Here is a 72,089-nt window from a genome sequence, read left to right on the forward strand (position 1 = left end):
GTAAACAAAGGAGTGACCTGAATAGAATGAATCAATCTCACAATTCTGGTGACTCAAGTGCTATATATGCGGGAGGCTCCATTAACATAGATGAGCATAGACGGAGAATGGTAATAGTTTCACTCTTTCACAAATTTTTAATATATATCAAATTATTTCGTTATTTGAAATAATGTTTTTTTATACCAAGGAGACAGGGAAGGAGCCTTCTTTCATTGATGCTTTCACTCGCACTTTTAAAAAAAAAAGATAACACATGGAGTGGGGCGAGAGCAAAAGCAGTCAAGGTTGGAATTAATTTTTATTTTACCTTAATATATGGTTTAAATTTAACTAGTTACCTACCATTATTGTCTTAATATTATATGTGTTTCTATTATATCTAATCAATATCGTATGTGTTTTACAAAACAAGAAAAATATGATCAACTCGAGCTAGCTCAAACATGCTCACAAGCTGGTATCGATAGTCAGGGGTCTGAGGAGTCTGTTGGCAATAATTTGAGTTTATGGTTAGAGGCCAGTGGAGGACCAAAAGGGGGAAGGATATTGGGGATGGGTTCCTTGAGTAGAACCCAAAGATTAGTTGGAACTTCTTCCTCCACATCAGCACTTACGACCCAAGTAAATACCTTGACTGATGAGGTTAGCCATCTGAAGGAAATAATTTCGCAAAGAGACCAAGAAAGGGTGCAAAGAGACCTAGAACGGGCTAATTTGGAGAAAGATATTAGAGAAATGCGCCGACAACAAGAATTAATCATGCAACACCTTCAGTTGAGCTCCGCTCAAAGTCAGAATCCTCCCAATGATGACGATGATGATGCCTACGATGATAACGATGATGGCGGTGATGATTTTTGATAATTTTAATAATGTATGATGATTTTTGTTTTCTTATGTTTACTGCTTTACACATTAATCAATGGTTTTTTAACTTTTCAACTCTGACATTTCTAGGTTAAGTCTGTTGTCTTCTTGCACTGTTCCACTGTCAATGTATGAGATGACTTATCTTTGACGTAGACTAATCTATATGATTCTTAGTTGTGTACCAGTAACAAAATTAAAGTATAATTAGGCAATATGAATGAAGTCTCTAATACTCTAACTTTATTTTTTTCCTGATTTGATAATGTTATTTGTGCAGGTCTCAAGTTGGTCTGATCTCAGTGTAGTTGAAGACAGCTGTATTTGTTCACCTCTTTTCGATATTCCTAAGTTCTTTAATATGCATTGACTGATCTATATATAAAGTTAGCTTTAAATAATTATGTTATAGTTGTTTAATTATATAAAGTTAACTTTAAATAATTATGTTAAAATTAGCTTTAAATAGTTGTTTAATTGTGTTCATTCTTTTTGATAAGTTGCTCTTTCTTGTTTTGTCTTCAATGATAATGATGCATAAAAGTTTTGAATTTGATCTATGTATAGTTTCAAAACTATATAGATACATAAAAGTTTTATATTTCATCTAGAATTACATTACACTATTCTAAAATTCTTTACTAGATAACGATGCATCCTCCTACCTTAATATTTTGTAAAGAGTTGTTAAAAATGTGCTAAAGTTATTCATATGAAATTGTCAACTAGTTAACACAATGAAATGAACAATTATTTTAAATATTCTTTAGTTTACATTAAATATCAACCAAAGACAAAACTATAAATTCAGCAAATTAAAATGAAAAATAAAGTTAACTAAGTGAGAAAATTTAAACCCTAATATCATACTTCACAATATCTCTCTCTCTTTCTCTCTATATGATGTGTCAATTATATTAGGTTGTATCGTAGTTACGATACATGTACTTAGCTTCAAAATAATTCTTATAATTTTATTTACCGTTGTTATGACATGGATGATTCATATCGTTGGTAAATATGACTTTTATTAGAATTAGGGCTTTTATTAGAATGTTTAAGGAATTTCACATTTATGTTTTGTTTCCAATTATTCTTTTTACATGGCCATATCGTATAATATTTACAATCTTTCTTGTTAGACATGATCTAGTTTATTTGTTTGTTGTTATGTAGGCAAAGGAGATTTGATGGGGATCAAAGATTTTGTGGCACATGAAGATGACTATATGTATTCTTAGTGTTGTTGGATGGATGATGGATTTATAAAACATTGGGTTGTTGAACTTTGTATCATATTTTCTAGTAGCTTGAACAAGATGGATATTGTAAACTTTGTTGCAAACTTTATACTTCTTGAATTATGAGTTGATCGATGTGTTGAATGTTAAATTTGTATGTGTTGAATGTTAAATTAGGATGTGTTGAATGCATATTATTTGTTATTTGAATTTGGTTTGTATGTATTTGGATTGTATTGTAGAAAGAAATTGAAGCTGGAAAAAATTATTTGAAATAGAGACGAATTTGGCAACGAAAATTATTTGTCCCAAATCTATCGTAATTTGGGACAAAATTATTTTCGTCCCAGAATTCGTCCCAGATTTTGGGACGAATTCACAAAATTCGTCCCAAAATTCGTCCCAGAATCTGGGACGAATCCACAAATTTCGTCCCAAATTTCGTCCCAGAATTTGGGACGAATTCTGGGACGAAAATTTATCTTGTGTGTAAGGAACTTGGTAAGTTTTTGTTGCGAAATTCGTTGCCAGTTTTGCAACAAATTTATTATTCGTTGCAAAATTAGGAACAAAGATGGCAACAAAAATAATTTTGTCACCGAATTTGTCCCCAAATTCGTTGCAATATTAGGGACAAACTTGGCAACAAAATATAATTTGTCAGCAAATTTCTATACTTTTTTGCAACGAATTTGGGGACGAAAATTTTTTTCGTCGCCAAATTCGTCCCCAAATTTGCAACAATCCATAATTCGTTCCAAAAGTTGGCATCAACCATTTTGGGACGAAAAAATTTTCATCCCAAATTTTGTCGCAAAAATTTTTGCAACGAATTTTTTTTCAAAATTCGTCCCCAATTTTGTCCCGAAATTCTTTATTTTTTGTAGTGAGCGCAACCAAAAGATGTTAGACTTCTAGATTGGTCATCGCACGCGCTTCTCGATTTACCTTGATAGTAAGTGGAAATCTTTCGTAGGATCAAACTGATGACCTCCAAAGATAACTGAATTTATTTTTTTTTCATTTCATTAAGTATGGAAATAATACCTTCTATATCCACCGAACACACACATTGGTTTGGTTATCTAACATTATTTGTGAATTTTACAGAAAATGACTACGATGTTTAGTTAACATGTAGCAAAGAATTGAGAAGTTCACAGAAAATACACTTATTTGATGCAGAAACTTATTAAGATTCCTAGCAACCTTATGAATTGTTATAAACTATCCAATTATGATTCACAATTCATAAATGTGGAAATGATAATCAATAAGGAAAATATTATCGAATAAGACCAAAAAAAAATGTTCATATGAAAGTGAAACGCAAACTAAATGAGAATTCATCCACAGCTTTAAAGTTGAACTGAATTCGATCTTTAAAAGAGAATAAAGTGCTTGTCAAGTAAGAGCTTCCTTCCTTTCCGATAAAACAAAAAAATATATATATGCCAATTAAATCTCATAGCTCTCTTATATCCGGGGCGGATCAGGAATTTATATTTGGGAGGTCAATTATTAAGTGATGAAAATAATTATTATATTTTGTATTTAAAAATCATGCACACTAAGTGGTGGGAGAGGAGACTGGAAGATGCTAACGAGTAGGCGGACAAAGCCGATGATGTAATTGGGGAGGTTCCAACTGCCAGAGGCATAGAGCTTGATAGACACTGCCAAGGGTGGACTTACATGTGGATTGGGGGCAATTTGACTAAATTTAACGGTGAAAATTTAATTCTGTTACTAAATTAGAGGGTAATATTTTAAATCCATAACTAATTTAGTAATGAAATTAAATTTCATCTCTAAATTTAGTCACAAAATTTAAATTAGAAATGAAAATTTAATTCTATGGCTAAATGCATTAGCGGTCAAAAAAATAACGAGGTCATTAAATACAAAATGTTATTTTTCTTAGTATTAAAGAGAGATGAATGATTGATGGCTTGCTGATGTAACACTAATATTTTTTACATGTAGTGTTTGGTCTACTGAATAGAAAACATTATTTGTCTTAGTGTTAAAGATAGATGGATGGATTAATGATTTGTTGATGTAACATTAATATTTTCTATATGTATTTTTATATAAAAGTCATATGTTGGCTCTACAACCATCTATTGAAAGATAAATCGAAAAACTGAGTAAGTCACCACGTGGAAGGATATTTTCCTTAGCTTTGTTAAAAATCGACTCTTGTCAATTTCTTTAAATCTACCATATAGTAACCAACTCAGCCATATCCTAGGAGCAACATTTTCTACATGTAGTAAGGACAGTCTCACATGATCAACTACCCAAACTCCTCCCCTTCCTCTCTCCCTCTCCTACTTCCAATGTCATACTATTAACATTGTCCTCTCGGGACGATCTAATGGCTAGTGCATGAGGTGTTGTCATCATGAGGTCTGTGATCCGAATCTCGACATAGCCGAGGTAAATGTCTCCCTTATATGCTAGTCATTATTCAAAAGCTAGTAGTCGTCCGTGATTTATCTCCTCCGTATTGACACTGGGACGGATTGACGGAGGTGTTGAGAGTGAACATATTCATCTTTACCACCACTATTAACACTAGGACCTCATAAGCTTAGCTGAGGTGGTCAGTGGATGATAGGTGGCCTCTTGAATTCATGGGGTCAAAATCCGAGGCTGGAAACATCATTTTGGCAAAATAAACCCAAACTTTTTTAAAAAAACTGAAGGATTTGCACTTAGCCATCTCCGAGCAAAGCTTCGGCCAGCAAGGAGGTGGAAGTTGAAGCAAGAAGAAATCACATATCACACAAAAACAAAGAGTGCTTATCGTCTACTTTCTCCTGGTCGCTCCGATGTAGGCGTTTAAATGAGGAAGCAGAAGCGCATCCGCGCACGAATATGCCAAGGAGTCATGGGTCTCATGGCAATTTCCGCCTACCTGATATAGAATCAGATATCTTACCATATATTAAAAAATTATCTTTTTCTAAAATTTATTAATTATTTTTGTTAATGTTAGATGTCGATTGTATATTATTTTTTTTAATTATCTATGTTTTTTAATAAGAAGTTAATTATAATATAATAATAATAGTTGTATAAAAAATTATTATTATAAAAAATATCTTTTAATGGATAAGAGTATGAAAATAGATATATATCTGATACCCAATAAGTATGGAATAGAGAATATAAAATTCGACCCAAATCTTGACTCATTATCATTATTATTTAGGGAGACCGTTAGAATTAAGAAGATGAAAGGGCATCCCTTCCCTTTCATCATCTAATCCATTCAAATTCTCTATTACTAGAGAAAGAGGAAGAGTCAAGTCATCTTCCTCCTATAAAATTACGTCCAAGGTCGAAGAAGCGAGGGGAGACAAGTTGTGTGCAATGTCAAAGATAAAGGGTTTGTCCCGTGTGTGATCTCTGTACAAGATTCGTCTATGTGCACAAAAGAGAGAGAAGGGGTTGCTGTGAAGAACATAAGTTTTGGTTTGTCCATTACTATCGGGTTGAGATTTGGTTTGTGAATTTTAAAGAGCTTTTCGATTCGTTTGTGATAGCTCTTCTGACGACGAGTTATTCTTTGATTCCTTCTCATATTTCTTCTCCAATAGAATGGTAAGTTTTTACGGTTTATAAATTTTATTTTCTATATTTTTCATACTTTAGAACTAATAATGGTATCAGAGCAATGAGATTCTAAATTGCGTAAAATCCGTCAATTGGAAATCGCGACTTTGTGTAGGAGATTTTCTTTTGAACCTACATGTGTCTCATGATCACTGCTAGAACCGGTGACTGTGACCATGTCCTGGTTAGCGGCTGTGTTATGCGTCGGTGACTACATCTATGGCGACTATGTCATTTTTCTCCATCGTAGCTGGGATTGATGCAGGAGCCGGCAACCATGTCATGGCTAGCGACCAGCGTCCGTGGCTGACTAGCGTCGGCAACCGCATTAGAAGACTGGCAATCGATCGACCATCATGTGTGTTGTTTGTTGTAATGAAAGAAGAAATTTAATCTATTAAAAAATATATAATCAAAATTAAACTGACGAAGTACATTAGCAAAAGTAAAGTTTTTTTTAATCAAACGAAAAAAAAAAATGTATGTGATAACTCTCACAGTATAAGTTTAATTGATTTATTGGTTTTTAACCGATTAAACAGAAGTCTGATTTAATTTTTTTATAAAATAGTTTGGTTCAATTGGTTTGAACTAGTTAGTTAGAATTAGACTCAGGTTTGGTCAAATCGTTGGTTGGTTCAACCAGACTTGATTGGTCCAAATCAGAATCAATCTGATTCAAAACTATTCATTTAATCAGATCAGATCGTTCCAATCAGACCTATGGTCTGGTTCAAATTATTAATTGGTTTAATCAAACTAGGTTGATTCTTTTAAATCCTGATCTAGTTTAAACCATTAATTGGTTTAACTAGATCAGTTTTATTCAAACAGATCTGATTGAATCTAATTGGCATGGTTTAATCCAAAAGGTCTGAGCTAATCAAAATCGACCAAAATTATAGAATTGAACCAGTTTAATTAAATGAGCTTGGGTTAAATAATAATAACTAAATATCCCAATTACAGTTATAATGAGGATAAGGGAATAAGCTAATACTTAAGATCTGATTTCCCAATCGGTCGATCCAGAGTGTTAATCAACTGGAGCCCCTCAAATAAAAAAATATATTTTTCTTATTTGCTTAATTATTCTGGGTATTTATTTTATGCATATGTATGAATTAAAATGAACCAATTTTGTTACTAATTTGTCAGTTTTGTACTGATATTATTATTTTCAATTCCAGATGTCATGGATGATATGCACAATGACCTGTCGTGATGTGCGACGGAATGAGTTGATGGAGGATATTGCGGAGATAGAGTATGATCTAGTTTACGGACTCAAAGGACATATTGGACGGCTCGATCATCTATTTTAGAAGATCGAACAAGAAGAGTTTTTTGTTAGGATCCTTCGTACTCGGCTAGAGAGGGGGGTGTGAATAGCCGCCCCAAATTACTCGTTTCTTCCTACAATTCGTTAGCGCAGCGGAAAAATAAAATAGAAACGAAAGGAAGAATATCAAACCTTAACACAGCGATGTACGAGGTTCGGAGATGATGCTCCTACTCCTCGGCGTGTCCGTAAGGTGGACGAACCCAATCAATCCGTCGGTGGATGAGTCCCCGGAAAACCGGCTAATAAAAACTCCTTCTGGGTGGAGAAACCTCGCCACACTTATTTGCAACAGCAAACAGGAGTACAAGTACAAAGAATAAGCAAGAAATACAATAAGAATACACAAGCACTCTACCAATCTTGCTTTCTCGTCGACTGGAGTCCAGATGAAGCAGCAGCTTCAAAAACCCTAACAGCAATTGCTCCGACGGGAAGCTCACGCGAAGCTTTCGGAAGAACTCAACAGAGCTCTTATCGCAGCAAATCTTGTAGAAGGGGAAAAGAGCAAGAAGAAGTACTTTACAGCAGCAGCCCTTTATACCTGCGAAGAAGACAGCGAAGAAACTAGTCGGCGATCAGGTCAGCCTAGAACGCAGAGCCCGTACCGATCATTCTCTGATCGGTCTACCGATCGATCAGACGCTGGTTCCCCGATCGGTCCATGGACCGATCAGAACCTCTGATCGGTCGAGGACCGATGATCGATCCCGGACCGATCGGCCCTCTGCGCCTCGATCCTGCACGATCGACTCGATCGGTCACCGGACCGATCGGTTAACTGATATACTGATGTGTTGCGATCGGTCACCGACGATCGAATATTCGTATCCTTTGGATCGATCACCGGATCGATCCGACATGTTTTCGCCCAAACCAAGCCCAAACCAACATCCGGTCAATCTTGACTGTTGGTACATTGCGCTAGCATCCGGTCACTCCCTTGACCTCCCTCGCCAAGTGTCGGTCAATCCCTTTGACCCACTTAGACTTTTCTCTCCGTACCAAGTATCGGGTCACTCCATGACCTACTTGGACTTCCCATCACCGGATGTCCGATCACCCTCGATCCATCTGGATTTTCCCTTGCGGCTTCACTTACCAGGACTTCAGCTTCTCACCAGGATTTCCACTGCCTAACATCCCAGTTAGGACTTTCTACTCAAGTACCTGTCAACCTCACTCATCAGGACTTTCCACTGCTTGGCTTCACTCACCAGGACTTTCCAACTGCCTAACCTCCCAGTTAGGACTTTCCCACTGCCTGACTTCACTCACCAGGACTTCTCCTTGCCAAGTCTCCATACTTGGACTTTTCCCGTGCCAAGTCTCCATACTTGGACTTTTCCCGAATCAGGTCAACCAGGTCAACCTTGACCTACGGTTGCACCAACAACCTCCCAAACATCTATTCTTGTCTCATATCAAGAATAGAACTCTCTCACGAGTGTCAAACATCAACATGCAACTCAACTAGGTCAACCTTGACCTAAGGTTGCACCGACAATCTTCCCAAGTCAAACATCAAAATACAACTCGAGTCAAGTCACCTCGAGTCGGGTCAACCAGGTCAACCTTGACCTAAGGTTGCACCAACAATCTCCCCCTTTTTGATGTTTGACAAAACCCATAATCAAGTTAGGTTAACCCGATAACCTAACTTAGGTTTTCCAACCATCTTCCAATGTCCAATGTTCTTTCCTTGAACATTCTCTGGACATTCTCCCCTTAGGTTAACCCGATAACCTAACTTGGGTTCTCCAATAATTCTCCCCCTTTTTGACACACATCAAAAAGAATTCCAATGTTCTTCCTCGAACATTCCTTGACATTCTTCCCCTAGCTTAGGTTAACCCGATAACCTAACTTGGGTTCTCCAATAATTCTCCAATGAACACTCTCCCCTTTTTGACACACATCAAAAAGAGAGAATCAAGGTCAAGAGTTTCTTCCTAATGAAAGTCCCATACCTTTCATTGAAACTCTTAATTTCCCCCTTGATACTAAACTCAACAATCAACTTAGTGATAATCCCATATCACTAATCCTCAAAAGTCTTAAGGAGTAAAAACTCCCCCTAAAAGTCAACTCCCCCTTGACAATTAGGTAAAACTCCCCCTAAAGGTCAACTCCCCCTTGACCATTGCACCAACAATGTCTTTGTGAGTTCCAAACCTTTAGAAATCCACAAAACCCAACTTCCAGCTGAAATTTCAGACCAACAGCTAAAGTTGATCGGTCGATCGAAACCATGGATCGGTCCCGGACCGATCGGTTTCACCGATCGCACCAAGCTCTCGGTTCTTCTTGGATCGGTGCAGACCGATCCATGCTGGATCGGTCCGGACCGATCGGGACTTACCTGGATCGGTCCCGGACCGATCCCAACTCTAAGCGATTTCTGAATTTCCTTCCGAAATTCAGAAATTCCTAGAAAATTCCAGAAAATTCGAAAAATTGTGAAATTTTGAGGATACATTCCTCATAACATATACTATCATGGAAAAATAGTTTTCTATGAAAATAACTTCCATTTTTCAATCTTGATACAAAGTTCAAAAACTTTGAAATAGTTCAAGTTTAACTCAACTTTGTATCACAATGTTCAATGATGAATGCAATCACTAGGAAAGCTTCATCAAGGTTTTTCAAATCAATTTTGAAATGATTTTAAAACCCTTTAATTTAGGATCATAATCTTAGGACTGTATGTACATGACTTGTACACAAGTTTTCCCTATGATCCTCCATTTCTTGAATTAGGCTCATCTAGGTACAAGAACTATGCACCTTGATCCTAACTCATGATCCTAATATCTCACACACATCTAAAGTGTATCAAACACATCCATGGCAATTTTGATGTGAGATATGGGTTTAGGTATCTTAGACTAAGGTCTCATGCATTTTCTAAACACAAATTTGATCTCAATATCAAAATATGTTTTTCATCCTTAAATCAATTCAATTGATTATTAATGCAAGAGATGATGACATGGCATGGCATATGGCAACCAATCATGGCAAGTTAGCACAAATAAAATACCTAAATTCCCTATCTAAGTATCCTTAGCCTTAGCTAACTTAAAATCTAACCCTAGATTGCCCATATATCCCTAAGAGAAAACCAAAATCCCAATTATGGTATTTCTCTAGGTTTTCTTAAATTGTGCCAAATAAGATTAAAATCGATATTTTTCAAATATGGCACAATTTACTCTTCAAGGAGTAAATTATAATTCCTTTTCATTTTCAAAGGTTATCAAAACCTTGAAAATGCTCCTTGAGTGTCAATTTCCTCAAAGTTGGGTTAACTACCCTTCTAATTGGAGTTGACACTCTCTAACCCATGTATGGGATAGAGAAGATGCTCCTAGGAACCCAATACCTATTTGAGCTCATTGGGTTCACTAAATATTCACTAGGGATAACTTCCCTAGCAACCCTCCTAATGACCCTCTTAGGCTTTGAAGCCTTGGTCATTTGGGACTCATCAAGATCAACTCTAGGGGTGACTCCCCTTGTGACCTTGGTGGTGGTCTTCCTAGCCCTAGGTTTTGTTCCATAATCGAATGGAACATTGTGATAAGTGGGCTTGACCACTTGGGACTTAGATTTGTGACCCAAACCTTTCTTGTCCTTGGACTTGGGTTTTTGACCCTTAGACCCTAGAGTTGACTTCTCTAAATTTTTAAGGGCCTTTTCCAAAGTATCAAGTCTTGACCTCAAGACTTGATTCTCCTTCTCTAATACCTCAATTTTTAATTTGTCATTTTTCTTTGAGGTATTCCTAAGCATATGTCTAGTAGTTTTGGGATTTCTACCTAGATTATCCTTAACCTTAGATGAGTTATTCCTAGGGTTGACATTTCTAGAGTTGTCCTTATTCAAGCTAACATGTTTAGCACCTAAGCACATATATTAATTTCTATAATTAACATGCTTATCATTATTAGCAATTGCAATCAAACTACTAGCATGTGTTCTATTTGAATTGCAAAAGTGAGCCTTAGAGATTACCTTAGGGTTTGCCTTAGCTCCCCCTATCGATGTGCTCGTCTTCTTGTCCTTGTGAGGTTGCCTCCCCCTCGGACATTGGCTCCGATAATGTCCCCTTCGCTTGCATTGGAAGCACACCATGTGCTCCTTGTTCTTGCGTATCGGGACTCCGGCTTCCTTGATCTTGGGCGCCGGTGGAGTCTTTCTAACCCTCTTTGGACATTTACTCTTGTAATGTCCAAATTCCCTACACTCAAAGCACATTATGTGTAATTTGCTAGAAATTAAAATGCTTGAGTTACCTAGGTTTGAGGATGGATGAAAGCTCTCTTCTTCATCCCTTCCGGAGGTAGAAGCTTCTTCTTCTTGCTCCGTACTTGAGGAAGAACTCTCCTCTTCTTCTTTAGATGTTGAGTGGCCCTCAACTTCTAAATCCACATCTCCATGAAGTGAGCTACTTAGCTCACTTGACTCCTCTTCATTACTTGAAGTGGAGCTCCCCTCATGGAACTTGGCCAAATTGTTCCACAATTCCTTGGCATTGTTGTAACCACCTATCTTACACAATATATCGTTAGGTAATGAGAATTCAAATATTTTCATTACCTCGTCGTTGACTAGGGATTGGTGGACTTGTTCCTTGGTCCACTTCTTCTTCTCTAGGGTTTCTCCTTTCTTGTCCATCGGAGGCTTGAACCCTAATTGAACACAACTCCAATTTTCGAGGTTAGTCATAAGAAAATATTTCATTCTTACCTTCCAAAACGCGAAGTCGTCGCGATCGTAGAAGGGTGGAATGGTGATGTCGTCTCCGAGTTGATCCATCTCTAGCTTGTGCTCCCTCGGGTGTTAATCCGGCGAAGAGCGACCTCGCTCTGATACCACTTGTTAGGATCCTTCGTACTCGGCTAGAGAGGGGGGTGTGAATAGCCGCCCCAAATCGCTCGTTTCTTCCTACAATTCGTTAGCGCAGCGGAAAAATAAACTAGAAACGAAAGGAAGAATATCAAACCTTAACACAGCGATGTACGAGGTTCGGAGATGATGCTCCTACTCCTCGGCGTGTCCGTAAGGTGGACGAACCCAATCAATCCGTCGGTGGATGAGTCCCCGGAAAACCGGCTAATAAAAACTCCTTCTGGGTGGAGAAACCTCGCCACACTTGTTTGCAACAGCAAACAGGAGTACAAGTACAAAGAATAAGCAAGAAATACAATAAGAATACACAAGCACTCTACCAATCTTGCTTTCTCGTCGACTGGAGTCCAGATGAAGCAGCAGCTTCAAGAAACCCTAACAGCAGCAGCTGTTCCAGTCGGGGAAGCTCACGCGAAGCTTTCGGAAGAACTCAACAGAACTCTTATCGCAGCCAATCTTGAAGAGGAGAAAAGAGCAAGAAGAAGTACTTTACACAGCAGCCCTCGACCCCTTTATACTGCGAAGAAGAAGAAGAAACAGCGAAGAAACTAGCCGTTGCGTCAGCGCTAGAACCCGATCGATGCGTGGACCGATCGAGCAACATCTGATCGATCGGCCGCAGACCGATCGGAAAGAAACCGCTTCCATCACGATCGGTCCATGGACCGATCAAAGCCTCTGATCGGTCCGGGACCGATCAGGCTTTTCTGATCGGTCCCCGGACATCGATCCCCTCTGCGCCCGATCTGTTCGACTTGATCGACTCGATCGGTCACCGGACCGATCAGTTAACACACTGATGCATCGATGTGTTTGATCGGTCACCGATCGATCGAATATTCTCAGTATCCGGATCGATCACCGATCGATCCGACTCATGGTTTCGCCCAAACCAAGTCCAAACCAACATCCGGTCAATCTTGACTGTTGGTACATTGCGCCTAGCATCCGGCCACCCTTGACTTGCTAGGACTTCCCGCTAAGTGTCCGGTCAATCCTGACCCACTTAGACTTTTCTCTCCGTGCAAGTATCGGGTCACTCCTATGACCTACTTGGACTTCCCATCACCAGATGTCCGATCACCCTCGATCCATCTGGATTTTCCCTTGCCCGGCTTCACTTACCAGGACTTTCACCTGGCTTCACTCACCAGGATTTCCACACTGCCTAACATCCCAGTTAGGACTTTCTCACTGCCTGGCTTCACTCACCAGGACTTTCCAACTGCCTAACATCCCAGTTAGGACTTTCCCACTGCCTGGCTTCACTCACCAGGACTTTCCAACTGCCTAACCTCCCAGTTAGGACTTTCCCACTGCCTGACTTCACTCACCAGGACTTCTCCTTGCCAAGTCTCTATACTTGGACTTTTCCCGTGCCAAGTCTCCATACTTGGACTTTTCCCGAATCAGGTCAACCAGGTCAACCTTGACCTACGGTTGCACCAACAACCTCCCAAACATCTATTCTTGTCCCATATCAAGAATAGAACTCTCTCACGAGTGTCAAACATCAACATGCAACTCAACTAGGTCAACCTTGACCTAAGGTTGCACCGACAATCTTCCCAAGTCAAACATCAAAATACAACTCGAGTCAAGTCACCTCGAGTCGGGTCAACCAGGTCAACCTTGACCTAAGGTTGCACCAACATTTTTAATCTTGGATAATTATAGGATTTGGACTTTGGTCCGATCATTATCGATACACCTCAATGAAGTAGCGCACTATTTATAAGGACTCTTCGAATGGCGAATCTCATATGCACAGTTATGTGTGGAGCTGCTTCACCATATGGATCAAGAGGATGTAATACCCCGGTTCTGAGATTCTGGTTAAGTATGACTTAAAAGGTTAGATGGTACTATCCATATCACCAAGGTGCACCTTCCTTTTCGGAAGCCCAAACTTAAGAACTCCAAAGTTAAGCGTGCTTGGCTTGGAGAAATCTTAGGATGGGTGACCTCCTGGGAAGTTTCCCAGGGTGTGTGCGAGTGAGGACAAAGCACGCTGAAAGGACCTTCGGTGATTTGTGGAGCTAGTCGTCAACCCGATGGACAATTATGGGTAGCGTTCCCGGTTCGGTCTGGGTGGGGCCGCCTAGGCTGGGGCGTTACAGATGGTATCAGAGCGACCTTGCGACCGTGAGTGCGCCTGTGGTAGGAGCACCCAGGGCACCACCTAGCGAGGGAGATTCTGGGATTTGTTTGTGGTGTGATTTGTGGTTACACAACGAGGACGTTGTGTCTTTAAGTGGGGGTGATTGTAATACCCCGGTTCTGAGATTCTGGTTAAGTATGACTTAAAAGGTTAGATGGTACTATCCATATCACCAAGGTGCACCTTCCTTTTCGGAAGCCCAAACTTAAGAACTCCAAAGTTAAGCGTGCTTGGCTTGGAGAAGTCTTAGGATGGGTGACCTCCTGGGAAGTTTCCCAGGGTGTGTGCGAGTGAGGACAAAGCACGCTGAAAGGACCTTCGGTGATTTGTGGAGCTAGTCGTCAACCCGATGGACAATTATGGGTAGCGTTCCCGGTTCGGTCTGGGTGGGGCCGCCTAGGCTGGGGCGTTACAGAGGATCCCGAAGAGTTTGAGAAGGATCCACAAGAGGATCTGAATGTAGATCCAATAGAGAATCTGAAACTAGTCTACTGGAGATTGCCCAAATTGAGTCTAGGATAAAAGGGATAGTGTTGACCGCTACACTAGTGTTTGTTCTAGTGACAGTAGTGTTAGCTTATCTAGCTTATTAGAGTATTGTTGTTGTTGTTGTTGTTACTATCGTTATGTACGAACAATATTAGCACATTAAGTTTAATAAAATCATGTAGTAGAAATTGTTGTTATGTACGAACAGTACTACTTTATGAAATGTTATGCTATATGTTAACAAACTAGAAAAGGAATGTTACGTGTTAACAATCTTAAAAGCATGATTAGTTCATTTAATGATTTGTTCACTAAATGATTAATTCATTTGATAGGATGTGTGTAATAGAATTGATCGATGTTGGTTAGATTGGATCATACAAATAATGAATGGAAATGTAGTTGTCACTTGATTTTGTAAACTAACTCAAATTAACATTGAGTCAATTATAAATTATATACATATAAAATATATTAATTACTAAATAATATGTTTATTTATGTTAAATTATAGCATCTAAAAACATCATAGTTGAACTCAATAAGAGAAAGAAATTATATAGGGATAACTACAACATCTGGCACCTCAAGATACAATATGTTCTTGAGGAACAAGAAGTTCTAGAGACTATAAATCAGTTTTGAAAGAACTGGCTAATGGTTCTACAGCACAACATAGACGTGATCTCGATGCCTATAAGGCATGGAAGAAAAAGGACTCCACTATTAAGGGATATTGATTAGTTCAATAGTAGACGACTTGGTATTTGAATATGAGTCATTACCATCGGCTTATGTTGTCTGGGTAGCCCTTAGAAAGAAGTATAGTGGAGTAAGCCTAAGCAAGCTTCGTCAACTGACAATTAAGTTTTGACAGTTACAAAAAAAATGCCCAAATGTTACCATGGCTCAACATCTAAGGGAAATTATGAATATGATTCGGGATCTAAAAGATGTTGGTCATGAGTTGACAAATGAATAACAGGTTCAGGTAGTTACCTGTTCCCTTCCTGATTCTTGGAAAATGATGGAACAGAATCTGACTCATAGTGAAAGTATTATAACTTTTACTGGTGTCTCACGCCATGTTGAACTAGAGGCGAAGTGAATAGAATCTGCAAGGATATCTGGTCAACCTTTTGTAGCAAAAGGTTCTGAATCTAAGAATAAGAAAAAATGGTTTAATAAAGGAAAGGGAAAAAGGAAAGGAAGTTGGTGTTGTTGCTGGACAAGACCAAATCAAAAAGAAAGGAAAGAAATATAGACAAAAACCTAAGAGCAAGTTGACTTGCTATAACTATGGCAAGAAGGGTCATTTTGCTTAGGATTGTACTGAGCCGAAAAAAGTAGATCCATCTTTATCTTCTTTCCATGAGCATTATATTACAAGTTCAATGTTGTTAGATGATTTTTATCCTTTGTGAATTATAGATTTAGGAGCAACGAACCATATAGCTCGTGATCGAGCTACATATGTGGAGTACTGTCGGGTACTGGCTGGCAATAAATGGATACATATGGGAAATAATGCAAGGATTAAAGTCAAAGGCATTAGCACTTGCAAACTCAACCTGTGTGATGGATGTACCTTATTTCTACATAATGTCATGTAGGCTCCTGAGATTCGACGGAATCTGGTTTTCATTATTAGTCTTCTTGATTTAGATTATTATATAAACTTTTATAGTCATTGTGTAGAACTTCGCATTAACTCTATGTTAATTGGGAATGATCATGTAACAAATGATTTCATAGTTCTTGATGTAGAACCAAATAATAATAATGGAAATGATGGTTGTTTGTCAAATATTGCTCTTACTAGTGATACTGATATTAATGATAAAGTTTAGCATGTTAGACTAGGACATATCGAACAAGAAAGAATGAATATATTAGCAAAAGAGAGTCTATTAGGTACTCATGCTAAAGTTAGCTTGTCTATATATGAGCATTGTCTTGATGGAAAAGTAATTAGAAAACCATTTAGTAAGGCTATTAGGGTTGAATCACCATTATAATTAATTCATTCGGATATTTATGATCCAATCAATGTGAAGGCTATATATGGAAGTTCTTATTTCATTATATTTATTGATGACTCCACATATTTGGTTATGTGTATTTGATTTCTTACAAGTCTAAAGCAATATATTGCTTTAAATGTTATTTGAATGAACTTGAGAACATAAGGTTAAAACCTTGCGCACTAACTATAGAGGTGAATATTTGTCCGATCAATTCAAGATAATATGTAATGATAAAGGGATTATTAGACAGCTCACTATCTTTGGAACTCCACAGTAAAATGAGATTGCTGAAAGAAGAAATTGAACTCTTCTAAATATTGTTAGGTCTATAATGGCTCAAGCTAATTTGCCAATTTTCTATTAAGGAGATGCGTTATTAACTACAACCTATATACTTAGCTGAGTGTCTTCTAAATCTGTTCCATCTACTCTATATGAATGTTGGACAGACAAAAAATTAGATTTGAGTAATCTGAGACCTTGGAGGTCAACTGCTTATGTTCATGATAAGACTTACAAATATAAAAAAATTAGGACCGTAGGTAAGAAATACATTTTTGTAAGATATTCTAGTACTTCTAAAAATTATGTTTTTATTAGCGAGTAACAAGATAGAACCATCTCTAAAATAGAGTTGAGAAATGCTATTTTTCTAGAAATTGAATTCCAACAAAAGGTAAAGTTGATAAGACAGCTCATTTATTTGTAATTGAGAAAGAGGATAATGTTCTTTATCAACAAATCAGATCATGAGAGATGTCTGAATCTAGTCAACCTAGTGAGAGTAATTTATCAAGTCATGACTTGACTTTTCAACAACTTAATTTATGAAGAAGTGTTCGTAAGATTAAACCTCAGAAATAGTTTGATATTGAGAATGAAGTATTAATGACACTCTCAGTTGACAACGATGAACATCGAATGTTTGAAGAAGCATTGAGATGCTCAATTAGAAAAAAAAAGTTGCAATGGATGAGGAAATGGAGTCAGTGAGAAAGAATCAAGTTTTGGATTTAGTCGATCTTCCTTCGGGACAAAGGGCTAAGTGATAAAAATCAAATTGTGACTTTTATCACAATTTGACATAATAGATAAGGGAGAAGTTGAGTACATCTTAGAATAAAGATCATTAGAGATCGATCAAAAAACCTTTTGGGTTTGTCTCAAGAGGCGTATATCACTAAGATGTTACAACGCTTCAATATATCAGATTGTAATATTGAACAAACACCTACAGTGAAAGGTACTATTCTAAGTAAAAATATATATCCTAAGACTCCTGAAGAAATAGTTTAAATGAAGAACAAAAGCATATGCTAGTGTTATTAGTAGTTTGATGTACACTATATTGTATACTCATCCTGATATAAGCTATGTTATTGGCTTAGTTAGTCATTTCTGGTCAAATATAGGATCAAAACACTAGAAAATGGTGGAAAAAATATTTAGATATCTTAAAGAAACAACAGATTATTGTATCTATTTTCGAGGATCTAAGATAGAGGCTGAAGGGCTAAACAGATGTAGATTGGGCGGGAGACCTTGATAACGGAAAATCCACATCTAGTTATACCTTCTTGCTAAATAGTAGCGTCATCTCATGAAATAGCAAGAAGCAAACTTATATAGCCTTATTGACAATGTAAAATGTGTGGCTTGGCTTGTGTAGCCTTGTCAACAATGGAAGTTATGTGGCTTAGCTTGTGTAGCATTGTCGACAATGGAAGCTGTGCGGCTTACGCAGTGAATGTGCAAGAAGTTGTCCGGTTGAGAAGGTTCCTAATGCATCTAAAAATTATTGAGGATTGTGGAAGTCCTGTTACAATGTATTGTGACAATCAAGTTACTATAGTTTTTTCTAAAAAATCCCAAATATCACAGCAAAGAGAAGCATATGGAGATTAAATATAATTTTATAAGAGATATTGTTGACAAGAAATAGATAATTCTTGATTATATCCCTACAAGTATTATGCTTGTAGATCATTTTACTAATTCATTGACTGAAGAGTCATTTTAAGGATATGGAAAGTCTTTGTGACTTCGTAAAATGTAACATGTTGTAAAATGTCATGATCTATTCAGTGTATATGCTGTTACATTTTAGATTAAAGTCTTAAAAAGCATGTTGGTAGGTTGAGATGGATCCACTTACATGGACAATCATCTATATTTGTTAAGTATAAATAGAGGTAAAACTGTTACTTATGGGACAACTTATGTAGCTATGAATAGAGACATACTCATAAGTTAATATCTCCTTAATAATTGTGTCAAGATGAGATCATTTATGTAATAATCGGAGTAAATGAACATTTATTGAATCTACTTAAGGTCATATTGGAATTCATATGTTGAATTCAGGATTAGATATTAGGTATGTCTAGATTGAAATCTATATGATGTTAAATTTTCATAAAAGCATACGCTCTTTTTAGTAAAAAGAATAACATCATAGCATGTTATTCAAACCACATGTGCTATGATGACAATAAGGATAATAGGATAATGGATCCCTTCTTATCTACTATGTGAGACACATGAGATTATAAGTTAATTTCAATCTTACCCTCAGTGACTATTTAATTGTCTACTTGAAGTTCTAATCAATGTCTACTACTTTAACTTGTTTCCTATTGGCTATGGATGATTCGGTCTATGGAGCATAACTAGGAAAGCGATTGATTAGAATGAATAGATTTTAACTAAAAATGAAGATTAATATTGATTTATATCTTTGACATTTATTCATTAGTCAACTAGTTACATTTTTTTTTGAGTGCTTAAATTGTGATTGTGAATAATTGTATTGATTAGAGATGTGAAACATACTCTCGACATAATAGTCATTATGAGGGATTAGAGATATTCATATTCATGTAAATGATCAATCTGGGATAAAGGCAAGGCATTAATGTCTCGGATTCATTCTATAGAGCAGCTAAGTTAAGTATACCAACTTTCTTAGAAGTAATTGCTTAGTGTGGATGCTGTAACACGAACCATTTTCCCTTAAATATGCAATGAATGCTCTTACATAGTCTTGTGACTAGATGACCTTTCTGGATTGACTTGAACAAGTGAGAGATGTTAGAATTAAGAAAATGAAAAGGCACTCCTTGTTAGCTAGAGCCCTAAAGCCAATCATTTGATGGTTGTATTTCGGACTTGTTGTATCATATTCTATATAAATAAAGGCATTTAGTTTTTGGTTATTATACTTACTTGTATTGGTGCCAAATAAACTAAGTGTAATAACATCCTTGAGTAGAAGGTTCTCACCTATATCAATCGGTTAGTTGAACCGATAGTGAGATGATATAGGGAACACTACTCTTAATCATTCCTAGTCGAGTATTAACATTCAGGGACAATGTTAATGCAATAAGACTAGCATGTAGGTCAACTCGATGACTTGATCTCACAAGTCATGGATATAGAGATATCAAGTTGACACATGGGTATTGTAACGACCACCCTTCTTACTACTACTACTCTCTAAGGATGACCGTTACTTAACTACTAACTCTACTTAACCGGTATGATTAAAAATCACATGGAAACCCTACCGAAAAATTTCGGCAGAGTCTCCCCTGTACCGGTGACCAAATCAACAATACAAATAAACTATACTCAGCCACAGGCGGCTGGAACATATATTTTCACAACCAAAGGGAATAACATCACCACGCAGTTTAATGAAATCAAAGCATGCAAGTAATAAATAGCGGAAACAAAATAAAAACATACAGTTAACTAACAGCGGAAGACTAAATGACTCATCTAATACATTCTTAATAAATTCTTAAACTAAGTCCCAAGGCTTCCATAGTCCTGGCATCACACATCCCTCGAACACCTCCTTGTCGCCTTCCTTTCTATATCTTTTCCTTTCCTGTATCTGCAGTAAGAGGAAGTGTAGTCTATAAGCAAAATTTGCTTAGTAAGCGCTATCTAACTCACAAAACTCGATATGCATGTATATAAATAAAAACATGCTAAAACTGAATGCTAACATGTAAAGCTACTCATGCTCATAAATAGCAAATAACAGTAAGCTAACTCATGCTCTTCTAATAGTAAAGAAACATACTGAAAGGCTAAACATGTAAGACAAGTCTATACTATCATGCTAGCATAAAGAATTTAACTTACTGAATTCTAAACACTTTCTGATTCTTATTAAACTCACTAAAAAAAACTTATTCTTTTATTTCACTTATTTAAAACTTATTCTTTAATACTTGTAAACTTTTGTAAACACATTGTTTTATTAGTTCAAAATCTTATACTTATAATACTTCAAAATAATAATCAACTTCTTCTTGGGCCCAGGCATAGTACCATCTTATGCGCGTTCCCTAATAGGTTGGGGTAGCGAGCCACCAATCCTAAAAGAGCAGACCTCGGTCTACCAGGGCCAAGACCTCGGAATTGGACACCTGGATTTGTTTAACGACAAGCTCTTGGATGTCGGGTACTAGCCTCTTCTTAAAAGTAAAATACTTTTTAGCTTATTTACTTCTTCTTTAAATGCCTTGGTATTTTAATAGACACCTTGTGTGCCAAAAATCCCTAAAGTCTCAACTTTGGGATCTACTTAAGGCCTCGGCCTTTTCTTTCTTTTCTTTATCTTTCTTATACTTTTCTTAAACTCTTAAAAAGAATATAGGCATGCTACAACAGAATTAAATCAAAGGAAAGAAAATCTGACTTCTATAAGCATGCTATATCAGAGACAAATCAAAAGAAAGCATATCTAACTTCTTCAAACATACTACAACGGATTTAAAATCAAGGAATACAAAATCTGAAATCTTTAGGCATGCTACAGCAGAAATAAATCAAAGAAGAAAATCTGCATTCTTAAAAGAAACTGCATACACTTAGGGAGTGGCTGTTCATGCTTGTTAAAGTAGCGAAGTAACTAAAACTGCAATGCTACTAATAGGGCTGATCATGTATAAGAAATAGCACCAAAACTGAACTAAAAAAATGCTGAACTGCATAATAACTAAACCTATATGAACTACTACTATGGCTGCATTCAGAGAAACAAAATGCTACAACATAGCTATTCAACACAAAGAAATCTGTTAAAGCTTGATACCCTTGTAAAACTTATACTTTTATAGAGCAGTAGAGATCTTAAAACATGTTACAACATGATCTAAACCAGTTTACTAAACCGTAAGCTCAAACCGGAAACTAAATCCACATAATGAAACTTAAATCTAAATCTGAACAAAGTAGTAGGGTAATAAGAAAAACCTAAGGGCTGTTCAACTGAAATCTAAATCTGCAGATTGAAGCTGAAGCTTAACAATGTTTCAAATACCATTGTCTTAACAAAGTTTCTTCAGAAAACTTATCTAGTGAAGGGAGTGCCTACACTGCATCTAGTTATGGCTGCACAGGATTATGCAATAGAGCTTGTCAAAATCCAAATCATAGCATGATAAAGTTATTTTCAACACAACCATTTTGGGTTAGCTATAAATATATCATCAAGCAAATCACAAAGCAGTAAATCTCGGAGCAAAGGAGATCACAACCTAAATTCTGCATATTCTCGGCACAAAACAAGATCATGCACTAGCACACGAAAATCCAGGAAACATCACAAGATGAAATCTCGGAACTATCCTACTGCAGGTGAGTAGCGACTTACCTTTGTTCCCTTGACTCACAGCCGAAGGAGAAACCTTCTAATGCTTCTAGGGCTTCGGCAACACTCCAAATCCGGCGATTCCTCGCGTCCACAGCTTCCCTTCGACGAGAGGATCCCTAAATGGTGAAGAGCTCCCGACGTTAGCTCCCTCGCTGGCCTCCGGAGGTGAAAACCCTAACTTGCCTCGCCTTCCGCCTGAGCACGGCCGTCGCGCGCAGAAGAGAGACGCGAGGAGAGGAGAAAGGAAACTTTAGATCGCGGTAATCCATCAAGCCCTAAGTTCTCCTCTTTTATAATCCAATATTCTGTTATGGCTTAAGACCAATTCCTTATAAATTTGTTTACAAAATACTTGCTTGGTCTTTTGGCTAGCTCGTTCGCTTAAGACTTGGACCGGGTTGGGGGTTTGCGGGTTCGAACCTTAGCCGGAACTCCCTTTTTCTTTTAATTATTTTCTGTTACCAACTACTCTTTAAATACTATTTGTTCTATATATGATTAACAAAACTTGCTTAGCTCAGTTGGTTGGCTGACTTTGGTTAGGGTCTAGTTTGGTCCGAGATCTTGGGTTCAAAACCCGATCTTAACACTTTTTATCTCTTCTTTTATTTTTAAACTTCTTGCTCTTGGTAAAAATACCAAACGAACTCCAAAAATTACATAAAAATATTCTATAAATTCCTAAAAATCTCTAGAATTTTTTTAAAGTATTTTTGAATATTTTTAAGAACTGTTAGAACTCCTAATGAGGAAAATTGGGTCGTTACAGGTATGCATTGGAGAATGTATACTGAATGACCCGCCATGAGAAAGTATCATGGATCGTTATATGAGTGTCATATACTTTCTCATGTGGCTATTAGTATGACTACTAGTCCTTAGACCTGAAGTCACCATGGTTCCCTACATAAGGAGTTATGTACTTTGGTTTTGTCAAACGTCACCCGTAACTGGGTGGACTATAAAGGCGTTTACTGGGTATGTAACAAATTATGCGGAGGGATGTAAGTGATGTAGATGGGATCTATCCCTCCTATATGACGGGAGAGACATCGGTATTCTTGATAGAGTGAGACCACGAAGTGCATGGCCATGCCCAAATGAGTCAATATAAGATATTGAGCTCATTTGATTTAGTGAGTCTACTTGGAGTTCAAGATTTAGATTGATCATAGGATGACACGGTCTATGCCTCATATTGATCAATCTAGATGTCTAGGATAGAAGGACACTTGTCATATTTTGTGAGGAGTCACAATTAGTAGTCACAAGGTGATGTTGGATCTCAACATTTCTTGTAACTTGGGTAGCAATGATGTATTGCTAGATCCCGCTAGTTGCTTATGTTTCTAAAGTAGTTTAGAAACATTGCCAACGTTACAAGAACCTATTGGATCACACACAAAGAACAAGTGGATGGAGATTGGGTTCATATGATGAACCAATTGGATTAGGTTTATATGATGCACCAAAGATTGGATTCAAATTAGACTTATTGAGTTAGACTCAATTAGATTCAATTGTTGAATGAGTCTAATTTAAATTTGATTCATTGAGTCAATTTATATTAATGAATTGAGATTCATTAAATTAAAATTGACTTGAATAAAAGGTTGGATTTAACTCAACAAGGAAGAAAATTGGTCAATTTTGACTTGACCAAATGGAAGTTGAAACATCAAGTTTGACTTGATGCATTGCCACATCATGAAGGTTGACTCATCCTACATGGCATGACTAACATTGCCACATCATCTCCACCTCATGAGGTATGCCACCTAATGGAGGTTACACATCTCATGCCATTTAATGTGGCCGGCCACATTAATGAGGGAGGTTACATGGTGTGGCCGGCCACAGTAATGTAGTGTGGAAGTTTTTGTTTTTGTGTATTGATGTGTGCATTCATTTCTATTATCTTCTTCCTTGGCCTTTCTTCCTCCTTACTGTGGTTGCCGTGAGCTTTCATCAAAGGAGAAGGTGGTTGAGTGAGTCCAAAAGAATAAGGAAGGGTGAAGGTCACAAAGGAGGATACTACTTCTTGAGTGTATGAGATTTCTTTTGCATCCTCTCTTTTTCTTCCTTTCAAATCCTACCCGAGAGCCCTAGAAAGTGCTAGCACACTTGGGGTGCTCTCTTCTCCATCCTTGAGTGTTAGAGAACACTTCTTGTTCGTGTGGATATCACTAGAGAGTTGTCTACGTTGACAACTTCGAGATCCGGCGTATCTTGGACTTGCGGGATTTGCGAGGGCACGCTTCAAAGGTATAAATGTTTTTCCCTTTGTAGATCTACTGTAGATCGACGTTTAAAACTCGTACTAGTATTTTCGAAAATTTTCTTCGCACGGATCCAATGGCTAGGGGGTTTCGGGGTTTCGGGGTTTCCGCGACGCGAAAAAGCGATTTTCGCGGCCCGAAAAATCCAACACTCCTTCCCCTTTATCTTCTAGCCCATTCAAATTCCCCCATTAATAAAGGAAGAGGAAGAGTCAACTTCCTCCTATAAAATTGCGTCCATGGTTCAAGAAGCAAGGGGAGACAAGTTGTGTGCAAAGTCTGTGCAAGGTCAAAGAGAAAAGGTTTGTCCCATGTGTGCAATCTCTATGCAGGGTTCATCTGTGTACACAAAAGAGAGAGAAGGGGTTGCTGCGAAGAACATAAGTTTTGGTTCGTCCATTACCATCGGGTTGGAATTTGGTTTATGAACCTTAACGAATTTTTCGATTCATTTGTGATTGCTCTTCCAACGTCGAGTTATTCTTCGATTCTTTCTCAGATTTCTTCTCCAAGGAGCACTGTAAGTTTTTACAATTTATAAATTTTATTTTCAATATTTTTCATGCTTTAAAACCAATAGAGACTACTCAGCTAACTCAACCAACCAAAATAACTCAGGCTCTCATATCTCCTTTTTGGTTAATAAAATTTTTATATTTTTTAATATAAAATGACAATAAAATATATTTTCATTTGTGAATTATTTATGGATAGTAAAAAGTGAAATTGTTACCTCGATGTCCCTTTTGGAATGATCTCTAGTATCTAAAAAAAGATAAATTATGGGAGATTTCGTCCAACAACAGTGTCCAACAACAGTATATAAAAAGGAGTTAAAACAACTAATGAAGCATTCTATATTCGTTGGAAATCAACCACAAATCTCACTCTCATATATAGAAACTAACTATGTAAGTCTGCGAATTATACATATAAACACACTTGTAGGTTCGTGATTAATCATGCAATTCTACCGATTTTACTAATTCTATACGATCCCACCTATTATACTTTGATTTCATCGCAAAAACGATTTCAAACCATTCAAGAGTAATTTGGTACTTCTAGTAGGACCCTAGGATACCTATGCATGTGAATATCTGCCTAATTTATCTATTGACCATAAATTAATTAAGTTTATGAATAAAAAGTATGATTGTAGAGACTTACAAGAGATTAATTAGTTAACGAACCCATTCGTAGATGAGTTTTGGGCCATTACTTGGAAGAAAGCCCAATTCATTGGCCTGCTAAAGGGTCGAGAATAACTGAATAACATGTAATTGCACCTCGCTTTTTTTTTTCTACTTTCTATTGTTTTTCATTCTTTCCATTTTATTATATAATTTTCATTTAAATAAATCGACATCTGAATCATGTTAATTTAAATGTGCATCTTCCTGCATTGACTTCGAATAAAAATAAATAAATTCAGAGTTTAATATTTTTTTAATAAAAAAAATCATAATCCTAAATTTTACTAAAATAGATTCTAAAATATCTGTAGAGTCAATGGATATAATTTTAATATTTTTAATTGAAATATTTTTAGTTGTATCCAGCTTCAAGTTTCGCACACCTAAGGTAAATTTAATGGTTATAAAGATGTGAAATTAATATTGTATCATTTTCGGGAGCTTTAATTTTTTTTCTTGGTATTTTAAATTTTCTGAGGGCCATAAAAAAATTAGTTGTCATAAGATATCTTGCGTATACTGATTAATCCTGAGATGATTTATTCAACTATACGAAAGTTTTTTATCGATCATCATGGTAAATCAAAAAATACTCATGTCCATAAGTTTTTAGGTTAACCGCTCATTAATAGAAATTCATTCGTTAATTTACTGAAATTGAGACTCAGTCCTTAGATGACTTGGAAAACTAAGAAGGTACTATACAACTGCACCATTATCCCGTGGCCATCAAAAACCTTTTAATCCTTTAAATTTATATTAAATGATTAATAATATTGAGAATTATTTTGAATTTAATCATGTTTATCTTACTATTTTATTAAAAATATATCTCCTTTACTAACTAATTTTGGTGAAACCCAAAATAAAATTATGTTAATGTCCTTTTTTTTATTTTCAAGCTTAAAAGCACACGCGTAGCATATGTAATATAATACATTGAAATTATATTGACCATTTACTAATAAATTATATTAATTAAAGTATTTTAGCATTAAAATACTAAAGTTGAATCATTAGTAGAGTCATTAAGGTAAAGTACCAGACTTAATTTTTGTTCAAGATTTCACAACTTCCATGTCTTTGTCTTTCTTTATCCATCGTCAAAACCCTAAATCTTACATTAGAAATCTTTCCTCCTTTTCTATTCAACTCCAAATATAAATTTCATACTGATCCGATGGTAAAAACAGGAGATCCCCGTCCTGGAGAGTCAACGGCACGTGGAAGTCAAAGGGCCAGGGGCCGATCGGAGAATGGTGGGCCGACCGCCCGGCCGGCCGACCAGTGTCCAACTGATGGCAAAAGGCGCCCCGGAGGGAGTCGGGGCTCCGGCGCTCTTAGAACAGGATCGTAAGGCCGAGCGGATAGCACGCTCGGCCGAAGACATAAGGTAGCATACTGCTAACAGTCTCCACAAAGCACTACCGAGAACCTCCCAAGTAGATCACTATATATGGCCAGCCGGACGTAAGGCTAGTGCTGGCCGGCCGGACGCCTGGCAGGGAGTAAGGAGAAAAGGACAAAAGACATATTCTGACAGCGACCATGCTTTATAATCCGGCCATACTCCAAATCATACGACAAGGGGTTCCGCTATCCCATCGAAGACATGCTTGGACTGTAGCAATATGGTGTCAGGTAAGCTTGCTGACAAGCCTTTACTGGGGTATGGGCTGAGAACACGTGTTTGCCTAGGTATGTGTGCCTGAGCTCCTCCCCAGTTGTAAAATACCGAAAATAGGCGAATATTAATAAGGGGATTTTCAGGAATTTTTGGAAATTTTTTCGGGAATTTTCCGGAGCTCGTACGGACGAGTTGACGGGGATAAAAACGGGGTCCGGAAAAGCCTGTTTAGGCTACCCTGTTTTAATGAGGAAAAGATTTATTTTCTTTTCCTTTTTCTTTTCTTCTTCTCTTATTTTTTCCCGCGAGCCGTGCGTGCCCTATTTCCTCGAACTCGAGTGGTTCCCTTTCTTCCTCTCTTCTCACTCGGCGCCGATTTCTTCTCATCTGTGCCCTAGCAAGCCTGGCCTTCTTCTTCTCCTCTCCCTGCCAGCGACGCCACCTCCTCACTGCCGTCGTGACGCCAAGCGCCACTGAATAGCGTCGACGCCGCACGGTAGTGTCGCCGGTCTTCTTTGTGTGCCCTAGCGCAACGGTTTCCTCTGCCCTAGCCCGACCGATCCCTCTTCCTCCTCCCTCACGACACCTCTGCCCTAGATCGGCGCCGCATGGAGCAGTACCGACCTCCTCAGAGCCGTGCCCTAACTTTCTCCTTTGTCGCCCCTCTCTTTGTCCTCTGCACTGTGCGCCGCCGCCCACGGTGTCCTAGATCGCCGAAAACCATAAACCGGAGGAGACGACAACGAGTGGCAGTAATCTAACAGTGGGATTGAAGGTGAGGGTTTAGAGTTTGTTTTTCCTTTTTGTGCTTTGTTTTGTGTTCTACTGTGAGCAGTACTATGTTGGGTGGTCTCTGGTTGTAGAGTCCTGGTCTCCAGCAGCGGCTACTCCTTTTGGTGGCACTATCCCTAGTTGTGGATTAATAACAGTGGCTGTGAGAGTAGGTAATGTTTATTGGGTATCTGGATTAAGCATTTGCTTAGTTGTAGATCGTAGTGTACTTGATTTTGTTAGATGACGATCATGGGTATATTGATTATGTTTATGTGTTTTTGGTTTAGGGGTTTGCCCTAAATAGTTTTAGGAATTTTGTCTAGCTATTTATGTAAATCGTAGCTAAATAAAATATATTTATTTATATGTGACACAGGACTTTGACGCGAGACGAGTATCTCGGAGTCAGATTTGCACCATCTTATCGGAGACGGGTACTTTGACTTATGTCTTTTGATATGCATAATAAAGTGTTTAACATATAGCAATGATTGTGTTTTCCATTTGATTCGGTTGGTCACTACATGATCTGTTACATGTTGTTTGTTTATTTATTATGCACTACATGTTATTATTTATCTGACCATACATGCTTTCGGTAGTGACCCAACCATGTGATACATCATGTTCAGGACCTAGGGTTTATTTGATACCCTATCTGTTTGTGTACCTTCCATTTGATACATTGACTTGTGGTACACCTTTTATTTATGTATGGATCTTGCTATGCTATTCATGATATTGTCATGTTTAGAGTCATGCATCATCTTGCATGATTGCATGCTGTGCGGTTGTCTGTTCCATTATTGTGAGCGCATCGCCAGTTACATGTACTGCACACACCACCACCCATGGATTAGTGGTATATCAGGCAGGTGTGTGGCTCCGTTGGTCAGGTGACTCAGCGTGGTAGCCGGCAGTCAGTTCCGCTCTGTTTGGCTCCGTTGGCATTTAGTGTAGCAGCGTGGTAGCCGGCAGATGGTGGACTCTGTTTGGCTCCGTTGGTCAGATGATTCAGCGTGGTAGCCGGCAGAGATATCCTCCCCGTCATCGTGTACCGGGAGATGAGAGCATTGATCTCCCCCATTTATGATTTGGGGTCAGAGGACAGGAGTACTCCTACAGCATCCCGTCCACTCGGTCGCTCATCAAGAGCAGTGATGTCAGAGTGCACGGTCACCATATGCATTTATTGCATTTATTGTTTGTGATTGCTGCATTTACTTGCCGCATTTATATGGATGCATATGATTGACATGCATACAGGATTGTGACTTCCCCGGTCTGACGACCCTGTTACCTTTGTACTTTGATTCCGGTTAGTACAGTTATCTCCTAATTTCGTTTCAGTTGCATTTATCCTTCTCGTATTCAGGAGACTGTACGCATGATTAGTGTTGTCTGTTATTTGTTTTATTATGCATACCAGTTGTACCTGCTGAGTGTTGGACTCACCCCGCTTCCATTGTTGATATATTTTCAGGTTGAGGCTATCAGGAGCAATTTCAGTCGCTGGTTCCCACAGCACGTAGTGCTAGTCCTCTGCTAGTTTTGAGTTGTTATTTTATTTTAGCTTTTCTCTATCAGACTTTGTTTTAGTCTTGTTTTGGATTTTACATATGGATATTGTATGGAATCCTTCCGTTTGATGGACTTTTGATATGATTTGGATTTTATTCTACTACATGCCTGCCTGGACGGCAGAAGAGGTGAGTTCGTCGGATTTGAGCTTTACGAGTGTAGTTGAGTAGGGTGGATTTCGAGTCAGAGTACTATTGTTTGTGATTACTATTATTAACTGCGTGGTTGTGACAGCCAGAGGCTGAATATTTATATAAATTGCGTGGTGATTGTTTTTATTTATTATTATAATTCCAGCCGCCTGTGGCTGAGGTATATGTGTTATGTAGAAGTTTCAGATTGTCCGCTGTACAGATGAGATGCTGCCGAAATTTCTTCGGACAGGGACTCCTCTGGGGCGTGACACCAGCTCTATATAAGGAGCTTTGCACTTCACCAGAGGTACGCGTTCTACGATATTTGGAGTCACTTCTTCATTGTTTGCTTGCCTGACTTGAGCGTTGGAGAGTCGTCGCCGGGAACCCTTTCCCGGCCCGACTTCTGTGCATGTTCACCGGAGGCCCGTGCGGACAGTCAGGAGATCTACGTCAGCCGTTTGGAGAGCGTCACGTGCCCAGCGTCCGTTAATTCAGCTTTCGGACAATATCACATACCAAAAACTTTTCATCTTCCTCTGTTCAATTTCAAAACCCTAAATCTCACTCAGGAAAATATTTCTCTTCTTTTATTCGATTCTATCCATCATCCACTCCACACTATTAGAATATATTGTTGATATTTTTAATTAATATTTTTTAAAAATATTATAATAAATATTTTATAATGATATTTATTAAAAAAAATATTTATTTTAAAATAAAAAAAAATCATATTTGATTGTTTATAATCAGAATATTAATAAATATTATTATTATTTATAGAAATTAATTATTCTTAAAACATATTAACCTTATTAAGTTTTTTTTCCTCAACTTTTTTCCTTTATTTGCCTCTAATAGCAAGTAAAGCTAATCTAAATTTTTTCTTTCCTCTTTCCAATAGAATTGTTTATTAGAATCTGACATTGTTTGACTTATTAAAAATAACTATACGGTAAAAGAAAACTCTTAATTAGTTATTAAATAACTAACTTACATGTGAAATTATTTATCAATAAATGATTATAAATTAATTAATAAATGGATAAAAGGATAACAATATAACAAAATAAATTATTAATTAGTTATTAAATAATTAACTAATAAATAAAAATATTAATAGTTGTAATCTAGCTGGTTATGATATTATACTTTAATTTATGAGATATGAATTCAAGTCTCAATACCAATAAATTCCTTTTAATACTATACATTTACCTATAGGTATTTCAAATTCGCTATCCTTCTAACATAAAAATATGGAACCATCACATCAACGATCCCTTAAAGCCGGTCAACGCTACCCTTCTAACACGATTTCAGAGCGTATAACTATATAAGTAATCTTACAAAAACCTCCTATATAATTATTTTTTTTAGTGATAAGCACTTCTTGATGGAGTCTGATGGCCCATGGAAAACTAAACAAAAAGTATAAGCACACAGGTGAGGAATCTCTGCTGCACAGCAACAACAGAGCAGAAGGTGGACACTGACTCATCATCACCAACACTTTGACGTGATCAATCCAATCCAACCCTACTCGATCCACCTCCTTTATTTCATTCTTTTGCCCTTTTTTCTTCTTTAATTCCTTCATGATTTCGTAAGGCCCACAAGCTCACACAACTCACAGTGGGGTTGCTGTCTTCAAAGATGTGTCATGCATTCATACAAATAAATTTAATCATATTCTCTCCCGATTTTTAACTGTCCTAACGGTCAAATTAGTGATCGACGGTCCTCACTTCTCATCTACTTCATCGGACGGTCAGTGTCCGACGATGGAACGACACGTACTCAAATGTCATTCATTAATTAGCTATGGGCACTCGTGTCCATTCGCACTGAAGTGGGTGCCAGACTGCGACGGAGCAGAAGGGGAGGGAAGGGAAGCCGACGAAAGCGAACAACGGGACGATGATCGCTTTCCTCAATCCATAGCAAAGGATCGAGAAGGGAGGAGAGGAGTAAAGGCGGGAGGGCAAAACAGAGAGGTGACAAAGGGCACCGATTCGCCTCCTTTGGCTTTAATGACAGTGAAAGCAACCATAAAAGGAAGAGAAAGCGGCATTCCCTCTCATGGCGCTCGGCCCCTCTCGTTTGCCCAAAAAGATGAGCACGGGGTCTTGTCGGTAAGCCGCCTACGGCTTTTTCCTGTTCGTGGATCAGATACCGGTTTCCCCTTCATGCCCTTCCCCCACCCGTGAGTGAGAGATGTGGCAAGAGTCTTGAGGATTTCCGTGAACCCTAGACCCTGCATATGGTTTTTCCAATTGAGTTAACGTCTCGCTGACGTTTGATATGGTAAAGATATTCCCTTTTGACTGCCTCTTAGTTATGTTAGGGGGCTGGATTTGATGCAATTGAGAAAGGAGCGAGCTTTGTAAGATATTGCACCACTGCCTTCATTGTAGCTTTAACGTTGGTGCTGGTCTTTTGAAAGGAGTGATCTTTCATCACTTCTGCGATAGTGCTTGCACCAGCTCTGCTTCAACTCCTTGTTTGCCGTGTGCAGCTCCAAGTAGAAGGTATAGGATCCTTATTTGTCTCAGCTCCCATTTTTCTCAGCGAAGTAATTTTAGTAGTTTTTTTTCTTTGCTTTTTGAATGAAGGAATTGGTGGAATGAAGAAACTGATCTGAGCAAATAAGCTACGTTCAGAAATGGCTGCTGTGATATATCATCCTTCGTGCCTTCTTATCCTGTCCATGATTTTGATCCTTATCCCATACACAAACCAATTGCAACCATCGGAAGTCTTGTCCCTCCTGCGAATCAAGCGGCTTATTAACTACCCACCTATTCTAAGTAGGTGGAACATCGAGACAGACTTCTGCAGTTGTGAATCAAACCCATATTTAACAGTTGTTTGCTATGAAGAGAGTGTAACGCAGTTGCACATAGCAGGCAATGGAAGTTCTCCGATTCTTCCTCAAAGCTTCTCCATTAACTCCTTATTTGCTGCTCTTTACAAGCTGCCCAACCTGAAGGTCCTCTCTTTAACATCACTAGGCCTATGGGGTCCCCTACCTGGCAAGATTTATCGGTTATCTTCTCTTGAAATTCTCAACATGAGCACAAATTATTTGTATGGATCAATTCCTACGCAAGTTTCAAGATTGATAAATCTCCAAACGCTGATACTTGATCATAACATGTTTAGTGGACGTATTCCATATTTGTTAGGAGATCTTCCACGAATGACCGTGTTTAGATTGAAGAACAACTCTCTCAGTGGCTCTCTGCCTGATTCATTTAGCAGATTAAAGTCACTCAGAGTGCTTGTTTTGTCGTCCAATATCTTGTCTGGAGAGTTGCCAGATCTCAGCAATTTGACATACCTTCAAGTTCTTGATTTGGAGAATAACTACTTTGGACCACGATTTCCAAGCTTGGGAAGGAAGCTAATAACACTTGTGTTGAGAAAGAACAAATTTTCTGGCGGCTTGCCTGCTGAAGTAAATAGTTACTTTTTTCTGGAAAAAATGGACATATCTTCCAATAGGTTTACTGGGCCTTTCATGCCAGCATTGTTGTCTCTCCCTTCACTTCACCATCTTAGTATTTCTGGGAACAGGTTTACTGGACTGCTTCTGCCAAGTATGCCATGCACCGATGAGCTTGAATATGTGGATTTGTCATCAAATCTTTTGACTGGGAGCCTGCCTACATGCTTGATTTCAAACTCAAAGAATGTGGTTCGGTATGCAGCAAATTGTCTTGGTACTGAGGATCAGAGCCAGCATCCATTCTCATTCTGCCATACCGAAGCATTGGCTGTGGGAATAGTATCTCACAAAAGGATGAATACATCAGGTGGCAAAAGAGCTTTTCTTATTGTGGTCATCGGAGGCATTGTCGCAAGCATTTCTCTGGTGATGATGGTTTTCTTTGCAATTAGAAGAGCTAAGATCAAGCAGGCAACCAAAAAAAATCCAAGGAGTACATCAGAGCTTGCTTCAGTGGGGTATTCTACCCAATTTTTCCCTGATGCAAGTAATAATAACTTTCTCTCTGTCTCTAGCACAATATAAACAAGCATATAATATTATGATGTGTATATATCCATTAGTTAATGTCAAATGAAAACTAATCAATATAATTACTTTGGTGCTTCTCTTCCTGTCGGGATATTATGACGCAGAACATTTCAATTGGCAATGAGGAATTTAGTTAACTCATTGGCGCTGACAGATCAATTGTTCAAAAATGCTTGCATGTATTTATATTTTCATGGCCATCATGGCTCTTCTATTTATTATGATTAATGACTATGTTTTCTCTTTATTTGATAGGTCATATGCTGCAGACACTTGACATTCCACCATACAGACCTTTTTCATTGAAGGAGCTTGAAGATGCTACAAAAAATTTTGACACATCAAGTTTCATTAGAGAAGGTCCTTATGGTCAGGTGTGCATTTTCAAATGTCATCCAGTCCAGTCATATTCCTACAGTTTTAGCTATATCTTGTAGAGTGTACTTGACTTTCTCTTGGCTTTGCATTTCTTAATTACGCATCTAGCATGAATGTTTTGGATAGTTTGGTAAAGTATTTTAACTGCTCATGATGTTATGGAATCATATAAGATAATTTCACATAATGTTCCTATTAAAGCAAAGTTTCATCAGTTCTATCGAAATCATATGCACTGCATCATGTACATGGTATGGTGGTCCAGATTTCAGGCAGCTAATTCAACCCATGATTTATGGCTAGCTTTGCTGAATCTGAAACATTCTGATTTACAGAATTCACTCATAAAACTAAAAAATTTGCTTCCATGATACTTTTCAAATTGTTTGCAGCCGCTCTGAGCATTACTTTTATGATACCAGATGTACAGAGGAAAACTTAAAGAAGGTACCTTGGTGGCAATAAGATGCTTGAAGCTGAAAAAGGCTCAAAATCCTCAAATCTTTGACCGTCACATTGAACTGATCTCAAAGTTTAGACATCACCATCTAGTCAGTGCCCTTGGTCATGGGTTTGAGTATTATCCCAATGAATTCTCTGTCAGCAGATTCTTTCTTGTTTTCAAGTTCGTCTCAAGTAGAACATTAAGAAGCAACGTTTCAGGTGAAGGTTTAGCAAAGTTGTTATTAGATTCTTAATTTCCTAGAATTTTGATTGTTTCTGTTTGTGTTCTTTGAAAATCTACAGAGGGAGTGGATAGTGAAAAGCTCACATGGATGCAGAGGCTATCTGCTGTGATTGGTGTTGTGAAAGGCATTCAGTTTCTACACGGAGGTATGATGCCTGGTATGTTTGGAAATCAGCTTAAAATCACAAATATCCTTTTGGATCAGCACCTCGTTGCGAAAATTGGCAGCTACAATCTACCGACCCTAGCAGAGGAAATGAATTGCGAGGTATTATCTGACCTCTTACAGCCTTCTTCTCATATTCATTGGTTCTTTTGACATCGGTTCTGATTGGAACTATACGTTTGTGAACAGCTGATAAGAAATTCTTCATGTGGTTTACAAGAAACCAACGAAAGGTTCGCACTTATAACACCCGAACCATTCAAATAAAATGCTTCTCTCCCTAGTAACAGTAGTAGATGATAAGTGCAAACCCATTACTAGTGCTATTTGGATGAGTAACATATGCAATTTAGACTCGATGATCCAATCCCTGATAGGCTTTTATTCTAGTTTTCATGACGAATGTGACCTTTGTGAATCAGACAAGTGTTCGCAAGCTTTACGCTCATCCCATTGCTGAACTCAAAATAAGTTATGAATTTTTTTTTGCTTTACAGATCTAAGTGCTTGGATAAGGTTGACATCTACGATCTTGGTGTCATCTTACTCGAGATTATAACTGGAAAACCAATCAAATGCGTCGGAGAGGCAGGCAAAATCCAGAATCAGGTAGTCCTAGTAGTCTTCATGTCGTCTTACTACTGAAACCTGAAATTAGGCTGACAGGAATGCCTTCTTGAACTCCTACTGTTTGCAGCTACAAGAAAGCGCGACACTAGAAATGGCAAGGAGGAGCTTTGTGGATCCTGCAGTGAGCAACTCATGCAACGATGAATCTTTGACGACAGTAATGGGGATTTGCTTGAGATGCCTCTCCAAGGATCCAACTCAGAGACCTTCGATCGAGGATGTGCTGTGGAACTTGCAATTTGCTATTCAAGTCCAAGAATCACCATCTCCACCATCCCTGATTCACTCACCACTTGAATTCAATTGCTGACTCCATTGTCAAATGTTAAATTATGCCCTACATAGATCTCCTCACTGTTGCAGTACTCGGTATGTTGTTGATAGTGCTAAATTATACATTTATTATAAGGTGTTAAAGCCAATCAGAAAATCAGTTTTAGGATCTGACAGAAATTTGGAGCTTAAACCCTCACACTACGAAATGTTCTATTTGACCTCCATATTTAAAATATTTAATTATTATTTTTATTTTTTTATTAGTACAAACGATATTCTTAGAGGAGCCATGTATAATTATAAAATTGCTATCATATGATCTAAAGGTCACATTCAAATCTCAAGAACTAGGACGGTAAATAAGCCGAGCTAAGATATGAGATGTTCAAATTTATTTTATATGGCAATTTACGAAAAGACGCACTTAGATTTATAAATTGATCAAAAGACTATCATACATTGATATTTACCAAATAACATACTCATTTTCTATTCTTCCCATTCTACCCCTCAATCACTTGTCTATGCTCTTTCCTCTTTTTTATGCATGTAATTTCTTTTCTCTTCCCTCTCTACAATGCACTCATCATCTCTTCTCTTTCCTCCATTTTCTCTTTTCTCACTCTTTAGGAGATATGCATGCATGTAAAACATAATATGGGCTTGATATGATTTTATATCAGGCCCACGGGATTAGAGTTTAACGTATTTTTTTATAACATTTTAACACCTTCGGAGAAGTCGAAATATGCGATGGATGGTATCGTTGGACTCCTTGCAGCCTCAGAAATCTATAAGACCTGAAATGAGTCCAATCCGAGATCTCTAAGTTCATCAATGGATTTTAGTCAAAATCCACTGATGAACTTAGAGACTTTGGATTGGACTCATTTCAGGTCCTATAGATTTCTAAGGTTGCAAGGAGTTCAACGGTGTCATCCATTGCATATTTCGACTTCTCTAAATGTGTTATAATATGATCGAAAGAATCAGCTAAAATAACCCGTTGGGTCTGATATAGTTCATATCAAGCCCACGTTGGGCCTGATATGATTCTATATTAGGCCTGCGTTGGGCTAGATTTATCTCATGGTGGAGGTTGTCTTTTAGATAATTTTTATTTTCTTTTGAGTTTGGTTGAGATTGTTATACCATATTTTGTCAACTTTAATCGATATAATGTACAGAAGTTTAATGGGGAGCAACAAAACAAGCGAGAGAGTTGGAAGGACAAGAAACAAAATCGGAGCACACTCACTATGCCCTTCTACAAATTATTCTCCTTCGCAGACTTCAGAAATTACGTCTTGATGTTGTTGGGTTCACTTGGTGTAGCAGGGCATGGAGTTTCTCTACTACTTATGATGGTGCTCTTTGGAAATTTGATCCAATCCTTTGGAGGAGCTTCAAACAGACATGATGTGCTTCATCAAGTCTCCAAGGCATGTGCATACATGCATTACAATCACCTTTTTAGCATTCTATTCCACGATTGGTTCCTCAAAAATACTTAATAGTTAAAGAATGAAGTTTGTTGGAAAAAGAATGTTTGATAGCCATAGATCTGATCATTGCATATAGGTAACACTGGAATTTTTCTACCTAGCAATTGGAGCAAGCATTGCATCTTTTCTTGGTACGAATATTTACTTGACTCCCCGTTAAACCTCTATTACATCATATCCACTAAAGTTGACAAAATATGGTATGACTGTTAAAGTGTATACTAAAAGCCTAGCTTTTGGTATAAACATTTATCTAGAAATAAGAATCACATTGGTCAAATGTCTACATTTGTGATAAATGTAGTTGTTCAATTAATTTATATTGTAGATAACATGGTGTGTGGTGTCACACACAGAGGATCATGTTATCAGTACCTTATAAATTATAAACAGTAGCTCACAACCAAGATGGAAAGGAACAAACCATTTGAAGGTTGTAGTGTAATTAGGTATTAGTTTATCTTAACTATATAATTACACTAGTACACTTAGAGTGTATTGAGTAGGACCATTAGAGGTCGTTTCTTTTATACTGACTTTATAAAGAAACAAAGACCTCAGTTATTATGGAAGTGTGTGCTCTTAATCCTAATATAATAACAAGCACATATATTTGATATTTATTTCTTTAATTTGTCAATGGGTGAGATTTAGTTTGATGAATCAATAAGCCCGATAAGTTGAGAAAATGATATCACTTATAGTGTGTGTTGTTGATTATAGAAGGAAACTGTGTCCTAGAGATACTAGGTTGAGAATGTCCCCAAGAGGAGCTCAAAAGGATTGTCATGTTAAACCCTGCAGGTGGACTTAGTCCGACATGACGATGAAGTTGAGTGGTACTACTCTTGGAGCTAGATATTAATTAAGTGAGTTGTCAGTAACTTACTTAATTAGTGGACATTTGTTATCTTAAACACAGGGAGACTAACACACTCATAATAAGAAGGAGCCCAAAAATGTAATTTGGGATTGGTGCGGTAGTTCAATAATAATTCTCTAGTGGAATGAATTATTATTGATAAAATTAAGTTGTGTGTTTGGGGCGAACACGGGATGCTTAATTTTATCGGGAGACCAAAACCAATTCCTCCTCTCGGTCCCTATCGTAGCCTTTTAATTATAGAGTACTATACCCACCTATACCCACCTTCTTACCCATCCTATAGGGGGTCGGCCAAGCTAGCTTGAAGACCAAGCTAGGGCCGGCCATGTTTTGGTTCATGGGTGAATTCATGTGGCCGGCCCTAGCTTGAACTCAAGCTTAGGTGGCCGGCCCTATTAAAATAAAAAGGAATTTTATTTTTAAAATTTTTCTCATGTGGATAACATGATTTAAAAGAGAGTTTAAAAATTTAAATCTTTCCTTTTATAAGATTCTACAAAAGATTAAGAGAAGAGTTAAATCTCTTTCCTTATTTGTAGATTAAAAGGTTAATTTTAATTTTGGTAAAAACTTTCCTTTTAATCATGTTCATGATTTAAAAGAGAGTTTAAAAATTAAATATCTCTTTTATAAAGCTTCTACAAGGATTAAGAAAAGATTAGATATCTTTCCTTATTTGTAGATTGGAAGAGATTTTAATTTTTAAAGATAACTTTCTTTTTATCCACATGTTTAAAAGAAATATTTTAATTTATAAAATTTCCTTTTTATTGACCATCATGAAGGGAAAATTATTAGAGAAATTTTTTTAAAAAATTTCCGGAAACAAATTAGGAAAGTTTTAATTCTTGATTGAATTAAATTTCCTTTGTTTAAAGTGGCCGACCACATTGTTGATGAGAAAAAAAATATTTTTAATTAAATAAATTTTCCTTATCAATGGCAAAAGAATTAAGAAAATTTTTATTTAAATTTTCTTATTTGCCAAGGCCAAGGATTATAAAAGAGAGGGTAGAGGTGCCTTCATGGAGAACAACTCTATTATTTTTCCTCTCTCTTTTTCTTCCTTGGTGTGGCCGGCCATCCTCTCCTCCTTTCTTCTCTTTGATGGCCGAACCTCATCCTTCTTGTGGAGACTCATATGGTGGCCGGATCAAGTTTAGAGAAGAAGAAGAAGAAAGAGAGAAAGAAACTTTGTTTCTAGCATCCCTTGGAGCATGGTGGTGGTGGCCGAACCTCTTCATCCTAGAAGAAGTTTTGATGGCTGAATCTTGCAAGGAAGAAGAAGGTGCTTGGTGGTTCTCATCTCGGAAGATCGTTGCCCACACAACGTCCGAGGTTAGAAGAGGAATACGGTAGAAGATCAAGAGGTTTTTTTCTAAAAGGTATAACTAGTAATTTTTCTTTCCGCATCATACTAGTTATTTTTGGAAATAATACTAAATACAAGAGGCATATGATTCTAGAGTTTCGAATTTGTTTTCAATATAGTGTTCTTTTGTTTTTCTTTTCCTTGTGATTTGATTGTTCTTTTCGGTTAACCTAAAGTTATTTTAGGAAATTAAATATTAGCTTTCTATAAAAGGTTTTGTCTAGTCGGTGGTGGTTGCTCCCATATCCAAGAAGGTCATGTGCCTCGCCACGTCAGTACTGGGAACCGATTATGGAAATTAATATTTAATGGAATTAATAACTTAAGGTGACTTGGGTCGAACGTGTTAAGTTCCGCAGGAGATCCAAGTCAAAACCTAAAAGAACAAATAGATTAAGTTTTGGATCAAACGTGTTAAGTTCCGCAGGCGATCCAAAATTTAATTTAAAAGAACACATGGTAGCTAGGAAAAGGTTCAGACCTTTGTACAAAATTTTTGTACAGTGGAACCTCTAGGCTTTCCGAGTAGCAACCAACAATGACAATCTCAACCAAACTCCAAAGAAAACAAGAATTATTAAAAGACAATCTCCACCATAAGATAAATCAAGCCCAATATAGGTCTGATATGGAACCATATCAGGCCCATGTTTGGTTGTTTTAGCTATTTTTTCTATAACATTTTAACACTTTCGGACAAGTCAAAATATACAATGGATGGCACCATTCAATTCCTTGCAACATTAGAAATCCACAAGACTTGAAATGGGTACAATATAAGGTCTCTAGGTCCATCGGTGGGTGTTAACTGAAACCCACTAATGGACCTAGAGACCTCAGATTACATTTATTTCAGTTCTTATGAATTTATGAGGTTTCAAGGAGTTAAAATATATTATCCATTGTTAATTTCAGCTTCTCGGAGGTGACATAATATAATAAGGAAAAATCTCCACGATTACTGTGTTGCGATTTTTATCCTTGCTGGTACATGTTTATTGTGTTATGATTCTTCCTCAAAGTTCATTAGTGAAAGAGGATCAACACCTTATTCTCCTCACCTATGTCTGATAACTTTGGACAACCAAAAAAAGGGTCTAAAATGAACCAAAGATGTCAGTCTAAAGAAGAATTCAATAACATCAGATCAATTTTCTTTCCTTTCATCTGTTGGATTGGTAGCATTGCATTGTTCTATCTCTATATCTTCTTGATGTCATCATGTAGTCATATCAATTTCCTATTTTTTTCGGCTATTCTTTTTACACAAGTCTTACTTCTTTAGCATCATATATTAGAATGAATAGTTTAGGTGCCATGTAAAGTGCAGTCAAGATAATTCAAAACTACTTTATGCTAATCACTTTACAGAGAGGCTAATTTAGCAAATGCTGCTTTAGTCGTGTTGCTAAAAAATTATGTAGCAAAATAGATCTATTCACTTTCATCCTGACTTAAAGTAATAATCAATATGTTATTGAAAGATGAACATGAAAACTGATAATTGATGTACAACCCTAGTCAATAAGCATTGACTGTTGGGGCAATTTCTCTAGGTCAAGTTTGACCAGTTTGACTAAGTTTGAGTTGAGTCAAGCTTGAGTTGGGATTTGAGTTTTGATGTTTGACAATATAAGGAGATTGCTGGAGCAATCGTCCTGTTATGGAGATGGTCAAATGGTTGACCAGGCTGATGAGAATACAAGTCAAGTAGGTCAAGGTTGACAGGAGACTTGACTAGGAAAGTCCTAACTGGATGTCAGGCAATTAGAAAGTTCAAGTGTGATCTTGGCAAAGAAGAAAGTCCTGGTGAGGAATGAGGCAATTGGAAAGTCCAAGTGTGATCTTGGCAAAGGAGAAAGTCCTGGTGAGTAGCCAGACAATTGGAAAGTCCAAGTATGATCTTGGCAAAGGAGAAAGTCCTGGTGAGGAGCCAGGCAATTGGAAAGTCCAAGTGTGATCTTGGCAAAAGGTGTAAGTCCAAGCATGTGGTCTTGGCAAGGTAAGTCCTAGTGTGAATTGGCAAGGAGAACACGATAACTAGGATGAGGCCAAAGGAAGCTCCTGAATGCAAGGCGTGAAGGATGGGAGATATCTGAGGGACGCAAGGCTAATGGAGGAGGCTAGAAGGCTAATTCGACGTTGGTCGGGTATAGCCGGATGCTAGGCATGATGTACCAATAGGTCATGGATTGACCGAATGTTGATTTTAGGGGGCTTTGGACTTGATTGGGCAAGTCCACAGGAGCTGGATCGATCAACCGATCGATTGGCTCATGCCCAATCGACCAATCGATTGGTAGAGCACCCGCGGCAAAGGATTCTCCCAATCGATCCATGGATTGATTGGGAGCCTTTGTTGATCGCACAGAAAGCCTCCCAATCGATATGCCGATCAATTAGGAGCCTCCAATCGATCGGCAGATCGATTGGGAGGTTGGATTTTCGTGCGATATCTCTAGAAATCGTACGAACCAAAGTGAATCGATTGGGCAATCGATTCAGGGAATTTCTAGAGAGTATAGAGGCTCTTTGGATCGATCGACCGATCAATCCAAAGCCTCCCCAATCGATTGGGAGCAATCCAATCGATTGGGAGCAATCCAATCGATTGGGATTCGACCGTTGGCGCAGATAAAGGCATTGGCGTGTGATTTCTTCGGAGAACGTCATTCCTTTCTACACGAGCTTGCAAGGGCGATTTCCACAGCTTCTCCATAGCTCTCCCCGCCAGTCTTGAAGTTTTCTTGGAGGCATGTCCAAGTCAAGAGGCGAGTTACGACAAGAAGAAGAAGAAACTAGGGTTTCATTGTATAAAATCTTGTAAGAGTTATTTATATTTGGCTTCTTTCTTGCTTATTGTTGTATTGTGAACTTGTAAGACTTCTCCGCCTTTGGTAGTTACCGTAAAGGAGGATTTTCATAGTGGAGGGTGTGTGAGTGTGTGGATCCTTAGATTAGTCATCTCTTATTGAGGTGGATACCAAGTAAATCTACATGTTAGCGTTGTAGTGTGTTGTTTCTTGTATTTTTCGCTGCACATCATCACAAGAAGCAAGCAACGACAAGCACGAGATCGCGATGAGCTATTCACCCCCCTCCCCCTCTAGCTACATTTTGGTCCCAACATTGACTAGTTGTCGAGATTTGATAGGGGAAAAGAATTAACTTCTGATACATGTTTAAGGTCCAACGTGAAAATTTTTATAGATTCTTTCTTATTATATTATAACATCTTCAAGAAGCTAAAATAAACAATGGATAGCATATTTGAACTCCTTGCAATCTCAGAAATCTATAGGGCTTGAAATGGGTGCAATATGAGGTCTCTAGGTCTATCAGTGGGTTTCGGTCAAAATCCACTGATGGACCTAGAGACCTCAGATTGCATCTATTTCAAGTCCTGTGGATTTCTAAGGTTGCAAGGAATTGAATGGTATCATCCATTGTATATTTTGACTGATCCAGAGGTGTTAAAATATTATAGAAAAAATCAGCTAAAATAACCCAACATGGGTCTGATATGGTTAATATCAGGCCCACGTTACGCCTGATATGAACCATATCAGGCCCATGGTTCATATCAGGCCCACATTGAGTTATTTTAGCTTATTCTTTTGACTATATTTTAACACCTTCGGAAAAGTCAAAATATGCGATGGATGACACCGTTGGACTCCTTGCAGCCTCAGAAATCTACAGGACTTGAAATGAGTCAAATCTGAGGTCTCTAGGTCCATTTCAAGTCAAAACTCACTGATGGACCTAGAGACCTCGAATTGGACTCATTTCAGGTCATGTAGATTTTTGAGGCTGCAAGGAGTCCAATGGTGTCATCCATTGTATATTTCAACTTTTCCAAAGGTGTTAAAATATTATAAAAAAGATACGTTAAACTCTAATCCCGTGGGTCTGATTTGAAATCATATCAACCCTATATTATGCTTTGCATGCATGCATATCTCCTAAAGAGTAAGGAAAGAGAAGATGGGAGGAAAGAGAAGAAATGATGCGTGCATTGCAGAGAGGGAAGAGAAAAGAAATTGCATGCATAAAAAAGAGGAAAGAGATTGACAAATGATTGAGGGGTAGAACGGGAAGAATAGAAAATTAAGTACGCTATTTAGTAAATATCAAAGTATAGTATGTCTTTTGGTCAATTCATAAATCTAAGTGTGCCTTTGGGTAAATTACCGTATTTTATAAGATAACTGAGTCAAGCCGAACCTAAAATGAATCAAGTCATTGAAATGATTGTTTAAACTTGACTTGGTCTTGGTTCGTATAGGTGCTATTGAGATTCAAGCTTGTTGATTGTTTGAAATTTTTATGTATTTGATTAGTTATTGAGTTTGATAATTTGAATTGTATGTTCATTTTAAAAGTTTCTTTGTTTATTTAATATGTTGATAAGAGTTTTATTAATAAATATGGTTCATAAATATTGTTTACGAATATTGTTCACAAACATTATTTACGAATATTAACAAGCTGAACACATATGTGTTCAAGTTTGTAGTTTAATTTAACGAGCTGTTTAAGTTTATTTATTTAATTGGTTGTATGTGTATTAAATGAACATAAATAAACTCTTATTAAGTCAAACACCAAGCTTATGCATGAATGTTTAGTTTATTTACAACCCTATTGGGAATAGTCTCTTATAAAGTAGGATAAGACTATATACAATAAATCTCCCTATAACTTTTTTATGGGCCCCACACTCAACAATTAATATATCTTTAAAAAAACCTCAATTATTGGTTAATGGTCACTTTTATATCACCTAATTTGTTAAAAAATAATATTAAAAGTTTATGAATTTAAAAATAAGAAATACAACATTAAATAATATATTATTACAAATAATTTATAAAAAATAATTTTTTACTGATCACACTCGCAACGTGTCCAAATATACTGAACCAAGTCAGCTCAAAGCTGATGATATACTTCATTATCACGTAGCTCGCAATTTCTTCAAATGCATTCTTCAAACTCTTGGATAGAGCCCAAAAATATATGTGCTGGAGAATCTTCTTCATCATTCAACCAAATGCTTACTGCATCCTCCTCATCCTCAATAATCATGTTTTGCAAAATAATATATGTATATATGATATCCTTCAAGTTATTTTTATACCAAAATCATCTTGGATCTCTGATCATTGTCCAATGAGACTGGAGAACTCTAAATGCTCATTCGACACCTTTTCTTGCAGTTTCTTGTCTTTGTTTGAACATTTTTCTCTTGGAATCTTGGGGGTATGGAAAACTCTTAACGAAAATAGTTCATTCTGGGTAAATTCCATCAGTTAAATACTACCCTTTTGTATATTATGTGTCATTTATTGTAAAATTAATCTTTGGTGTATTTCCTTATAGAACTTCATTGAATAAAGGTGATTCGTTAAGCACATTAATATCATTACATAGCCATGTCATTCCAAAAAAAAGTGTCATATCCACAAGTTTGCAGATGTAACCGCTTCAAGTACAATTATTGGGATCCCATGATCATCTCAAGTAAATTCGCCTTTCCAAGCAACAAGATAATTTCTTCATTCCCAATGCATACAATCAAGGCTACCCTACTAAGGATCTTAGCCTGGCTAAGAGGTTGAATAGGCATCACCCCAACTCTATGGCTTTCTTCCTACGATGTTAGTGTGTAGCGGAAATACAAACAATCTAAAGAAAGCTAATCTAAAAGACAAGAAAAGAGATACAAACCACAACACAACGATTTACGGGGGTTGGAGATAAAGCTCTTACTCCATCGTTGTCCGTAAAGTGGACGATCCCGATCCTTAGGTGGATGACTCCCCGGAAAATTTTCGACTAGCACACATAACTCCTTGTGGTTAAAGAAACCTCACCACAACTCTCACAACAACACTTGAGACGCTAAGACACTTGGAAGACTACTAATACAGATTAACCACATCTATTTTGTCAACCTTAACCAAGCTCTAAAGCCTTAGTTATATAGGTCATGGGTTAGAAAACCCCACCTACTAGTCGACTGGTAAGTATACCAGTCAACTGCCCTTTGTAAAAATTCGACCGTTACAACCCAACGGCTCGATACCAGTTGACTGATAATTTTACCCGTCGACTGCTCCACACTGGCTAAGCGAACAGAAGTATTCTATTCACTCTCAGTCGACTGCCTAGTTGACTGCACCAGTTGACTAAAATCACCAATCGACTGGTAAACCATTAATTTACCCCCAGTACAATCTCTCAGCACTTGGACCCTCACGACTCACTTGACTTTTCCTCATAGCCTTGACCACTTGCCTTCAAGCCTACTTCCTTTGGCTCTCGTCCCTCAAATGCATTCACGTCCACTACTTGTCCCAATGTCATCCTTCGCGTATGCCTCGAAGTGTGCTTTCCTCGGCTCTTGTCCTTGTTGCCTTGTTCACGGTCCCTCGGATGCTCCATCCTTCACCGAACCCGAAGCCATTAAGCTGAGTCATATGTGTATCTTACAACCCTGCACAATTCAAATACATATATCAAATACAAGGGTAAACCTAACTTAAACTCTTTGCCCAAACCATCAAAATCCATGGTCATACCGAACCATCTTTAAGCAAGATTGCTTCCAACAATCTCCCCCTTTTTTGATATTTGGCAATACGTTTAAGTTAGGGAAAACAGAATAGCAAATAAGAATGCTAATGTAATATGCAACATGCATTAGAATTTATCACAAGGTTCCCTTACACCTGAGCTCCCCATTGAGCTAGGAATTTCAACACAAGGATTTTTAAGAATCTATATATCACAAGGCTCCCTCTACACCTAAGCTCTCCATTGAGCTAGGAATTTCTTCATCACTAAGGTATTTAAGGTTTTCCACACTTAAACCTTACTTCTCCCCCTTTACGTAATATCAAAAAACTTCCAACAATATCTCAATTGTTGAAATTGATCATCCAAACTTAGACTCGTATATTTATCCCCCAAGGATCTCATACACATATACGAGTTATCCCGATCAAACCTAATACTGAAAAATAGTTTTCAGATTGTATCAGTCGACTACCATAGGCACTAGTCGGCTGCTCTCATTGAAACAAACTCATAGAACTATTCAGTGTTCGATGAACAGTGTTACTAGTCGACTAGTAACTGCATCAGTCAACTGTCCCTCTTTTTTTAGTCTAAATAACATTTCGAACCCAACTTCATAAATGCATTAAAGTTTCACAAACATCCAAAAATCTTCAAATTTTATGGAGAGGTCTGTTTTACCCGTATCTACTTGGAAAAAATATATTTAAAAATATATATATTCAAACCCCAAGATTGACATAAAACTCAAAAATATCTAAATGGTTTAATTGAACCTTAACCTAAAGTCCTACTTTTAGCTTCCTCTTGATGTATCTACCTATACTAAGCCATAATACATCCCTAGCATTAGTTTATATGGCATCTATACATCAAAATCAAATTTTCATTCAATATGGCCCAATGTCATATTTCCATGTATGGAACACAACCCAATTATGTCAATTCCTTGGATTTGAGACTAAAGTTCGTAACCAAACCCTTTGACACATTCCATGGCCCATCTAGATTCTCAAGTAATATCCACTTGAGATCCATTGACTATCGGTCCCAAATTGATGCTTTGAGATCCCCCTAGAGCTCTTAATCTTAGCCACCTTCTTAGGTGACTCATCTATTGTGGCTAAACCACAATGATATCCCTTAGAAGATTTCCTTATCTTCTTAATCTTGGACATCTCATCCTTGTCATAATTATATGCAACCCTTTTATATTTTTTTTCATTGGCTTTGGATGACTCTCTCTTGCCCTTGGTTACTCCTCCCTTAGCATTATCATGTGCCACCCTAGCATATGATCTCCTTTTGGCCTTGGAGGGACTAGATCAGTATCCCAACTCTGATCTATCATTGTTAGATTTTTAACTACCCAACACTATGCCTAACCACTTAGATTCAATATTGAATCTCTCTAGGGTTTTCTCCAACTTTTATCAAGCTTTACTTTCAAAGCTTGATTTTTCTTTTCTAGATTCCTCACCCTAGAATTGACTTTTCCACATTGGACATTCCTAACCTACCCATCTTTCTAGGCATGTGTCTCCCTTTCTTGGGATTAATGCCTAGGTTCTCTTTAAGTTTACCATTACTAGATTTAGTATGAATAGGTCTCCTAGGATTATGATCTACATTGCCCCTATTTCTATCATGATATCTAAAATCAAAATTATGCATGGACATACTATAATTAACAAAATCATTTCTCCTAGCATGCATGAGAAAATAAAAAATTGAATTGCAATTCAAATTAGGTATACCTCCCTTACCCTTGAAGCTCCCCCTCGACTTGAGCTTCTCTTCTTCTCCCATTTTTTCAAATGCTCCAACTTCTTGAGCTCTCCCTTCTTTGGGCATTTTGTGTGGTAATGTCTTATTTCACCACACGTGAAACATCTAATATGTTTCTTCTCCTTGGCTCCTTTCTTAAAACTCAAATTAGATTCTAAAAAAATTGAATTGAGTTTAAGAGTTACCTTCTTCTTACCCATTGGACACCTACTCTTGTAGTACCCCTTCTCATTGCACCCAAAGAAAATGATATGGTCATTATACTTCACTTCGGTGGAGGTGCTAGCTAGGTTGACTACTTCCAAGATGTCTTCTTCATCTGTCTTGGTTTCTTTTTCAACCTTTGATGATGTTTCTGTTGGAGTGTATACTGAAAGCCTAAGCTTTTTAAACATTCATTATGAATAAAGAATCACATTTGGTCAAATTGTCTACATTTAGTTGTAGTTGTTCAATTAATTTATATTATAGATAACATAGTATGTGGTATCACATGCAGAAAATAATGTTATCAGTACCTTATAAATTATAAACAGTAGCTCACGACCAAAATGGAAAGGAACAAACCATTAGAAGGTCGTAGTGTAATTAGGTATTAGTTTATCTTGACTATATAATTACACTAGTACACTCAGAGTGTATTGAGTAGGACCATTTGAGGTCGTTTCTTTTATACTGACTTTATAAAGGAACAAAGACCTCAGTTATTATGGAAGTGTGTGCTCTTAATCCTAATATAATAACAAGCACATATATTTGATATTTATTTCTTTAATTTATCAATGGGTGAGATTTAGTTCGATGAATCAATAAACCCGATAAGTTGGGAAATTGTATCACTTATAGTGTGTGTTGTTGATTATAGAAGGAAACTGTGTCCTAGAGATACTAGGTTGATAATGTCCTCAAGAGGAGCTCATAAGGATTGTTATATTAAACCCTACAGGTGGACCTAGTCCGACATGATGATAAGGTTGAGTGGTACTACTCTTGGACTAAGATATTAATTAAATGAGTTGTCAGTAACTCACTTAATTAGTGGACATTCGATATCTTAAACACAGGGAGATTAACACACTCATAATAAGAAGGAGCCCAAAAATGTAATTTGGGATTGGTGCGGTAGTTTAATAATAGTTCTCTAATGGAATGAATTATTATTGATAAAATTAAGTTGTGTGTTCGGGGCGAACACGGGATGCTTAATTTTATCGGGAGACCAAAACCAATTCCTCCTCTCGGTCCCTATCGTAGCCTCTTATTTATAGAGTACTATACCCACCTATACCCACCTTCTATACCCACCAATAGGGGGCCGGCCAAGCTAGCTTGGGAACCAAGCTAGGGCCGGCCTAGGTATAAATTGGGGTGGCCGGCCCTAGCTTAAACCCAAGCTAGTGGGGGCCGGCCAAATTAAATTAAAAAAGAATTTTAATTTTAATTTTTATTATGTGGAAGAAATAATTTATTAAAGAGAATTAAAATTAAAATATCTCTCTTGTAAAAGATCTATAAAAGATTAAAGAAAGAGATTAGATCTCTTTCCTTATTTGTAGATTGGTGAGATATTTTATTTTCTCTTTAAAAATTATTCACATGTTGTAAAATTAAAATTATAGAAATTTCCTTTTATCAACCATGAAGAGATTTTTGAAGAGAAATTTTATTTTTAAAATTTCCGGAAACAAATTAGGAAGTTTGAATTTGTTGATTAAAACTTGTCTAATTTATCTCTTTTGATGTGGCCGGCCATTAGAGATTAATTGGGGAAATTTTATTTTATTTTTCTCAATTAAATCATGTCAAGGGAATTAAGAAAATTTTATTGTAAATAAATTTCCTAATTTGCCTAGGCCAAGGAATATAAAAGAAGGGGTGAGGGTGCCTTCATGAGAGACAACCTCTATTATTTCTCTCCCTCTTTTTTTCCTTGGAGTGGCCGGCCATCCTCTTCCTCTCTCCCTCTTTGTGGTGGCCGAAACTCTCAAAGGCTTGGAGCTCTTGTGGCGGCCGGATACTACTTGGAGAAGAAGAAGAAGAAGAAGGAGAGAAAGCTAACATCTCTTGGAGCTTGGTTGGTGTTTTGTTCTTCATCCTTGGTAAAGCTTTTTGTGGCCGAACCTAGCTAGGAGGAGAAGAAGGTGGTTGGTGGTTTCTTATCTTGGAAGATCGTTGCCCACACAACGTCCGAGGTTAGAAGAGGAATACGGTAGAAGATCAAGAGGTCTCTCTAGAAGGTATAACTAGTAGTTTTCCCTTTTCCGCATCATACTAGTTATTTATGGAAATAATACCAAATACAAGAGGCTTACGATTCTAGTATTTCGAATATGTTTTTCGATGTTGTGTTCTTTTGTTTTATTTTTCCTTGTGATTTAATTGTTCTTTTCGGTTAACCTAAAGTTATTTTAGGAAATTAAATATTAGCTTTCTATAAAAGGTTTTGTCTAGTCGGTGGTGGTTTCCCATATCCAAGAAGGCCATGTGCCTCGCCACGTCAGTACTGGGAACCAATTATGGAAATTAATATTTAATGGAATTAATAACTTAAGGTGATTTGGGTCGAACGTGTTAAGTTCCGCAGGAGACCCAAGTCAAAACTTAAAAGAACGAATAGATTAAGTTTTGGATCAAACGTGTTAAGTTCAGCGATCCAAAATTTAATTTAAAAGAACACATGGTAGCTAGGAAAAGGTTCAGACCTTTGTACAAAATTTTTGTACAGTGGAACCTCTAGGTTTTCCGAGTAGCAACCAACAATTGGTATCAGAGCTAGGGTTTTGCCTCTGTGTATTTAGTATTAGTTTAATTATGCACATGTCATACATAATTTAGGCAGGTTAATAGTAGGATGTGCTAACTTTGTGGATGCAGGATCCAACTATTATGGCTTTTAGTTATTATGTGTGATTGGACCCTTGGACATGTCAAGGGCATTTATCTGTGTGCATGATTGTATTAAAATACAGCAGGAGCTATATTTAGTTTTATTAGGATTTTATTTTGATCTAGATACATGTACATTCCTTTTATGGAATATAGGATCAAAATGTAAATTCTATTTATGTCATGGATCGAATCTTGCAAAGCGTGGAACCTTCTAAGGACCAGAGGCGTGGCGGAACTAGGAGCAAGATGGCGTTGGCCAACTATGGCAGCAGCTTGGGATGACAACACACGGAGGACAACTAGAGATAAAAGTCATAATAGTTGAAAATTAGATTTTCTATTTATTGCTTTTATATTGTGCTGTGTGTGCATGTTAGTTTACAAGTTTAGTAGGCTAGCATAGTTAAAATTCCTCATTTATAAATAACTAAGTGGGAGAGGGATTTTTAAGTAAATCCCATGGTCTCCATTACTGGTTTGTAAGTGATGCAAACAAGCTTGCGCGTTGTCTCTTAGTGCCTTCCTCCATAACGGATGAGCTTGTTTGTCGATCACTAGAACAAACTTCCATTTTTGGATGACTATAGGAAGTTAATTAAGAGCGTGTGATCTTCCCCAACGGAAGGGGCATAATCTTATTAATGGACTTAGTGTCAAGTAATGGTATACACTTAGACACATCTAATAGTATCCTCCCCATCGGAGTCACTGCTATTATTTGTGTGACCAAATGATACCAACTATTAATTTTATTTGTCAAAAAGTTAGGTTGACAAGATAATAAAATTAATGGGTTAAAACCCTCCTTTTATAAATGTTGAATTTGTATACGTTCACACTAACGTGGCATACAAAATTCACGGTGTTATGAGGTGTTGGTTAATTTAAAATAGTATTTTTTGAGGAATCAATATTATTCTAAATTTAGAGTTCTGACCAAAAGTTATTTGTGATTCTTAGGATGACTTTCAACCCACTGTCCATCATACTTCAACAAAATAGACTTCGACCTAATTACATAGATTGGAAAAGAAACCTAGACATTGTTCTTACCTGAAAGCTATAAATTTGTACTAACTGAGGCACCTACTGTGAATCTACCCAAGAGGAGATTGAATATCATAGGAAATGGGTAAAATCGATGAGATGCGCGGTGTTACATTTTGGCTTCAATGTCAAATGTATTGCAACATCAAGATCAAGATCAACAACCTATGATATTATGAACAATCTCAAGGAACTCTTTGGTCATTAGGATAGGGCTTCAGGCAAGAAGCCATGAGAAAGATAATGACCACCATGCAAGAGGGTACTCCTGTAAGGGATTATATCCTAAAGATGATGGCTTATCCGAACGAGATACAGATCCTTGGAGGAGAAATTGATGGGGAAACCCAGATTGATATGATCCTCCAAACGCTACCTAGAAGTTTTGAGCACTTTGAACTATAATATGAATAAGAGGATTTATTCATTAGGGAAACTACTGACAGAAGGATTATTCGTCACAATTCTCAAATTCACTATCGAAAATGGTTCTACTTCTAAACCGAGAGGAAAGAAGAAGAAGAAACAAGTCGGCTCAAGAAAGAAAGTGAATAAATCTCGGAGTATAGGATTTAAAGTTGAGTGAAGAAGCCAAGGGCAAGTGCTTCATCTGCAAGGAGTCAGGCATTGGAAGGCAGGAATCAGAACAACAAAGGTATATCTCATGCTCTAGTTGTTGAAACATGTTTAGCGGTGTTATCTACCAGGTGTGTAGATACGAGAGCCACTGATCATGTCTGCAATTCCTTGTCAGGGTTCCAGGAAACCCGACGACTAACTGAAGGAGAGATTATCGTCTACATGGGCAATGCTACTAAGGTGGCGGCTGTTGCAGTGGGAGACGTCTACTTATCTTTTAGTAGAAATAGAAATTTGGTTTTAAGAAATTGTCTTTATGTACCCAGTTTTAGAAAGAATTTAATTTCGGTTTCTAAACTGTTATTCAGTTTCTTTAGAATGATGTAGTTATTAAAAGAAATAAAGAGATTATCTGTTCTGGTGCATTAGTTGGCAATTTGTATACTTTAAATCCAAATTCTTCCACAAAGCAAAACATGGAAATTTATAACTCATCTTCTAACTCTAATAAGAGAAAAGAACCTTCGGAAATGAACCAAGCATATCTTTGGTATCTAAGGCTTGGTCATATTAACTTAAGTAGGATTCAGAGGCTTATAGTCGATGGACTTTTGAGTTCATTAGAGTTGGAAAATTTTCCAACTTGTGAATCTTGCTTAGAAGGTAAAATGACCAAGAGACCGTTCAAGGCCAAGGGGTATAGAGTCAAAGAAGTGTTAGAATTGGTTCATTCTGATTTGTGTGGTCCTATGTCTGTCCAGGCAAGAGGTGGTTTTGAATATTTTGTCTCTTTTATAGACGATTATTCAAGATACGGATACATTTACCTAATACGCCGCAAGTCCGAGTGCTTTGATAAGTTCAAAGAATACAAGGCTGATGTGGAGAAACGACTAGGTAAAAGTATCAAGACACTACGATCTGATCGTAGTGGCGAATATCTCTTAGGAGAGTTTAGGAATTACTTATCAGAGGTCGGGATTCAATCCCAATTGTCTGCACCTAGAACACCCCAACAGAATGGTGTAGCAGAACGAAGGAACAGGACTCTTATGGAGATGGTTAGATCGATGATGAGTTATTCAGAATTACCAAATTCGTTTTAGGGATATGCTCTGGAAACAGCAGTATACGTTCTGAACTTAGTACCTTCTAAATCAGTTTCTTCTACTCCCATAGAATTGTGGAATGGGCGAAAATCCAGTCTAAGACATATTCGGATTTGGGGTAGTCCAGCACATGTGCTGAAACCAGATGCTGATAAGTTAGAATCCCGTACAGAAGTTCGCGTGTTTGTAGGATATCCCAAAGGAACGAAAGGTGGTTTATTTTATAGTCCTAAAGACCAGAAGGTCATTGTTAGCACCAATGCCCAGTTTTTAGAAGAAGACTATATAATGGATCACAAGCCCAGTAGCAAAGTTGTTTTAGAAGAACTTAGAGAGGTCATTCTTAGTACCAACAGTACAAGATGAAGTACCACAAGAGACTGCAACACGTGTCACACATGATACACAACCACAGGCAGTGCCTCGTCGTAGTGGGAGGGTTGTAAGGTAGCCTGAAAGATTCATGTTTTTGGGAGAGTCTTCGGACTTGATCCCGGGTAAACATGAACCTGATCCACGAACATATGACGAAGCATTCCTAGATATAGATGCAGCATCTTGGCAAAAGGCAATGAATTCTGAAATAGAGTCTATGTACTCTAATAAGGTCTGGGAGCTTGTAGAACCACTTGATGGTGTAAAAGCCGTTGGATGCAAGTGGATCTACAAAAGGAAAAGAGGGACAGACGGGAAGGTAGAAACCTTCAAAGCTAGGCTTGTTGCGAAAGGGTACACTCAGAAAGAGGGAATCGATTATGAGGAAACCTTTTCACCGGTAGCAATGCTTAAGTCTATCCGGATACTCTTATCCATTGCTGCTCATATGGATTATGAGATTTGGCAAATGGATGTCAAGACAACTTTCCTTAATGGAAGTCTTGAAGAGAACATCCATATGAAGCAACCAGAAGGATTCATTGAAAAAGGCAAAGAGCATCTAGTGTGCAAGCTCAATCGCTCCATTTATGGACTGAAGCAAGCTTCAAGGTCTTGGAACATCCAGTTTAATGAAGTAATCCAGTCGTATGGATTTATTCAGTGTCCGGATGAGTCTTGTATATACAAGAAGTGTAACGGAAATGTGGTGGTATTTCTTGTACTATACGTAGATGATATTTTATTAATTGGCAACAATGTTAAGGTATTATCAGATGTAAGGGTATGGTTGTCCAAACAATTTGATATGAAGGACTTAGGAGAGTGTGCACACATTCTTGGGATCAAAGTGATAAGGGATCGCAAGAAAAGAATGTTGTGTCTGTCCCAAGCTTCATATATAGATACAATCCTTGCTCGTTTTAGTATGCAGGATTCCAAGAAAGGTTTCTTACCTTTTAGGCATGGAATAGCTCTATCTAAAGAGATGTCTCCGAAGACATCAAAGGAGATAGAAGACATGAAAGCACTTATGCTTCGGTGTAGGAAGCCTTATGTATGCAATGCTATGTACGAGACCTGATATTTGTTTTGCCGATGGTCAGCAGATATCGAGTAACCTCGACAAGGACATTGGATGCAGTAAAGCATATATTAAAGTACCGAGAAGGACTAGAGATTATATGCTAATTTACGAAGAAGACGATTTGCTCCCTGTGGGTGATTTTGATTTCCAATCGATAGGGACAATAGTAAGTCTCGGCTATGTGTTTACTTTAGGAGGTGGAGCCATTTCATGGAGGAGTGTTAAGCGAATACGATCGACTCAACCATGGAAGCGAGTATGTAGTAGCATCCGAGGCGACTAAAGAAGCGGTATGGCTCGTGAACTTTCTAATGGACTTAGATGTGATTCTGGTTTGCCCAAAATTATCACAATTTATTGTGATAATAGCTGTGCAAACTCCAAGGAACCACGAGCTCATAAGGCAAGTAAACATATAGAGCGCAAGTACCACCTGATACGAGATATCGTGAAGCGAGGAGAAGTTGTCATCGCCAAGATTGCATCAACAGATAACCTGGCAGATCCTTTCACTAAGGCCCTTCCGGCGAAAGCTTTTGATCGGCATGTGGAGGGAATGGGAATCAGATGTATGGTAGAAGATATGACAGCTTAGTCATTAGTATAAGTGGGAGATTGTTGGATTACTGAAAGCCTAAGCTTTGTAAACATTCATTATGAATAAAGAATCACATTTGGTCAAATTGTCTACATTTAGTTGTAGTTGTTCAATTAATTTATATTGTAGATAACATAGTATGTGGTGTCACATGCAAAAGATAATGTTATCAGTACCTTATAAATTATAAACAGTAGCTCACGACCAAAATGGAAAGGAACAAACCATTAGAAGGTCGTAGTGTAATTAGGTATTAGTTTATCTTGACTATATAATTACACTAGTACACTCAGAGTGTATTGAGTAGGACCATTTGAGGTCATTTCTTTTATACTGACTTTATAAAGGAACAAAGACCTCAGTTATTATGGAAGTGTGTGCTCTTAATCCTAATATAATAACAAGCACATATATTTGATATTTATTTCTTTAATTTATCAATGGGTGAGATTTAGTTCGATGAATCAATAAACCTGATAAGTTGGGAAATTGTATCACTTATAGTGTGTGTTGTTGATTATAGAAGGAAACTGTGTCCTAGAGATACTAGGTTGATAATGTCCTCAAGAGGAGCTCATAAGGATTATCATATTAAACCCTACAGGTGGACCTAGTCCGACATGATGATAAGGTTGAGTGGTACTACTCTTGGACTAAGATATTAATTAAATGAGTTGTCAGTAACTCACTTAATTAGTGGACATTCGATATCTTAAACACAGGGAGATTAACACACTCATAATAACAGGAGCCGAAAAATGTAATTTGGGATTGGTGCAGTAGTTCAATAATAGTTCTCTAATGGAATGAATTATTATTGATAAAATTAAGTTGTGTGTTCGGGGCGAGCACGGGATGCTTAATTTTATCGGGAGACCAAAACCAATTCCTCTTCTCGGTCCCTATCGTAGCCTCTTATTTATAGAGTACTATACCCACCTATACCCACCTTCTATACCCACCAATAGGGGGCCGGCCAAGCTAGCTTGGGAGCCGGCCTAGGTATAAATTGGGGTGGCCGGCCCTAGCTTGAACCCAAGCTAGTGGGGGCCGGCCAAATCAAATTAAAAAAGAATTTTAATTTTAATTTTTATTATGTGGAAGAAATAATTTATTAAAGAGAATTAAAATTAAAATATCTCTCTTGTAAAAGATCTATAAAAGATTAAAGAAAGAGATTAGATCTCTTTCCTTATTTGTAGATTGGTGAGATATTTTATTTTCTCTTTAAAAATTATTCACATGTTGTAAAATTAAAATTATAGAAATTTCCTTTTATCAACCATGAAGAGATTTTTGAAGAGAAATTTTATTTTTAAAATTTCCGGAAACAAATTAGGAAGTTTGAATTTGTTGATTAAAACTTGTCTAATTTATCTCTTTTGATGTGGCCGGCCATTAGAGATTAATTGGAGAAATTTTATTTTATTTTTCTCAATTAAATCATGTCAAGGGAATTAAGGAAATTTTATTGTAAATAAATTTCCTAATTTGCCTAGGCTAAGGAATATAAAAGAAGGGGTGAGGGTGCCTTCATGAGAGACAACCTCTATTATTTCTCTCCCTCTTTTGTTCCTTGGAGTGGCCGGCCATCCTCTTCCTCTCTCCCTCTTTGTGGTGGCCGAAACTCTCAAAAGCTTGGAGCTCTTGTGGCGGCCGGATACTACTTGGAGAAGAAGAAGAAGAAGAAGGAGAGAAAGCTAACATCTCTTGGAGCTTGGTTGGTGTTTTGTTCTTCATCCTTGGTAAAGCTTTTTGTGACCGAACCTAGCTAGGAGGAGAAGAAGGTGGTTGGTGGTTTCTCATCTCGGAAGATCGTTGCCCACACAACGTCCGAGGTTAGAAGAGGAATACGGTAGAAGATCAAGAGGTCTTTCTAGAAGGTATAACTAGTAGTTTTCCCTTTTCCGCATCATACTAGTTATTTATGGAAATAATACCAAATACAAGAGGCTTACCATTCTAGTATTTCGAATATGTTTTTCGATGTTGTGTTCTTTTGTTTTATTTTTCCTTGTGATTTGATTGTTCTTTTCGGTTAACCTAAAGTTATTTTAGGAAATTAAATATTAGCTTTCTATAAAAGGTTTTGTCTAGTCGGTGGTGGTTTCCCATATCCAAGAAGGTCATATGCCTCGCCACGTCAGTACTGGGAACCAATTATGAAAATTAATATTTAATGGAATTAATAACTTAAGGTGATTTGGGTCGAACGTGTTAAGTTCCGCAGGAGACCCAAGTCAAAACCTAAAAGAACGAATAGATTAAGTTTTGGATCAAACGTGTTAAGTTCCGCAGGCGATCCAAAATTTAATTTAAAAGAACACATGGTAGCTAGGAAAAGGTTCAGACCTTTGTACAAAATTTTTGTACGGTGGAACCTCTAGGTTTTCCGAGTAGCAACCAACAGTTTCCTCATCTACACTTGTGGATGTCATTTGCTCATCCTTCTCCTCCTCGGATGTTGAACATGAGTCAACTTTCGGTTGTTCCACCTCCACTTGAGCCACTACATCCTTTTCCTCAGACTTCTCCTCTTAGTGTGTAGGCATAGGTTCTTCACCTAGAACCTTCTTCATTTTGCTCCATAAATCATGGCCATTTTCGTATTCACCTACACGACTCATCACATCATTAGACAAAATATCGATTAAAATTGATATCACCTTTGAATTTGTATTTGATCATGAGGCTTGCTTGCTCTTCCATCCAATAACGTGGTCGGAGTCTCTTCCTTTTCTTGTCACTTGGGACTTCGAAGGGCTCCTCGATAACTACCATGGTGTCCCAATCCATTTCGAAGAAGTTCTTCATCTTCATCATCCAAAATGTGATGTCCCATAAACTTCCTCCTTCATACTTTGGAGGTTTAATCAAGTCGGTCATCTTATTGAAATTGCTCTTCTCGGTGAAGTACGACCTTATTGTGATACCACTTGTTGAGGATTTTAGTCAGGTTAGAAAGGGGGTTGAATAGACATCACCCTAACTCTATCACTTTCTTCCTATAATGTTAGTGCGTAGTAGAAATACACACAATCTAAAGAAAGCTAATCTAAAAGACAAGAAAAGAGATGCAAACCATAACACAATGATTTACATAATTTAGAAATAAAGCTCTTACTCTATGGCTGCCCGTAAAGTGGATGATCCCGATCCGTCGATGGATTACCTTCTAGAAAACTTCCGGCTAGCTCACGTAGTTATTTGTGGGTGGAGAAACCTCACCACAACTCTCACAAGAACACTTGAGACGCTAGAAAACTTGGAAGGCTACTAATAGGGGTTACCCATATCTATTTCATCAACCTTAACCAAACTCCAAAGCCTTAGTTATATAGGCCACAAGTTAGAAAGCCCCGCCTACCAATCGACTAGTAAGTATACCAGTCGACTTCCCTCTGTGGAAATTCAATCGTTACAACCCAACAACTCGATACTAGTCAGTCGACTGCTCCATACTAGCTGAACGAATAGAAGCATTCTGTTTGCTCCCAGTTGACTGCCTAGTTGATTGCACCAGTCGACTAACAAACCCTAAACCTAGGGTTTTGCCCCGAGTACAATCTCTCAACACTCGGACTCCACAACTCACTTGACTCTTCCTCGCAGCCTTAACCTCTTGCCTACAGGCATACTTCCTTTGGCTCTCGTCCCTCGAATGCATTCAAGCTCATGGCTTGTCCCAATGTCATCCTTCGCGTATGCCTCGAAGTGCACTTCCCTCGGCTCTTATCCATACCGCCTTATCCACGGTCCCTCTGATGCTCCATCCTTCACCGGACCTAAAGCCATCAAACTAAGTCATATGTATATCTTGTAAACTTGCATAACTCAAATACACATATCAAATACAAGGGTAAACTTAACTTAAACCCTTTGCCCAAACCATCAAAATCCATGGTCACACCGAGCCATCTTGAGGCAAGATTGCTTCCAACATACCCAACATACTAGGGAAGCCATGTTTTTGTTCATGCATTTCAAACAAACATAGGATGTCAAAAACATTAGGCCTTCTTAAGTATTGTGGCCCAAATACTTCAATCACACACTGATAGAAGTTAACCAAGCAATCTAGAGCAGTTAGTTCACCCTTGAATAGGTATTCATCACAAATATTGGCAGGGGATCTATACACCAATTGACGAATAGCAGTCGTGCACTTCTGAAGGGTGACAAACCACATCTTTCCACTGCATCAACCCTCCATTTAAAATATTTTGAATGATGTCGCAAGGTATTGACTATGCTAAAGAATAAGTCTCTTTACATCATAAATCGTCATCAGAATACTTCATCAAGATATACCGACTGAGCAGAGAAGTAATCATTCAAGAGGCGATCATGTCCGACTTCACAATCTCGATTTAAATATCTTCTATGAGTTCTATTGGAAAAACTTTGAGCTACTAGAACTTTCATTTCTTCATGCTCTAGTAATATCAGTGTCATTTGATCCAAGTCATCATCTGAATCCACAAAAAAAAAAAAATTCTCCACTAATCGCGGAGATTAGAATGCATAGAGATATTGAGATCGTGAGACATTTGAAATAAATGAATACTATCAATGTGGTTTGAGAAGATAATGTTAGTAGAATGGAGGAGTTTAGCTTTTATACACGAATATATAGAGGTATTTGTAACAGCTAGTTTTATAATGGCTAATTTATAAAGGTTTTTTTATTACGACTAATTTGTAACGACTATTTTTAAACCGGCTAGTTTTAATTATAATGATTATAATGATCAATTTTATCCATCTCTTGGATTGTTTGTTAGCTCGATAACCAACTCTCTGTGGATCATATTTCTCACAATCTCTAAGAATTCACCAAACATGTTCATAGTTGAAGGACTTGTTACAATGATTTTCCTACCACATTTTATGCGCTCTCATTAGCACATCCTCATCACTCCACCCGTTTTCACGATATATATAAAAGTTATTGTATATTACTGTAAATTCATTTACCCATAAGATGAAGCCTACAGAAATGTAATTTTACCTTCACCTAAGGTCGCTACACAAATCCATCATGTCGATACTTGTTGTAGTAATCCGTGATTCGTTTCGATAAAATTTGTTAATTTTGATCATTACTAATGATTGGATTAGTGCTAATATTGATTCATGCTTTTGCAAAGTGTATCCCTTTGTCCATTGACCACATAGCTCGTTTGGTGTTACGCACACCCAAACTCCCTTCATTACTCAACGTTGGAACCTTAGATGATGTTACTGATTCTTTGTCGATCTTGGATACGTCTATGCACTCCCTTCTTGATTCATCTAGAGCATGAATGAGGGTTGTGGAGAAGAAATTTCATAAAAAGGATGTGACATTACGAATTGGCTTGTCATAAACTGCCAATATTTGGGAGGATACATATAAAATGGAAGTTGAGAGGCATTGCTCGCGATCGGAGGAGTCGGCAAGTTTTGAGAACTTTAAAAATTTGAAGAAAATTATGGAATGCATGGAACATTTGGAAACATTTTGAGGATAGTCTGTTGAGAATATTGAACATCAGAAAAATTGTGTGAACTTTACGAAGTTGCATATTCATAATTAAAAAAAATTCTAAAACCTCCAATATAATTTGGATCCATTTCAAAATATAAATGATGAAATGGATTAAAAAAAAATAAAAATGGAATGACTTTTGGGGTAGGATGAATGAGAAAATTTCAAAAGAGGTAGATAGATATATATAATCTAAAATTAGTGACAATTAGAAAAAAAAAGATATTGGAAAAATTAATAGAAAAAATAACGTTCGAAAAAAACAATTTGTAACGATAGAAAGCACAGTTGAAAAAAAAGTAAAAAAACAACGTTCGAAACAAAACAACATTCGAAAATCAACGTTCAGTGAAAAAACAACTTTAAAACTAATTAAATCATATTAAAAAAATTATTAAGCATTTTTACTATGGCCATCAATTCTTAAAAACCTGAAACCAGCCAAAAGTTTATAAAACCAAAAATTGGCCATAATGATGGTCAAGTTTTTACCACAGATTTTAAAAAGAAAAAAAAATCCCAAAAAATCATCATGGGAGATACCCTAGTCCAATAAAACAACGTTAGTTCTCAGGGACAGTTATGAGAAACATTAGACTCGGTAAAATTATAGATTTGATCATTTAGATCCTCTCTTTTATATTAACTTAAAAAATCAAATATATATTAAAACAATTAATTATATATCATAATCAAAGTAAATCACAATATGTAATTAAAGAAACTATATATTAGAGAACATTTTATATGATTTCATGAAATAACTTATTCAATAATTAATATTATTTAAAATGTATTCTTCTTACATTTTTTGAAGCAAAGTCATCAATTATATCGTCATATGAGATATCCTCCAATATGTCTTTTTCCATGCAAAGAATCGCTAAGTCATTCAATCTCTCTTGACTCATTATAGTTCTCAAATAAGATTTCAATAATTTTAACTTTAAAAAGCTCCTTTCAGCTGATGCTACAGTCACAGGAATAGTCAGTAAAATTTGATAAGCAACCACGACCATAGGAAAAACATCCATTTTCAATGCAAAGCCTAAAATTTTAATAATCATCCAAGATTTATTTGTGTCGTATGCTTCCAGAGGTAGCATCTCTTGCAACATTCGTAATTTCAAAAGTAGATCATATGCATCAATATCAGACAGATTATCTTTTTTTTTTAGTGCAGATTCAAGATTCACACAACATTTTCTCAAATCATCTTCATCCAATGCCATTAACTGTTCTCCATCGAACAAGAATTCAAACATCTCTTCAAAAGTATTCAATTGTTCAAACCTACTCAACTCCATAAGAGCAATATCTATCACAATAAGAAAATAATCAGCCCTAAAGCATTCTTCAGTATTTTGTGGTTCTGTTTCAGTATTAGCAATCTCATCAAATTATCTTTTTCTAGAAGTTTGTCGTCACTTAGGAAATATAGTATCAACTCCTATATTGAAAGCAATTTCTTTAGAAGAATTTATGGCTGATGCAAAAAAAGAAACAAGCTCTTTCAATTGTTTCACTGCAACATCAATTCACATCGTTTCAGATTGTAAGAATTTACTGACCGAGTTTTTGTTGTAGAGAATATCATACCAAATTACCAAGCTTAACAAAAATTCAAAGCTGCTAAGTTCATGTGTTGCTAACAATCTAGCATCCCTTGATAATCTTGCATCATTAGTTAAATCAGCTACCTTAAGTAAAGCTTCTCTGATTTGCCCAATGATCCTGCCCTGAAGCGAAGTGAATGGCCACCAAGAAATAACGCTGAAGTAGATCTCCGCTGCGAGGAAGGTTCTCCGCTCTTGCGATCAAAAGTCATTAGTCCCAAGCCGGGAGGGGGTTCCCGGCGACGGCCCTCCGACGCTCAAGTCACACACCAGCAAGTGGAGAATAGAGAAAGCAAAAGAGAAGTGAATAGTGGCTCTAGAGAGTCCCTGCGTGTACCTCCGTGGATGGTCACTCCTCTTCTTATATAGAGCTTTGGCGGGTTGACTACACGCTTCCCGAGCGGACGCGACTTCCTAAGCTTTCCTTAATAGCTAATATCGGGAAAGGATCCCTAACACCTTACCATAACTGGGCGGACGCATCTCTGCCAAGACGGCGCAATCTTCTTCTGTACGATTTCCTGTCCATTCGCGCCGTCAGTCGGCGGCATCGACTCCCATAAGGATGTTAAGACATATTTCCCTTCTTAAGTGTCAGCCGCTAATCTGATGACACTTCCCTTTGTCTATCCGGCCGGCCAACTCTTTGGCCTTCTACGGGTATATCTATTCTGATTGGCTTGAGTATCCCTTTCCTCAGCCTGTCTTAGATTCAGCCCTCCTTCTTTGAACCCCTTAGGCTGATCGGGTTGTGGGCTCGGCCTCACTGCCACAAACTCCTCCTGCCGTTCGGCCTATGGGGACTTCGGCTTGGCTAGTCTCTTAGTTGACTGCCCTTTGACTTTGACAACCATCCGAACGTTGACCCTCCTCGGCGGTGGGCCCTCCTAGGTCATCACCGGATCACATGCCTCCCCTTTAAGTCTAGTCGAAGGAGGCTATAAGTCTGACTGACTGGACCAACTGGTGCGAAAAGGCAATCTCTTGCCGAGGTTTTCGGTCAACTGTGCCTCTCGGCCAACGCTCGGTTATCTGGCCTTGATTTTCCTTTCGACGAGATGCTCTCGGCTAGCCGATCGGCAGGAACGAAGGACTGTCTGAGCTGTATAACTTGCTCGATCGGCTCAGGGAGCTGTTGCCTGGGCGATCTCCGCAAAATCTCTTGGAAATCGTATCACCCTGACGCATTGATGTGTCGCATACTTCCTTAATTACTCTGGCAACTGCCCTATCGAGGCACGCCACGCGTCGCCCTCTGCCGACGCACGTTTGACGTGACCCGTTGGGATGTGACCTTTGGGCTATTTGAATTTGAATGGCCAGATCTGCCTCTAGGTGTTCGTGCGGTCTATCGGACGGCCAAGCGAGATCTCTAGATGTTTATAAGCTTGCTGTCGCCGTCTTCTTTCGTGCTTTCGTTTCTAGCGGCTTCGTCTGTTCCCCTCAGGGATTTCTTCCGTGTTCTTTGGCGAATCTTCTGTGTTCTCCGGCGAACCTTTCTACTTCCCTTGCTGCTTCCATCTCGGGTGAGTTTATCGCCCTTTTCTGTGGCTCCTTTTTGTTATATCTTCTTTGCTTTTCCGGCGAACTCCTTTCCTTGCCCTTGTCCTCCTTTTTCGGCTTGCTTTTCTTCCCGTCTTCTTTCGCTCCATTCCTTTTGCTATGGCCGGTACATCTGAGCCCTCGTCTTATGCCCCTGGCCCCTGGTACGATACTATGGAGTCCAGGTTTGACGAGCAGGATGCTAGAACCTTAGCCAACACCTTAGAATTTCCTCCTGGCTACGAGATTCATGTCCCGCCGTCTACCATCGGCCTTCCGTTCCGCCGACCGGCTGTGTCTGCTTCTTCCATGACCAATTTGCTTCTGGCCTACGGCTTCCTCTCCATCCATTCATCCTAGATGTTTGTAAATACTTTGGCTTATCCATCTCCCAGCTAGTCCCGAACTCCTTTCGCCTTTTGTGTGGGGTAATCATCTTATTCCCTTTACATCGCATCCCCTTGACCCCCTCGATTTTTCACTTTTTTTTACTACCCGAAGCTTTCCGATCAGCCAGGCACCTTTCTCTTGCAAGCTCAACCGGGCCTGGTCTTTTTTGACATGATGCCTTCTTCTAATAAGCATTGGCGAGAATACTTTTTTTTTGTTCGCTTCCCCAATCGGCCTTCCTTCCAAACCACTTGGCAACTTTCGCTGGGGCCTCAACCTTCGTTGCCTCGGTACAAGAATACTCTTACCTACTTGCTTGCTGCCTCCATGCTGGCTGGCCAGAAGTTCAACGTTCACAAGTTGTTGGAGGAGGGAGTTTTGGCACTTTTTGGCCTTAGTCCGATCAGCCCGTCCGAGCCAGTCAACATAGGTACATCATCCCTTTGCCTTTTTCATCTTTATCTAACTGATTTCTCTCTTTATTTTGCAGCTGACATCATGATGAGGGCACACTTGGTCGGACAATCGAAGCTTACCACTGCCGATGTTGACAAGGTAGTGGTTGAAGTCTTGGCTGAGCGAGGGTTTTAGCCAGAAGATCTCCCCGAACCGCTAATGCCCGAGCAGGGGCTTACTCAGGAAGTTGGTGGGGAGTCGAACCTGGTGTCGGTCGGATCAGCAGCGGTGGGAGCGCCAATCGCAAAGCCTCCGGCGGCTCAACTTGTTCCAGAGGAGGGCTCGGAATCTGAGGCGTCGCTCGAGAACACACGCAAGAGGCGTCGAGCGAAAAAAATTGTTTGCTCTGCGTCTTCAGTTGAGAGGGTAGTCGATTGGACTGGCACTTCTGGGCCGATATCGTCGGAGGCCGTCCACGTCTCGTCCGACCGAACACCTTCCGACCCTCTCATCGCCTCTCCTGCCGTTAGTCTGCCACCCTTATCGGCTCAAGGCCGCATCTTGAGGTCAAGCATCAACCCCATACCCTCCTCCTCCCACGTGGGCCGATCGGCCTCTTCCCATTCGGCCACGACTCGCCGGAGACATGTCACAGCCACACTCCACCTTCCTACCGAAGATCTTTTGGCGCCGGGTGGCTCGGTCGATCAGACTGAACACCGAATTATCATTTGGGGCCAATTGGCTGAGATATGGGAACATGCCCGTGCCCGGGCGGCCGCCGCCCCTCTCGGTGTGTTAGCAAACAATTACACTAAGCAGATCACCGGGGTGAGTTTTCCTTTTGGCTTCCTCACTTATTAATTTAGCCTTGTTTTTGATCCACTTCTGCTTCTAACTCCCACAGTTTTGGGTGGACGGCCTAGCTATGAGCCAGAGGCTCGCCTTTGTGGAGGATGAGCTGAAATGGTTGGAGGAAGCCCTCGGTCAGTCGGGTACCACTCATGGTTTAAATGACACCCAGGCGGCTCAGCTGCAGGCCGACTTGGCTAAGAGCGAAGAGCTACTGACTGCCGAATGGGCCAAGAGCGTTGAGCAAGTCGGGTATATTGATCGACTCAAGAAAGAGATATCCACCTTTGAAGGCAAGATCACCCTGGCCACCAACCACAAGCAAAGAGCTGTTGAGGATCTGGAGAAGAAAAATGTGGAAGCCCGGGCTCTTGAGTAGAAATTAAAGCAGACAGAAGACAAGTTAAAAAATGTTGAAGGTCTGCTGTTATCCGAGCGGCAAGCTCGCGAGTCTGAGGAAGCCACTCTAAGAAGCCAGCTATCCGACAAGGACGCCGATCTTGCGATGGTGAAGGCGGATCTGGAGAGCGCCCGGTCGGCCTTGGAGACTCATAAAGAAAGTAAACCCAGCCGATTCGAAGTGATGAAGGTGGCTTACATCCGGTCTGACAGCTTCGTGAATAAGTTTGTCGACCGAGTTCTCCGACTTTTCGGCTGCGCCGTGGACAACATTTTTGATCAACTCAAGAAAAAGGGGCATCTGCCTGCCGATCTGCCCAGCTCCACGATTGATAGCGACAAGCTTAATGCCTCTATCCCCGACGATGCTTTAGATTATTTGGAGTGAACCCTTGAAAGCGTTTCTGTTAGCTTGATTCACCAAGTGATTTTTTGGGTTGTATTAGTCGGCCATCGTGTGTATCCGGTTGGCATAAACTTTTAAGATGTGACTCATTTCTGTCTTATCTTTAATGATTTTCTTCGATATTTTGCTTGTCTTTGAATATGCTTAAGCGATCATCTTGCTCTTACTTGTCGATTGATCACGTGAGATTTTAAGGTCTCCGATCGACCACCGCTGACGCGAGGGTTTAAGGTCGCCGCTCGACCGCCGATGACGCGAGGGTTCAAGGTCGCCACTCGACCGCCGATGACCCGAGGGTTTAAGGTCACCGCTCGACCGCCGATAACGCGAGGGTTTAAGGTCGCCGTTCGACCGCCGATGACGCTAGGGTTTAAGGTCGCCGCTTGACCGCCGATGACGCTAGGGTTTAAGGTCGCCGCTCGACCGCCGATGACGCTAGGGTTTAAGGTCGCCGCTCGACCGCCGATGACGCAAGGGTTTAAGGTTGTCGCTCGACCGCCGATGACGGAAGGGTTTAAGGTCGTCGCTCGACCGCCGATGACGCGTTTGATAGGAAGGGGTTTAGGAGAGATCCAATTGTTTTCTTCCTGCGTCCAAGGAAACATACATACATGCACGTGTACATGAATTCATTCGCTCACCTCTCATCCGTCTCTGTAAGGTTGGAGGTGATTTGCGTTCCACGGTCTATCCAGCCTCCTTCCCTCCGCGTCCTCCAAGTAGTATGCACCCGACTGCAGCCTTTCTATGACTTTGAATGGACCCGTCCATGGAGCTTCAAGCTTTTTGACGTCCCCGACTGGCTTGACCCTTTTCCAGACTAGGTCGCCCACCTGGAAAGATCTGGGGATTACCCGGTGATTATAGTTTTGCTGCATCCTTTGTCTGTAAGCTGTTAGCCGGGCAGTCGATTTGTCGCGCGTTTCGTCAGCCATGTCAAGCTCCATCCGTCGCCTTCCCCCGTTTTCTTCGTCGTAGCGAAGTACCTGATCGGACTCAATCCCAACCTTGACTGGGACGACCGCCTCTCCTCCATATACTAAATGGAATGGCGTGAAGCCAGTTCCTTCCTTGGGAGTCATCCGTAACGCCCATAACACACTGGGTATCTTGTCTACCCAGCTGCCCCCCATGTGATCGAGTCGAACCCGAAGCATTCGCAGGATCTCCCGATTGGCTACTTCGGCTTGACCATTGCTCTGAGGATACGCCACGGAAGTGAAGTGTTGTTCGATGTCGTACCCTTTGCATCATTCTCCGAGCTCCTGACCATATTGTCGCCCGTTATCCGAAATGAGCCGACGAGGAATGTCGAACTGACAAATTATATGCTGCCAGATGAACTTTTTGGCCATCTGCTCGGTTATTTTGGCCAGTGGCTCGGCTTCCACCCATTTTGAAAAATAATCAACAACCACCAGCAGGAATTTTCTCTGACCGGTTGCCATAGGAAAAGGACCGACTATGTCCATTCCCCACTGGTCGAATGGGCATGCCACAGTGGACACTTTCATCTTGGAGGTTGGTCGGTGAGTCAGATTACTGCATTTTTGGCAAGACAAGCAAGTAGCTACTGCCTTGCTCGCATCTCTCTGGAGTGTTGGCCAAAAATACCCTACTAGGATAATTTTCTTCGCTAGCGATCGTCCGCCTAGATGTCCTCCGCAGGAGCCCTGATGTACTTCTTAAAGGATGTATTCGGCGTCCTCAGTACCCACACACTTGAGCAGAGGGCATGAGAAGGCTTTTTTATACAATTACTCGCCAACCATAGTGAACCGAGCGACTCTCCTTCTTGAAATTCGCTTGGCTTCGCGACCTCCTGGTAAGGTTCCAGATTGGAGGAACCTAATGATGGGTGCCCTCCAGTCTTCCGGAAGCGGTATTTCTACTGACCGATCAACGTGCGCCACTAGGGAGACCTGCTCGATGGGACAACTGGCGACGATCGGCGTCACCGCGCTAGCCAGCTTCGCCAGTTCATCCACTGCTTGGTTCTCCGATCGTGGTATTTTGTGAATAACGACCTCTTGGAAATTCACCCTAAGCTTTTCAAAGGTGTCCGCATATAATCTGAGCCGAGCGCTATTGATTTCGAACGTTCCATTTAGCTGTTGGGCTGCCAACTGTGAATCCGAATGTAAGAGTACCCAGGTGGCCCTGACTTACCGAGCGGCTTGAAGGCCAGCTATGAGAGCTTCGTATTCAGCTCCGTTGTTGGTGGCTCGGTAGTCCAATCGAATGGATAGATGCATTCGGTCTTCTTTCGGGGATATAAGCAGGATACCTACTCCACTACCCGGTCGGGTGGACGAGCCGTCAACGTATACCCTCCATGGGGATTCTGGCTCAGGGTCTGGTACTTCTGTAATGAAATCTGCCAACGCCTGTGCTTTGATAGCCGACCGGGGTCGGTATTGTATGTCGAACTCACTGATCTCAGTGGTCCATTTGATTAACCGGCCAGACGCTTCAGGGTTGAGCAGGACCTGACCCAAGGCACTATTAGTCATCACGATAATGGGGTGAGCCAAGAAATAGGGCCAAAGCCTCCGGGCAGCGAGGACCAGAGCGTAAGCAAGCTTCTCGAGACCTGTATAGCGTGACTCAGCGTCTTTCAATATGTGGCTTAAAAAATACACCGGTTGTTGATTCCCCCCTTTCTCAGTGATTAACGCTGAACCGATGGCATGCTCGGTGGACAATAAATAAATTAAAAGCGACTCCCCCACAGTTGGCTTGGCTAGGATGGGCAAGGAGCTGAGATATTGCTTGAGTTCTTCGAATGCCCTGTCACATTTGCCATCCCACATGAACTTGGTCGCTCACCTTAAAATCTTGAAAAATGTAGGCTCCAGTCAGCTGATTTTGATATGAACCTTGATAGAGCCGTGATTCTCCCAGTCAGCCTTTGTACCTCCTTCAGGTTGCGGGGCGGTGCCATTTCTTGGAGAGCTCTTACTTTACTCGAGTTCGCTTCGATTCCCCGCTCAGTGACTATGTATCCCAGAAACCGTCCACCTTTAGCGCCGAACAGGCACTTGGCTGGGTTTAGCTTGATCCCGTACTTTCGCAGCGTTCGACACGTTTCTTCCACATGTGCACACAAGTCGACAGATCGGAGTGACTTAATGAGTATGTCGTCGACATATACCTCCAAATTCCGTCTGATCTGCTTCCGGAACACCTTGTTCATCATTCTCTGATAGGTGGTGCCTGCGTTCTTTAATCCGAAAGGCATGCCCTTATAACAGTACGTCCCGTCGGCCGTGACGAAATTGACTTTCTCCTGGTCTTCGCGCGCGAGTGGCACCTGATGATAGCATCGATAGGCATCAAGTATGCAAATCAGCTCGCATCTGGCCATCGAGTCCACCATCTGGTCTATCCTGGGTAGCGGGTAGGAGTCCTTGGGACAGGCCTTGTTTAAATCCCTGAAATCGATGCACACCCGCCATTTATTACCTGGCTTGGAAACCAGCACTACGTTGGCGAGCCAGGTCAGAAACTGAATTTCCTTGATGTGTCCGGCCTCCAGTAGCTTCTCTACCTCAGCCTAGATAATCAAATCTTACTCAGCGCTAAAGTCACGCTTCCTTTGCTTGACCGGTCGGGCGTCTGGCCGAATGTGTAGTTCATGCAACGCCACACTTGGATCGACGCCAGGCAGTTCGTGCGTCAACTAGGCAAACACATCGTGGTTCTTTTGAAGGCAGGCGACCAGCTTCTCTTTTTGCGGGCCGGTCAGATCGGAGGCTATGAAGGTGGTAGCCTCCGATCGACTCGGATGTATCTGTACCTCCTCCTTGTTGTCGTATACCAGCAGGGGTGGCTTCTCTCTGATTGCGTTTACTTCCAATCGTGGGCACTTCTTGGCAGCTTTAGCGTCCGCCTTGACCATCTCCACATAACACCGCCGGGCTGCCACCTGGTCCCCTCGCACTTCGCCTACCAGATTCCCCACCGGGGTCGGCCCAATATCACGTTGTACGCCGAGGGCGCATCTACCACGATGAAGTTCGTGGTGCGCATCCTAATCAGGGGCTCTTCTCCGAGCGAGACGGCCAATCTTGTCTAACCGATTGGCGAAACTTCATTGTCAGTGAAGCCGTACAATGGTGTTGCCATGGGCAGGAGCTCAACCCTATCAATCTGCAATAAATCGAATGCTTGTTTAAAAATAATGTTTACCGAACTTCCTGTGTCGATGAAAGTCCGGCGGATGGTGTAGTTTGCAATCACCGCCTTGATGATCAGCGCGTCATCATGAGGGATTTCGACCCCCTCCAAGTCCTTAGGGCCGAAGCTGATCTCGGGCCCCTCTGCTTTCTCCTTGCTGCATCCTACAGCGTAGATGGTCAGCTGCCGCGCGTGGCCCTTCCGGGCTCGGTTGGAATCTCCCCCGGTCGGGCCACTCGAGATCATCCCAATTTCTCCACGGGAAGCGTTCCTCCTGTTCTCCTCTTCTCGTGCTGAATGTCTGTTCTGATCGGCTGAGGCGCAAGCAGGGCTTCTTTCTAGGGGACGATGCTCCCGTGGCTCCTGAGCCCTTCGACTCTCGACTTTTCGGTCGATTCGGAGCTCGGGATGCCGATCCAGTGTGGGCAACCGACGTCTATACTCCTTGGGCACGGGCCGATGCACATTAGGGTCGCCTCGGTACTCCCACGTGTTGTGCGTCCCTGATTGATGGAACTTACAGAACATCGGGGTCCACTTTTTGCCCTTCTTGAGTTGGGCGACCTCCATATGGACTGCATGCGCTCTCGGCTCGGGATACGGTTGCGACCCAGCGGCCCTGGGACCGGTCGGAGGCTGGTGGTTGCTTGGTCTCCTCCGATCGGACGCCTGTTGAGGGTCGGTTGGCGCCTCTTTCATTTGGGCTGCTTGTGCCTCTTCTACATTGATGTATTCCGTGACCTTCCTTTGAAGATGAGCGAAATTCCTCGGGGGCCTACAAATGAGGGATCGGAAAAACTCACCTTCCACGAGCCCTTGAGTGAAAGCATTTACCAGTACTTC

At 39.1% G+C, this 72,089-nt stretch overlaps 1 protein-coding gene across 1 annotated transcript; it reads left to right on the forward strand.

Moving 5' to 3' along the window:
* Positions 1-31,786: 31,786 nt before the first annotated feature.
* On the forward strand, positions 31,787-36,306 carry LOC122001234 (probable inactive leucine-rich repeat receptor-like protein kinase At3g03770). Its single transcript, XM_042555881.1, has 8 exons — positions 31,787-32,467; positions 32,552-33,934; positions 34,234-34,352; positions 34,779-35,019; positions 35,104-35,312; positions 35,400-35,443; positions 35,708-35,819; positions 35,908-36,306. Exons 2-8 carry the CDS (start codon positions 32,602-32,604, stop codon positions 36,148-36,150), a joined length of 2,301 nt encoding a protein of 766 aa, XP_042411815.1. The 5' UTR covers positions 31,787-32,467; positions 32,552-32,601; the 3' UTR covers positions 36,151-36,306.
* The last annotated feature ends 35,783 nt before the right edge of the window (positions 36,307-72,089 follow it).

Source organism: Zingiber officinale, chromosome 7A, assembly GCF_018446385.1.
Source record: "Zingiber officinale cultivar Zhangliang chromosome 7A, Zo_v1.1, whole genome shotgun sequence".
Lineage (NCBI taxonomy): Eukaryota > Viridiplantae > Streptophyta > Magnoliopsida > Zingiberales > Zingiberaceae > Zingiber > Zingiber officinale.

What these genes read in the sequence shown, in the direction of transcription:
- LOC122001234 (XM_042555881.1), top strand. Translation starts at nt 32,602, where the DNA reads ATGGCTGCTGTGATATATCATCCTTCGTGCCTTCTTATCCTGTCCATG. An exon ending in CCAATTTTTCCCTGATGCAA is followed by an intron (nt 33,935 to 34,233) that starts GTAATAATAACT and finishes TTTATTTGATAG; the next exon opens with GTCATATGCTGCAGACACTT. An exon ending in CAGGCAAAATCCAGAATCAG is followed by an intron (nt 35,820 to 35,907) that starts GTAGTCCTAGTA and finishes TACTGTTTGCAG; the next exon opens with CTACAAGAAAGCGCGACACT.